Source organism: Amblyomma americanum, chromosome 3, assembly GCF_052857255.1.
Source record: "Amblyomma americanum isolate KBUSLIRL-KWMA chromosome 3, ASM5285725v1, whole genome shotgun sequence".
NCBI lineage: Eukaryota > Metazoa > Arthropoda > Arachnida > Ixodida > Ixodidae > Amblyomma > Amblyomma americanum.
This window is the reverse complement of record NC_135499.1, coordinates 113,601,042-113,672,526: the sequence shown is the minus strand read 5'-3', so window position 1 is coordinate 113,672,526 and position 71,485 is coordinate 113,601,042. Positions and strand designations below refer to the sequence as shown.

Genomic DNA, 71,485 nt, shown 5'->3' with positions numbered 1-71,485 from the left:
TAAACATTACAATAGGTTTCTAAAACGTATTTCTTTAGCACAGTTCCGAAGTTATTGGCTTGCTTGATGTGTACTGGCAAATAATTCCAGATCAAGGCCCCGTTAAATTCTATGAGCCTTTTCCCGTGCACATTATGAGATGGGGGAAGGTTAAAGTTATGATTAGTTACAGCTCTTGTATTTCGTAATGGGAGTTTAAAAAAAGTTGTGGGGAGAGGAAGATTAGTCTCCAATATTCTATGTATAGTTTGTGCTAGTTTTAATTCGTACAATGCATTAAATGGCAGCACATGGACAAAATTATACAAAGATCTACTGGATTGACCACGACTTGAAAATGTAATAATTCGTAATGCACGTTTTTGCAGACGGATTACAGGTTCGAGATAAGTTGTGAAAGTGGCTTCCTAAGGCTCAATGCAGTAAGAGAGATGACTATGAAAGAAGGAAAAGTAATGAATGCGTATAATGGGGTATGCAAAACATTCACGAGCTTAAAGTAAAACATAGCAAGCGTAAGCGAGCTTCGAACAAAGGTGTTTAATATGTGATTCCCAGTGCATGCCTGATTCAAATAAAATACCTAAATATTTGTACGAGACAACTTGTTCTATTTTTTGGCCGCGTAATGATATGTGCAGTTCCTCAGTATTTATTTCCCTTTTTCTGGAATGAAAAACTGTATACTTAGTGTTACTGAGATTAAGGGTTAATTGATTGGACCTTAACTACGTAAAAACATTGTCTAGCTCTGCATTTATTTTATCTTGTATTTCATCCAAATTCTCTCCCATAAATACAAGAGCGGTATCGTCAGAATACATTAAAGGTTGGGAATACTTAAGGATAGCAGGAAGATATTTATGTACAGTGAGAATAGCATGAGCCCAAGAACCGATCCTTGTGGCACGCCAGTTAATACGGTTTGTGAAGTAGATGTATATTTTTCAATTACTGTATGCTGCTTGCGGTCGCTAAGATAGCTTTTGAGCAAGTTCAGGAGCTTACCCCTGAATCCATAATTGCCAACTTTGTTGAGTAAACTCTTGTGGTTGACTGTGTCAAAGGTCTTTTTTATATCAATATATACAACGATAGCAATTCTATTCTCATTGAGAGCTGTATTTAGCATTTGTGTTAGGTTGAGAACCGCAGATGAAGTAGATTTATGAAGTCTAAAACCATGCTGGTGGGGACTAAGCACATTGTATTCGGATATAAATTTGTTTATACGTGTACTGAGTATCTTTTCGAAAACTGTATTGATAACACTGATAATTGGTATTGGTCTAGTTAATTTCGTATTTACGAAAGTACATTTTAAGTATATTGCCAACATGCAAAGACGATTTCCCGAAACGCAATTTCGAGCACTAGATTATTCAACGGCAGCTTGATGTGTACTGCACGTATGTTTACGCGGACAGTTCATTCGTTCGAATTGGAGAATACTTTGGACGAATTAATGCCGTATTAGCAAAACGTATACTTTAAATACATTGCGAACATGCGAATGCCATTTCCATAGACGCGATTCTTAGCCCAAGAATGTTCTAGGGCAACTAAAAGTGTGATTCAAATATGTTTTACAGTACAGGCCATTTGTTCAAATTCAAGTACCCTACAGAGGAATTTATTTCACATTTAAGAAAGTAAACTGTTAATAAATTGAAAAGATACTAAAATCGCGTACTCGTCTTTTCATGTTTATGAAAAATGCTCGAAGCATGCTTTAAGCGACGTATTTCTGGAAAATTTTGAGAATATAGGAAAACAAAAATACATGAATCGCCGATCAAAGGCTTGTGTCAATAAACGACGTTTCGGCTTCCTTACGGAAGCCTTGTTCACTGAAGGCTTTACTAAAAAACCCGGCTCTTAAATACGTTTCAATAATCGTCCGAGGCATCTTGCATACACTGGCGGGAGATTGCCGTGATTGCGATTAAGTGTTTTTTTAGTCGTTTGTATCGCCAGCGACTCAAGATGTTGGCGTGTAAGCCCGTTTCTTTCTTTGGCGATAATAGAGGCCTCATTCCAGCAGATACGATGTTTTGCTGACTACCAACTAGCATTCTTGGACGTGTTAGTGGAGCGAGTGGGCCATAACCTCTCCTTTCGAGTGTTCAGGAAGTCGACCCACACGGGCAGGTACCTATATTTTAACTCAGTGAACCCGGCCTGCCACAAACGTGCTGTTGCGGCTTCACTCATCGAAAGGTCGAAAAAAATTTGCTCACGACATCAAGACCATGCCTCGGACATGGTGCCAGTGCGCCGTGAGTTGACGACTTGCGGCTACCCCAGGAAATTTCTAGCCTCCGTGGAACGCCGCTCAGTGCTCCTAGAGAACGCGGCCCGCAACCATTGCCAATCACGTGCCGCCATCCCCTATGTGCCTGGTGTAAGCGAAGCGCTGGGACGTGTGCACGTTGCCCACGTTCCCACCCACAAGTTACGGCACGAACTTGTGAATGTGAAGGAAAAGCTGGAAAAGGAAAAATTTCCGGGCGTGGTGTACCGGATCCCTTGTGCTGAGTGCGATTATGTATACATAGGCGAAAGCGGGAATTTTCGAAGGCGCCTGAAAGAACACAAGAAGGACGTAGAAAACCAAAAATTAGTTGCCAACGCTCTTGCGGAGCATGCCGTATCAGCAAAACATCGTATCTGTTGGAATGAGGCCTCTATGATCGCCAAAGAAAGAAACGGGCTTACACGCCAATATCTTGAGTCGCTGGCGATACAAACGGCTAAAAAAACACTTAATCGCAATGACGGCAACCTCCCGCCAGTGTATGCAAGATGCCTCCGACGATTATTGAAACGTGTTTAAGAGCCGGGTTTTTTAGTAAAGCCTTCAGTGAACAAGGCTTCCGTAAGGAAGCCGAAACGTCGTTTATTGACACAAGCCCTTGGTCGGCGATTCATGTATTTTGTTTTCCTATGACGCTACTACCCGACCAGACGAGATTTCGTCCAACCTTAGACTTCATTTTGAGAATATATTTTGAATACCAAGCATAAAATTTCAGGAATGTATTTCCTGCATACTTTTAGTGCATTTATGAACACAAACTTTGTTTAATATACAATATAAATATCCCGCCGTATATTCCAAACGTATTAGTATTCGCTAAGGCACTTAGGGCCAAGGCTAAATTGTATGAAAGCCCACGTAGGTTACAAAGAAGCAACTCCTACATGCCGCTCTATATCGCTGTGAAGCGGTGCTATTCCTATGAAGCTATTTTTCCTTCAGCTGAATAGCAGTGAACCGCGCCCGGATTCGACGTACCTCCAGCAATGAAGAACAGGATCAGTAAGAGGTAGGCCCGGCCGGAGCTCCTCGTACAGTACGCGAAGAGGTGAGGGAGAAGGATGCCGATTCCGCTGAACGATGCGACCAGGGCCAGCAAGGCATCTGTACGAGATTTAACGTTGGAGCCACGGATTAAAGCAATTTTTGGGTGCAGATTCTGAAGTTCTCCAGCAGGCAAGCGTAGCAGGGGATGGCAGATAAGGCGCGGTAGATGAGGTAGGCAAATGAGGTTAAGAAGTTCGCGGGGATACGGTAGCCCCAGCTGGCACAGGACAGGGTTAAATGGAGAGATATGGTAGAGGCCCTTGCACTGAAGTGGGCGTAGTCAGGCAGATGATGATGACGGTGAGTTGTCCGGGCAACAAAGAAACAGTGCACATCTTTGATGCGACCGGTCAATGGAGCAGTCACATGAAAAGGAATAGCAAATAACACTAGTCCGATTCAAGCAAGGCGTTAAACGTTAACTGTGAACCTACCGTAAGAGATCGCGCTGAGAGAGCAGTGGGATATGAACACAGCAGAGACCGCAGCGGTGGTCCAGAAGTAGAGCAGCAGGTCGACCGCCCAGCTCACGAGGCAGTGGAGCCAGCCGGGGATGCCCGTCATGAGCTGCAGCATGATGAAGCGACTCACAGACTCGGCGCTGGGGTAGGCCACGAATACGACGAGGAAGAGTCCGGTCGCCACTGGAGCGAGCAGTGACCACACGCTGACCATATGTTCGACAAGCGCGTGGACACTCTCCATGGGCATGTACACCGATAAGGCTGGACGGGCGACGACTCCTTCGTCCTCATGGCTGTTGGCGTCCACGTCGCTCTGTGGACGCATGGGGTTGGCACGAAAGACAGCTCTATAAACATTTCGTACAGATATAAGCTATACCTAGATGCACCGCAAGGTGGAGCCATCGTAACACTTGGAGCAAACCCACATGGTGCTCGTCTGAAGCATACCGGCTATAGAAGGCGACCATAGACAAGATTTAGCTTGAGAATAGGCTTTCTTTTTTGACGTCGCCTTAGGAAGCCAGCTTGAAAATATTTATGTAAGCGAAGGCAGAGCAGAAATGTTCAGAACGGCCAAACATCAGTGGCTTGTTATGTCTCCCTGTAAGCTTTCTTCAGCGCGACAGCGTTTGTAACCCCATATCGGAAAAAATGGACGGTGACGGCGACTCAAGCCTCACATCTGGCAACGTAGGTGGGCCACATAGGTCACGTGACCTTGTGGCGTAGTCAAAACTTGTCTGCCGGATTGTGAGCATACTGGCCACCCGGTCAGGTGGAAGTGAAATTAATGATTGGTCGCGAAAGATCGCACGGGAAGAGCAACCTGGTTCGTGTAAGCCCCGCAGCTGTAGAGCACCTGCCATTGCTGGGCAGTGGCGCGTCGCTTAACCACTGCGCCACTGCTCCAGGAGGGGTATAAGGACTCCCAGGGGTCTATGAATGTAGAGAATGACCAATTCCGCATATATGAACATTAATCCACTAACACGATCGCGTCGTACCCTTAAGACGGAGGTTATGTGTTTCTTCCCGCTTTTTCTGTCCTTTTAAATACGTCCAAGCTAGACCCCCAAGGCAACTGTGGATAGAAGAATGGGGAGTTGGGCGAGTTGGATGTAGTTCATTTTGGCGGTAAAATTCAGCGCGAACGGACGAAGGACACAGAAAGGGGACAAAACAAGCGCTGTCTCTCAACTAAGTTTTATTAAGAAGGAACGCAAAAATATACACATATACAGAAAAACAAAATAGGATGATAGGTTTTGCATAAATCTGGTTGTGTAGTGAAGAGCTAGAGAATTCCAAAGAAATTATCGATCGTTTACTGTCCCCTCTAATGTACTGCTATTGTATTTTGCCTCGAACCCAACAAAGCGATTTCCAGGGAATCCATGACTGCATCCTTACGGTCTGCATGATGTGGATCACCAGGAGCGTGTGGAAGCGAGCCGTGGCGTCTCTCGTGCGCAAGCGAAGGAGGGCACTGCTCACAAGGTCAAATGCGATGGACTTGCTCAGCATCGCATAAGGATTGAACCGTGCCTGCACTCTGCAGTGTAAGGAAAGGCAGCGGGTCAGTGAGCGCTGCGGATGTACTAGAAGTTGCTGGAGCAAAGAAGACTGAAACGGAGAGATCTTGCCAAATAATATTTATTAACAACAGTCTTCTCGGTTAATAATTATCTGGTGACGATATTAAGCCGCGAATATTGTTAACTGGTGGCTCTGTGGCACCCTCAAAAATCTATTTTTAAAAATGATAATTATTACAACTGAGTCATACATCGTTAGGCATAGGCATGCCGATATCGTACTAGTAAGACTCGCAGTAACCCGTCGTTGTCACCGTCTCGAACCAGGAGTGAGAGAAATAGACTCCGGAAGTTATTTCTGTTGCATGACACCAATGACTGGAGATGAAATTTACATAGCGTAAAAGTATACAGTGTCGTTCTGTATTTTTAAAAAGAAATAAAATGTTGCTGGGCTCAGTACTCACTGGCCGTCCCTGAATATGGCGCCGAAAACGTAGTACTGTGTATACGCGATGTAGTTCGTTTCGGCTATCTCCAGAAGTGCGGCCTGGGCTGTGCCATTGTAGACCCCTAAAGCAGCCCCTTCTTCTTGTATCTGAAACAAGATTGAGAACTTTTTGGCATTGGTTACAATGCCAGGAAAGCGTGCGTGCTATTCAAGAGACGGCACAACCACAACCAGCTTGCCGTCGAACAGCAGAATGACAAGCTCCGGAAAGCGTTGTCGGAACATTGAAGGCACAAAAAGGGGGAATTCCTTCGATTCTTCGAGCGGCGACCGCCCACTAAGGGGTGCACTGTACACGTCACGCAAAGGAATGCAGAGCACGCTCTTCAAATGCTGGCTGCATGTTTGGACTTAGAAGTCGAGTAGACTTTCTGTAAGATGAACTTGAGAGGACCATGAAACTTTGTTCGTCTTGTTAGTTCATCTTAACAGAAGTGCACCTAGAAACGCATTCGAAGGTGTTAGATTTGTCCAGATATAAGCCAAATGAAATGAATGAATAAAATAGGCTTGCACTGAGAGGATAATTGCTGATCTCACACCTACTCCGCTATTCATTAAGTGAGCGAGAGTGATGCCATGAAACTAGCTCACACTAGCCCACTTGAAAAAGACATTGCACTATCTTTTTTTCATGGCCTCTTTCTCTCTCCTCCACAACGATATAAATTTGCCTTTTTTTCTCATTTTCCTTTCTCTTTGGCTTCAAGCACTGAAATGGGCTGCAATTGGTTTCTTATCTCGCTAGAGCCGCAGCGTTGCTGTCACAAACGTGCCGAGCATCTTCACCACGCACTTCGTCATCCGCCGCAGGCGCTGTGCATGCGGCGCTGTTGCCTGGTCCCCTCTGCTCCGCGATAAAGAGTGTTTTGATGTATACACTGCTTCAGGTGAAATTTCTGCTCTCAACTGTCAACCAGTGGCTGAAATCCGCGCCTTTTACTAAGCCACCGCTCCAGCAAGATAGCTTCGTCCCAAGGATCAAAGTCACCGCAAAATAGCTTTTTTGCACTGTGGTGCCAAGGTGTGCGGAAGGTGTCCTCTGCGGTGGAGCTTTCGAGCCTGGGCATGTTTTATTTTTGTTATTCTTTCCTGCAGAATGCCAGTACGCATATGCATCATGAGTACCTTTTTACCGGTCTGCCGTGGTTCGCGGTCGCTTGAAAAGTTCGCTTTAGCGTAAGGACACGTGAAACAGTTCGTTCCAGGCGTATTTTTTCACTCTGAATACTAAGGGAAACAAACCAAATATTCACACATTTTACCCGATCTTAGAATTCGTATTACCAGAGTTAGTTTTATTCAGTGTTGATTGTTTTTCGTTAATTTTGGTTCGAGAAAACTGCACTGTGCGCCAGTGTGAGGTGAATGAAACATATTTTACGCTTAAAGGACCGACGGTTTTTTTAGAATGAGAGACTATTATGCGCCACAAGTGATGCTAGACTTGTATTACAGCACTTCCCGCGCCCCCCCCCCCCTCTCCTCCCCCGAATATTTTGTTACCTTATTTAATTGAGGATGAAACTGGTAAGTCATAAACGAAAGTTGAACGCTTCTCAAATTAAAATGCTTAGTACACTCGGCCGTGCCAGCGACGTACTCCTCAGGACATTTCTGCAGTTTTCGATATTAGGTCGTAGTCAGTCGCGAAAGGAGCAATCACGCGTTAAGTGGACGCCATTATCCATTTAGCCCTCAGCCGCACCAGCGTCTGATAGAAGGGCGTCAGCGTGCGCCGAGACGAGGCGTCATCGTCCAGGAAAGTGACGGCGCTCGGGTAGTGGGCGCTCAGGGACACCGGTACGACGATGCCGCTTCTCGCATCGTGCGAAAAGTCAGCGGACAGCTCGGCGGCGCCGTTCGCCATCCAGCGCAGGGCGACCAGGACAATAAGCGTGGGTGCGATGAAGGCGAACGCGACGAGCAGACCCTTGCGACGCGCGAACAGGAAGCGCTCCATGGACAGCACCTGGACTTGGGCCCAGGTCGTCGGCCCTTTGCCCGCGCCTGCCACTACTGTTGCCAGGTCGCTGGCTGCGGAGAGAGAGCGACAGACGGTCCTGCTTACTTTGTTGAGAAGGTCTTCAACTGTTCATGTAGGACACCGGGTGAGTCAGGCGATGCGAAGAGAGAACAGTTCACCAGACGCAGTCACACAAAGAGGACATAAACTCAGCCATATGTTTGAGCTGCCCTCTTTCGGTCGTGGCTGGGAGGAGCATTCTTCTGCGCAAGATATACCGATTCTCTGCACTGGTGCAGCTAGGCCAGTTGGGGGCGCCATCTCAAATGTCGCTGTATTTGAAGTGACAGGTGGCGCCCTCGGTGCTCATGCACGAGTCGCACAAGGCGTCCAATGTGTTCTTCATTAATTCGGCTTTGAAATTAGTTGATTCATCCCTGCTGTGGCGTTGCAGGAAACCTGGTAATCTTGGGTATGTGTGTTCAACGCAACGTTCGAACAAGATTCGCCAACCACAAGGCTGTAGTGAAGCACGACGCAACAAGAACATTAATTTAGGAGCAGCGGGCTTTGCTTATTAATAAGAAGCAGGTCGTAAATCAAATAGGCTCCAAACAGTGAGTGTGAGTGTCGAAAAAGTCCTTTTAAAGATCTATGGGTACCCTTAAGTCACCTTAAAGGGCCCCGAAGCACATTTTCAGTGCAGTCTTGCCTGTTGGTTGCATAGAATGCCTTATTGTGATGCTATTAGCATCGCTCGTACCGCGTATACTGCGGTTTTGAATATTTTAATTAGCTCGCAAAAACAAATTGTTGGCGCTGACGGTGTCACCGTACAGTGGCGGTTTTTAGCAGTGGTTATGACATCACTTAGTGGGAACTTGATGATTGCACAGAGTAAATATACTGCAAATTGTGTTAATAACAAGAGATACGTTTTGTCAAGTTTTTGTGTTTTATATTACATTAACAAAATCAACTTGTTTGCCCTAGATAAAAGCACTGTAAAGCAAGTAAAACAAAAATACACCACCAGAGGCTATGGCTGCTTTTTGCATCGAAGGACTTCGCGCCTCTCTGTAAACATCCCACGACCTAGCACTCAACACTTTTGACTACTCTCTATGTATCTGAGAGTGCATTTGCGGAGTCGGTCCGATCGAGCCATTGAACTCTACAAGCATTCGTTTCGGTCCCAAGGAAGGATGCGTTCGTTTCACATTTAGCAGGGAGCGCATCGTCAGCTTGTGGAAGATCACCGGACGGCGGCGCCAGATGGCGCCACGTTCCCGTCAACAGCGCGCGCTGCTTGCTCGCCGTGACCAACCAGCGCGCTAGGAGCGACGGACAATGGTAGGCGATGAGCAGTAGCGGTACGCGCTATGCTAAATGTGTCTGATATCTTGCGCAGGCTGTCACACCATCGCAGTATCTCGCGCTTGAGTTCGCGCCCATAAGTAAGGGAACGTCACTAATCAGTGTTGCTTTCTGCGCACGTGACGATGAAGCATCGTAGCTGGACGAGATGGGCGTTCACATGGTTCTTGTAACCATGCAAACGGCGTTGCCAGGCTTGGCATGAACGAGCTACAAAGAACAGGCAACCATGGAGTGCGAACTTTCCCATGTGCTCAGATAGGCTGTTTTGATTGGTCGCACTAAGTGTCGTCATTGGGAGAGTGAAATGGGAATGGAAGCTGCGCGAAAATCGAGTTGAGGGCAGTAATTTGTCTGCTTCTACTTTGAAATTTCTTCATTGAATAACTCCCGTTCCTATGCATCGATCCTCGTAATTTTTTTGAGTCAGCAGGTGTGTGACGTAAAGAATCCATCTGTAGTGTAACCAGCATCCGTTCAAGCGGTGTTTCGTAGCCCCTTTAAGAATGGAATGCAATATCACTAGATTTCACATTTGTCGTATCTTGTGTTGCAACTTTTGTGCGTGTGTTTGCGTCCGTTTATTTGCAATTGCCGTTCCATAAACCGCCATATTCAGAGTGCTCTGTGTAATAACAGGTATCTACTATGCTCTGACGGTGCCGAAAATTGATATATTACATTTTTTCCTGATTTATCAACACAGAAACTAGGTTGCTGTGAACTCGGTGGGCAGGTTGTGATGTCGGCACAGGGTCACGACACCGCTCTTAACCCATCATTAAATTCCTTGGCAGCAGACGGCGGATTTTGCTCCTGACGTGATCTATACTATCGCTTTAAGTTAACATCAAGATCGCTAGTCTGTAACGTGAAAATTAAGCATTAACGGCGGCTGGAAAATAGACATCTTTCAAAAAATGGAATTGGAGAAAAGAGCAGGCAGTGTGGGAGGGGAAACAGAGTGAAGAAAGGGAAGAGAGTGAAAGGGGACTGAAACGTTTTTGGCGCGACAGTTTCAACTTGGCTATCACTCCCACTGGCAGTGGCTCTGACTCATTGCCTCCCGTATGTGTTAGATGCTTGTAACTGCTGGGCAACAATCAGGTTGATTTTACACAGGTGTCGGTAGACATAAATTCGTGGCCATGAATTTGAAGCCTACAGTGCGTTTGATTTTACAAAGGTGTTGGTAGCCCTATATAGGAGAGATGAATTTGAAAGCTTCCCGAAAGGGTCTTCAAAGCTTCTGACTGCCTACGTCGCCAAACCGAGATAGCAGCTAACGCTGCGAAACATAAGCCATCAAAACGCGACCTCTAATGCCGCCAGAGGAAACACGTGGGCAGAAGCACTTTAGACTTCCTGTTAATACGAAATGTTACGTTTCGCCTACGACGCGCGGTATAGCCGGCGCGGATGCAACGGACGCCGGGGCTTCGTTCAAAGTGGCGGTCATTTTGGGCCCGTTCAGTGCTGCCGTAACGCCTCCCGCCAAGCGCGTCCAGGCAGGTTTCAATGCCACGTGTCGTCGTGTGCGCGTGTGTGTGTGTGTGCATGTTGGTGCCCACGCTTGTCAAAGCGCGGCAGCCGGGGAGAGGAGCTCCCCAACTGGGAGGCGAGGAGGTCTGACCGGCGCCGGCCCGGCGGACGCGTCACTTCACGTCTCAACATGTCCGTGCGTCGCCGTCTAGTGCGACTCATCCCGAGCCGTTCCTTCTTGCCCTCGACTCCGTGGGTATAAAAGCATCTGCCCCGGACGCAAAAGAGAGACTTCGATTTCTTCCTTCGAGTAACGTGGTCGCCCTGACCGGCTGCTCTTTTGCGATGCCAGAATAAACAAGTTGTTTTGTTGCCAGTCGACTCATCCTTTGCCGGAACCCTCGGATGTTTCCAGCTGTGCCCCAGGCCGCCAGGCCAACGCTACCCTTGGGGCTTGCAACCCATTTGCAACAACTGGTTGCCAGCGGTGAGATCGCGACAACGGAGGCCAGCAGCGAAGATATGCGGTCAACTGTATGCTGAGCAGTACAACGACCATCCGGGAGCAGTGCAACGAGCCCTGTGTGATGACTGGTTGCCTGCGGCGGAACGACTGCGCTGAATTCTTGGCTGCGAGGTTTGGTGAGTGCGGGGCTTTCTTCTTCTGAGTTTTGCCAGGCTTTTGTTAGTGTCAGAAACAGAGCTGGTAATTGTGGTTGTCGTTGCTGCCGGGTTAGTTTGCGGCAAGACAATAGTAGGCAGTAGAGAAAGCAGCATTCGGAGCAGCCATGGATTTGAAGTCGTTGCGCAAACCGAAATTGCTGGAGCTTGCAAGAGAGTTGGGTCTGGATGTCTCAGACAAACTCAGAAAGCCAGAACTGCTAAGGGCTATTCTTGAGTTGGAGGCTGAGGATGACGAGCTGTCGGAATGCCTTGAGACCATTGAGGAGAGGGAGCAAAAAGAGAAAGACGAGCGCGAACGTAAAGAGCAAAAAGAGGAGCGCGAACGTACAGAGCAAAAAGAGAAAGACGAGCGCGAACGTAAAAAGCAAAAAGAGAAAGACGAGCGCGAACGTAAAGAGCAAAAAGAGAAAGACGAGCGCGAACGTAAAGAACAAAAAGACAAAGAGAAAGAAGTGCGCGACCGTCAACACGCTTTGGAAATGAAGCGTCTCGAGGTAGAGATGGAACGCGCTCGTAATGGAAGTCAGGCACACGGTGCAGGAGAGCGGGTATCGTTCAAAATGACTGACCTGATGCGGCCGTTTAAGCTTGGAGAGGACATTGGTTTGTTCCTGGTTAACTTTGAGCGAACGTGCGAGAAGCAGAGGTTCTCTCGGGAAACGTGGCCACAGCGCTTGCTCACTTTGTTACCCGGAGAGGCGGCCGACGTAGTCGCTCGCTTGAAGAGAGAGGAGGCAGAGGATTTCGACCAAGTGAAATCGAGTCTGCTAAAAAAGTACAGGCTGTCAGCGGAGGCGTTCCGTCGGAAGTTTCGGGAAAATGAAAAAGGCAGAAGTGAGTCATATACAGAGTTTGCCTACAGGCTAATGTCAAACATGCAGGAGTGGCTCAAAGAAGAGAAAGCGTTTGGTGACCACGAGAAAATTCTGCAGTGTTTCGGGCTAGAACAGTTTTATAGTCCGTTACCTGAGAACGTGCGGTACTGGGTCTTGGATAGGCCAGACGTTAGTACAGTGGCTAAAGCCGCCGAGCTAGCCGAGGAGTTTATGACGCGTCGGGCTCGCGGAGCTAAGGACGGTCAAAAGGGTGAATTTGGCTCCAAGTCTGAGAGGCCGAAGTTCACACCCATGAGAGCAAGGGGGGACACACGTAGTGCGGATGCGAGTGAAAGCAGTCCGACCGAACGTAAGGAGACGGCGGCAGCCGAAGCCGAACGCAGAAAGCGGTTCGAGACGAGGCAAGCGCGCGTGTGTTATACGTGCCAGAAGCCGGGTCACTTTTCGGCGCATTGTCCTGAAACAAAAAGGAAAGTCGTGTGTTTGTCATTATGTAGCACTGACGAGAACATGAAGCTTCTCGAGCCTTACATGCGAGACTTCCTCTTGAACGGGAAAGAGTGCCGAGTGCTTCGTGATTCTGCAGCTACAATAGATGTAGTTCACCCCTCTTACGTAGAACCCGATATGTTCACGGGTGAGTGCGCATGGATCAAGCAAGCCGTGGAAGCTCATAGCGTGTGTCTGCCCGTAGCAAAAGTGCTTATTGAAGGACCTTTCGGCGCACTTGAGACGGAGGCCGTAGTGTCATCTATGCTGCCCCCCCCCAGTACCCGTACCTATTTTCGAACAGGTCCGATCACCTCCTGCGCGAGAAGGGGCTTTTGTTTGGTGAGGCTAGCGTTCAGGCCTTAACCATATCGAGAGTTCGGGAGCTCGCTGCAAAGGCGGTAGTTGCGGGGCCGACGTTGTCGAACAATGAGAAAGGGTCGGAGGCGCAGCAAGCTGTTATTCAGAGCACGTCCGAATAAAATTGAGCCTGTAGCGTTGAAGGCACCAGGTACTGGAGAGGAAATGCCCGACACGGGAAAGTTAGAAGAGCTATCTGCAGATTTGCTCATCGCGCCTACGTCAGATGGACTTAATAGGTTGCTAAAAGTCAGCCGGTCGGCTTTGATAGCCGAGCAAAAAAAGGATGGCAGCCTAGAAAACATGCGCTGCAATGTCAAGGAAGGTATCGCCAAGAAAAATGCTCGTTTTGTGGAAAGAGGTGGGGTCCTGTACCGGAAGTGTCTAGACCGCAGAGGAGTGGAGTTCGATCAGCTGATCGTGCCTCAGTGTTACCGTCAGGATCTGTTGCGCTTGTCGCATGGCGGTTCGTGGTCCGGACACCTAGGAGTTAAGAAGACTAAGGACCGTCTCTTGCAAGAATACTATTGGCCAGGGTGTTTTCGTGGTGCAGAACACTTTGTGAGGACATGTGACACCTGTCAGCGGGTTGGCAAACCCGGGGAAAAATCGAGGGCGCCGTTGAAGTTGGTACCTATCATTACGGAGCCTTTTAGACGGCTCGTTATTGATACAGTGGGACCTCTGCCGGTAACAGCCACGGGGTACAGACACATTTTGACTGTGATCTGCCCAGCGACAAAGTTCCCTGAAGCAGTGCCGCTTAAAGAACTCAGCTCAGTTGAGATAGTCAATGCACTACAGTCCATATTTGCGCGAGTTGGTTTTCTTGCGGAAATCCAGTCAGATCAGGGCACAGTGTTTACTAGCGCTTTGACGACAGCCTTTCTCGAAAGGTGTGGGGTAAAGCTGTTACACAGCTCAGTGTACCACCCACAGTCGAATTCCGTTGAGAAGCTCCATTCCGTCATGAAGCGCGTGTTGAGAGCATTGTGTTTTGAGCAACAAATTGATTGGGAGCTGTGTCTGCCTGGGGTGATGTTTGCATTAAGGACCGCGCCGCATGCGGCTACGGGGTTTTCGCCAGCTGAGCTGGTGTACGGTCGCTCGCTGCGGTCTCCGCTTCGCATGCTTCGAGACTCGTGGGAAGGCAGGGGCGACGACCCAGTCGTGGTTGAGTACGTGCTTAGTCTCCTCGAACGCTTAAGAAGGGCACAGGAGTTGTCAGGTGAAGCAATGGCAAAGGCCCAGCAGAGGGCCAAGGTTTATTATGATCGGACAGCCAGGGCCCGTCGTTTTGAGGTGGGCGATGAGGTAATGATATTGCGCACATCGCTAAAAAACAAACTCGACGTGCAGTGGGAGGGCCCAGCACGGATTGTTCAAAAACTGTCGGATGTTATCTACGTGGTGAGTCTGCCAGGAAAACGGAAAGCACAGCAAGTTTACCACTGTAATCTGCTCAAACCCTATAGACAACGGGAAGCAGTGGTGTGTATGATGGTAAACGTTCCCGAAGAGCTTCCGGTCGAGCTTCCGGGACTAGGCTCAGTGACGAACAGGGAAGACACTGATCAGGTCATTAGTGACTTAATCATTAAAGCACCGCTGTCGGTTGAGCAGAAAACCGAACTACACCAACTCTTACAAGAGTTTCAAGGTCAGTTCTCTGAGAGGCCTGGTAGGACTTCTGTCCTTACTCATGATATAGAACTTACCTCCCCAGAGCAAGTACGATCCAAGGCGTACCGGGTGTCACCCCGCCAGCGCGATATTATAGAGGCTGAGGTAAAGAAAATGCTACAGCTCGGTGTTATTGAGGCGGGTGAGAGTGATTATACCTCCCCTTTGATTTTAGTTGAGGTACCGGGCAAGGAACCTCGTCCTTGCGTCGACTACCGCAGGCTTAATTCCATCACTAAGGATCAAATTTATCCGATCCCTAACATCGAGGAGCGCCTTGAGAAAGTTAGTAGCGCTCAGTTTATTTCCACCCTAGATCTTGTCAGGGGTTATTGGCAGGTTCCACTTACAGAAGAGGCTAGTAGGTATGCGGCGTTCATTTCACCAATGGGAACATTCCGTCCTAAAGTTTTGAGTTTTGGTTTGAAGAACGCACCATACTGCTTTTCAAGCCTCATGGACAAAGTGTTGCGGGGACAGGAAGAATTCGCTTTACCGTATTTAGACGACGTAGCGATATTCTCCGCATCCTGGTCTGAGCATATGGCACACTTGCGGGCAGTGCTAACCCGCCTGCGCGAAGCGGGCTTGACAGTCAAGGCTCCCAAGTGCCAATTAGCACAGGCCGAGGTTGTCTACCTCGGTCACGTGATTGGACAGGGTCGTCGCCGCCCCTCTGAAATAAAGGTGGCCGCTGTGCGAGACTTCCCGCAACCGCGCACGAAGACTGATATTCGGTCGTTCTTAGGTGTCGCCGGCTACTATCAGAGGTACATCCCCAGGTACTCCGATATCGCGGCTCCCCTGACGGATGCTCTAAGAAAAACAGAGCCCCAAACAGTCGTCTGGAGCGAGACAGAGGAAAGAGCTTTTAGCGCCCAAACAAGCCAGCCTGTGCTACGATCGCCAGACTACACAAAAGGGTTCGTTGTTCAGTGCGATGCTAGTGAGCGAGGCATGGGCGTTGTACTGTGCCAACGGGAAAATGGAGAAGTGGAACACCCCGTCCTTTATGCTAGTCGTAAGCTGACCTGTCGTGAGCAGGCGTAGAGCGCCACCGAGAAAGAGTGTGCGTGTCTCGTGTGGGCCGTTCAGAAATTGTCATGCTACCTAGCCGGCTCGAGGTTTATCATTGAGACGGATCACTGCCCTCTCCAATGGCTGCAGTCAATCTCTCCCAAAAATGGCCGCCTCCTGCGCTGGAGCCTCGCCTTGCAACAATATTCCTTTGAGGTGCGTTACAAAAAGGGGAGTCTCAACGGTAACGCCGATGGCTTAAGTCGAAGCCCCTAACGTAGGAATCCGTCTCAAAGTTGTTTGTTACTGATGTTTTCTTCCTGAGGCAGGATTTTTAACATATTGCTTTTGTTTAGTGTTTCAAAGTGATTATGTGCTTTCTAGTGCAATTTTCCAGTTTGTGGATGCGTTCTGAGTGCTGCTTGACTACTGTAAGGAACTAGGCAGTAGTATAAAAGGGGAAAGAGCCTGGCAGAGCTTAGTGAGGGTTGTCTCGTGGTTGCTGACTGAGCGGTTGCGTTTCGGCGTAGTTCTAACGCTTGCTGGGAACGAGCACAAAAATGGCAACTCTCCCGAAGTCACTTTCCAGTGTCCTGTGTGATCCTGAACCTGAGAACGAGGCCTTCTCTGTGCGCTGCGCTCAAGCAACGTCGAGGGACGACCGGTTTCGATTACGAGCATCATCGAGCGTCATCCCTCCGGACAGCGGATGCAGTCCCCTGACCATCGGGATCTCCTTCTCCCGGCGGGGCGGTCTGTTACGTTTCGCCTACGACGCGCGGTATAGCCGGCGCGGATGCAACGGACGCCGGGGCTTCGTTCAAAGTGGCGGTCATTTTGGGCCCGTTCAGTGCTGCCGTAACGCCTCCCGCCAAGCGCGTCCAGGCAGGTTTCAATGCCACGTGTTGTCGTGTGTGCGTGTGTGTGTGTGTGCATGTTGGTGCCCACGCTTGTCAAAGCGCGGCAGCCGGGGAGAGGAGCTCCCCAACTGGGAGGCGAGGAGGTCTGACCGGCGCCGGCCCAGCGGACGCGTCACTTCACGTCTCAACATGTCCGTGCGTCGCCGTCTAGTGCGACTCATCCCGAGCCGTTCCTTCTTGCCCTCGACTCCGTGGGTATAAAAGCAGCTGCCCCGGACGCAAAAGAGAGACTTCGATTTCTTCCTTCGAGTAACGTGGTCGCCCTGACCGGCTGCTCTTTTGCGATGCCAGAATAAACAAGTTGTTCTGTTGCCAGTCGACTCATCCTTTGCCGGGACCTTCGGATATTTCCAGCTGTGCCCCAGGCCGCCAGGCCAACGCTACCCTTGGGGCTTGCAACCCATTTGCAACAGTAGCCATGCCATCTTTTCGTGGCACTCGTGAGAAATCAACTACCCTATCAAGGTGTCTTTTTTTAATCAATCGAATGTTTCGCGCCTCTCCCCCCCCCACAATCCCCACCAATGCCCGCATCAAAACGGTGGGTAAGGTACGGCTTGCGACGCTGCTCACCACCAAGCGCGTGTCCGTTACCTCTATTCGAAAGAAATGGGCAATTCGGCGCCACAGATGCAAAGACAAAAGTCAAGGTTCTTACGTACGCCATTGTTGTCCGAAGACTGTTGTGCCTTGGCTCAGGGAAATGCTGTCCATAATCAGCCTGCGACGTAGAAGGTAAAAGAGTATAATGATATTTTATTTTCACTCTAGTCCCGCAGCGCATTAAAGATATTACGAGAGGTACACAGCACGCTTTATTTTTGATAATCTATTATCTTCCACCTAAGTACATTTCAGACTGCCTACAGCATTTCTTACCTACAGCCACGCAGGCCCCAAAAAGATCGAGGCTTCATTTAGGGAGGAGAGCGAAGCCACGTTTGGTAGGTTTGTTCTCTCCTCATTTCTACAGCAAGGGAAAATTGCTGTTATAAAGGTGTCAGAGATTCAATGAATTACGTTCTAGTGCAGACAATGTTCAGTAGACTTCGTTCTGCTGCAGTGCAGTACAACTGCACGTAAGAAAATTCCCAGCTGTCCAACTGGCCCAACAGCAAACTCTAATTGTGTTTAAGAACCACAGGGGACAAGCAGAAATTTGCCTGTAAGCTTACAGCGCTCTCAAAGAAGACCTTATCTCCGAAAGCGGAGCTCTTACATGCTAGAGAATACCAGAAAACACGGTACGGGTGTCGCCATGATAGGCCAAGTTGTGAACCAAAATGCATATCTCGACACTGAATTTTCGTCGTAGATACTGGCGGCTACGCTATAACGGCATTCAGCACAAAGCGTTGGCCACCCATTCATTTTGGTAAGGATGCCATGGCTTTGAAACGACTGGTGGAAAGATTCATAAATACAATTCCGTCCGCGATAACTCGTCTTTTTCTTCCGGACAAGCGTCAAAGTACCCGGATAGGGCCGGAGAATCACTTTTCACTGAAAACGATAAACTGGATGGAGCTTTTCTCAGTGTTCCTTCAACTGCTGCATACATCGAACGAGGTCGGTGCACTCGCCTCAGGTAAATGTCCTTGAGCGTGCACACGGTAAGCCCGATAGACGCGATGCCCAACGAAGCACACCGGGTCTCTAAGTCCAGGAACAGTTGGTCTAGTCCATTGGGACTGACTGTGTACAAGGCCAGTGTGGCACTCCTCGCAGAGTTCTCGATCATCTCTGCCGCTGGGGCGCGCCTCTGCACCGCATTGAGGAGCCGCTCTGCGCTGAATTCCGCTGGGGGTGGAAGCTTGGTGAGGTGTATCTTGTAGCCGACTCCTGCGGGGGGAAGAGGGGAAACAAACGGCTTTTTAGAGGCCAAGCAGCAGGTGGTTTCTATTACAAATGCCGTCATGTATTTATCATGAGAGTTGGCAGGTTCTGTTTCAAGATGGTTGCATTGCTTCGTTTTCACTCTTGCATTTTTGGAAGTTTATTCGCACTTCTTGCGAGGATTCTTATTCGAATGGAAGGCGTTTCTAAAACTACATAATTAATTCCTATCCCCCGTCCGCAGATGTTTGTGAAAAAAAGGTGGCTCAGTGGTCATAGCGGTCGGCCGTGAGTATTAGGCGGCAGGCCGCGGCTGCCGGTTTTCGATAAAACGCTAATGTGCTGAGCTATGTCAGTTCTCGATAAAGAACCGCAGGTGGTGGAAACTATTACTGAGCCCCCCTGTATGGCATATGCTACCATCAGCCTCCTACCAATCCCTCCTTATTTTCTTCCTACAAGGAGCGATCCATTAATACATAAAGAGCGCTACCATTACTGCTTCTTTCTTATGCTCACTTTGCATACGAGACAGAGAGAATCCATTTTATTCGCAACTTTTCCGAGGCCAGCCAAGTAATCCATGAAGTCTGGGGTAGAAAGGAACAATGGGGAGATTGTACGGCTAGTGGTCATTCAAAGAAACAGTTGGTGCGGCTGACCTAGTGTTTTGGGTAGTCGGGATACCGGCGTTTCTATGCGCAGAATTCACCTTAATGAATTCATCGCGATTTGCAAGAAAGCAGGGATTGCAAGCGATTCTTTAGAGGGGCTTGTCTTCTGACAAACTAAAAGAAAGAACCATGTCGCTAAAAGCACAAGAAGTGTGACGTCTGCGCTATAGACCTCAATATATCTGTAGAGATATTGGATTACATTGGAAGCAACAGGGCTAAGCATTGAATCGCTTGAGCATCGCTGCAATGTCTGTCGGTGTAGTACACACTACAGATGACGACGGAGAAACAAAATAAAGAGGTCTCTGATTTCTCGGCTTTTGCGTGGCTGCTTTGTGGCAGCCTAACAGTGCGGGAGCCGAGATATGGGAAACATAATATCGCGCACACATTCCGATGTAATGGTGAGGTTATGAAATTTACAAGATTAACGTAGTTTGGAATGTGAAAGGCGTAACTGCTGAGGACTGTTGGGATAGGTGTTTTGTCTTACCAAGAAAATCTCAAGACAGCAATGATTACCATGTCGTTTCAAACACGCCGGCGTAACCTTGCGTTTTGCGATGACTTGCACTCGCTGACAACAGGCTGCCACATTCTCACGAAATGGGTGCGCTACAAGTAAGACTCTGTGAGGGGTTGAGGGGGTTCACAACGATGGGGACGCTGTGCATGCGCAAGCCCGACTTTAAAGAGGATGTAATTGGCAACAGCATGACTGGCGGACAGGGTCGCCGCAGAATGCACGCACCATAGGTGGACTTGAGGTACAGCGGCGAAGCGTTGCAGACGATGGTGCCCGAGGAGAGGGCGATGACGCGGTCGGCGAGCACGTCGGCCTCGGCCATGTCGTGAGTGGAGAAGAGCAGAGTGCTCGAGATCCGCACACCAAGCAGCAGGTCCCAGATGGAGCGGGCGCTGTTGGGGTCCAGGCCTGACGTCGGCTCGTCCACGATCAGCAGCTGCGACGGCACAAGGGGCACCTTACCAAGGAGAGCATGGATGCCACGTTCACCGCACTTTCAACTCGTCTTCAAGAGTCAGGCACGCAGTCACTCGCCTTCATTAATCCCTTCCGCCTCTCCTCCCACATGAGAAAGTAAAAAAGACACAGAGAGAAATAACATTTATTTGCACCCGTCAAAACGTTGATGGGTATCCGAGGCGCCGCTCAGTCCCAGCCATGTCCTCCCCTCAGCCGTCGACCGGGATCTGTTGGATCTCAGCAGCAGCAAGGGCGAGACGGATGACTTCACGTTGTTTAGTTTCGTTCTCGTTGTGAAGCAGTGCCTCCCAGGACTCAACCGTTCTATCAAGTTGTCCAAATCTGCGACATGTCCGTATCATATGGATCATGTCCGCTATGCCCTCGCAACGTTTGCACCTGGGACTGAAAATCACCGGGTGCCACTTGCTATAAAGTTGAGGGTTAGGGAATACTACGGTTTGTAGCTTGCGCCACGGAACCTTTTTGGTTTTGGTTAGCTGCTTACTTGCTTTTGGAAGTACCGCTCTGCCTAATTTGTAATGGTTCAGGATTTCCTGATATGTATTAAGATCGTCATCGAACTGTAGGAGCTCCTCATCGCGCAAGGTGGACGGGGTTGTGCACAAGACGGCACTGGGATTCCGGAAGGTAGCTAATCCTCGGGCCAGTGCGTGCGCTTTCACGTTTCCCCTCAACCCTTGGTGCTCTACTGCTCTTTCCTTCCTCCGGCTCTCATGGTAGATGGGATGCATGTTTTTTTGGAGTGGGGGTATCTTTAATTTGTCCCTAACATGTCTAGGAACCAGGTGAGTACGTGTCACGCTCGAGGCTCGTGCCCCAGCTTCTCCAGAAAGTCAAACAGAATTCTTCGAAAAGTGGTTCGCCACTAGGCGCCCGTGAAGGCATTATTCCGTTCTGTTGGTGTCGCGCGGCACAGACAGCAGAACACGAAAAAAAGTAAATAACGTTTACACACAGAAAAGAAACCGAAAAATAGTTATGTACCGTTATAAAAGAAATTGTATCAAAGTCACATTAGGTCGCACTGTTTATTACCATCTAAGCAACTGATGGTGAATAAGTAAGAGGAAGAAAAAGACAAAGAACAGATCGGGGTGGTCGCCGGTACAAGGTAGTAATGTAGACAAACCTCTCTACAGCGAAAGAGTTACAACGAAATAATTAATATAATGAAGGAATAAACATTCCTCTTGGAAGTTCTCATTAAATCCGTGCATCTACAATGTAATTTTTCGAAAGTAAAACTCGCCTGCAAAGGAATTTACCGAACCTCATAGGAGCCCCACTCTCCATCTATGGCTTATTACAGTCGACCGCGGATATAATGAATCCCAATATTTTAAATTGTTGGATATATCGAGCACACAGATCACGCCTTTGAAAATCCCCTGTGAAACTATAGGAAAGTCGCGTGGTAAATCGAACTATTTCTCCGGTCATTCCGTGTATCGAATGGTACGCCGTGCCGACCCTGCAAATGGCGCTTGTTTAACAGTGCTCTTCGATCATTTTTCCCGCGCGGAGATGACAGCTGCGCGGCATTGGGCGCCTGCTGGCGCTGTGAAACCGCCTGACTAGGGCCCGTATTCCGAGTTTCTGTGATAATAAAAAGCGTCATAATCTGCCGCAATGGACGCACCTGATTGGTCGAACCGCCGGAAGTGGACGGGGTGGTTTGGATGCAGCGAAAAGGGTCGAAGAAACCGGACGGTGACTTCAAACACCTAGCGTACGCAGCAGATGCTCGACAGCCAACATGGCGGCGCCCTCTGAAGTGGAGCCTCTCACCTCGAAGTTAACTCGTCGATGTTACTGCGTTTTTCGGCCCGTGAACTGGCTATAAACTTTGTACGGGACTTTCGCTTCGTTTTGTCTTGCCTATAACAAATTGGGTGGACGATAAATTCGGCCTGTTTTTTTTTTATTTCTTTGGACGATTCGGCAGCTACTAGGCCTAACGAGCACCGGTTTGTTGCACAAATTGTTCTCGTCATTTAAACTGGATGGCGCCACAATCACTGAGTTATCTCGCCTGCGTACGTTGAATGGTGTAAAAAAGCAGAAGACCCTCAATATACTCGCGTTTACTGCGCGCAAACGTGCATTTCCTATTCTAGAGCTCTCTATTAGCTGTTGAAGCGTCCTGCATCATGATCGTGTGTAATGTCTGCCAGAGTGAAACCACTCACGTGCACGGATGGTCAGTCGCCAGCGACGCGCTGCTACACCGAAGCGTTTGACATGCTAGAGGTGGCTTTTTGGTGTCCCTTACGATTCTCGATAGCCGCGGTGGTGTGGCTCTTTATCATTGAGCTCGCGAGTTAGCCGGCAAGTTAGTTTTAAGAAGTTAATGGGGATCCGTGCGCTTCGTAGCATGGGGAACATATGAAAGCTTCGTCTGCGAAGTCTCCCAACGCATATGTCAAGAGAAACGCAGTGAGAAAATTTTTTTAGCTCATCCCTTTTATTTATTTACAGTGCCTGCATAAAAAGAATTAAAAAAACGTAAATTACCGTCTGCACAACCGTACGATCGCAGCACTAATTTACATTCAGCGATGTTGCAGACGGCAAGTCGTCACGGCGTCTCGGTTCAGCACGGCACGGAGCGCACATTGTGCAGCGAGTGAGTGCATGCTACTAATTTTCCTCTGAGTTTTCGTTTCCTCATGATACATGTAAAACACCGTGTTATGCGAACAAGCTAGCTGCATTTTATTTACCATCGGCTATTTACGGCTGTAGAGGCCGCCTTCTGTCAATGAAAAGCCATGCGTGTTTGCGTACAATATTTTCTTCTTTAAGTACACTTCCGGCCTTTACGGTCCAGAAAAAAGTGCCTGAACTGTATTGTTTGTATTTGCTGAAGTCAATTGGGTAAATAAAGCAGATTTGATATTACTCCTTTACAATGGAATCCGATGCGCAACCAAACTTATGGCTGAATGTTTCGTCTGTCGCATTGGTCGCGTTCTTTTTCTCGGAAAAGAGCAAGAGCGCCGCTGGACGTTCCGACGCGGCAACCGCAACGCAGTGACATCCTGCCACCGCTCACAGTCGCAACCGAACCGACATCCGCTTCCGGTTTTTTGAGCAATCAGGTGTTGCCGCTGCGGCAGATTATAGCGCTTTTTATTATGACACAAACTTGGAATACGGCCCTAGGTGAACATTAGACGACTGAGAAGGGGTTTCGGTCTCTTATGCTCCTTTTCAAAGCCACATCGCTGCCATGCTGGGAAGGCAGCCGAACTAACTAAAGCTTAGCCACGGCCTTCGCCTGGCGTTCCTCGATGTCTTCGCTGCCAAAGACGCTGCGGAAACCAAATACGCCTTAATTTCGATCTGCGATTTTTCTATTTATAGTGCCCTTGTAACAGGATTAGACATCTGATAATAGGCAGTGACTGCTTTTAAAGAGCCATGCGCTGCGGTTTGAACGCGAAACAGGTTAAGCCTAACAACCCGTTAGCGATGCGCTGACAGCACGCTGGCGGGCGACACGTCGCTGTAAAAAGCGCGTCTCTAGCGTGGTTGCAGTGCATTTGTCCTTCTAAGTTACATGTAAGAGTATCTATTACCTTTTTTTATATATCGAATTAATGATATTTCGAACTACACCGCGATCCCTTTACAGTTGGACATATCCGGATTCGAGTGTATTTCGATTTGTAACGGCACTGCGTATTGCGTACCCATTCAGTGCGGCAGGTTGAAATGGGTGAAGGCAGGCTCGTGTGCAAGGGAGAGGCCGATGAAGCACACCTACCTCTCCGCTCCACCGAAATTAAGCTCGCTGCTTCTTCCCCAAACTTTGCTTTGGCGGCGGTCTTTACGGGTGCGGATCCCCTCCACCGTCCCTCCCCGCTATAGAGCAAATGACCTCTGGGTCCTCCCGAAAAAAAAATCATGGTCTCGCGCCTGGCTCGACCACCGCACAAAACACGCGGAAAACGCGGAAGCGACTATGGGGTCTTGAGGAACGCCGTAGTGTAGGGCTCCGGATTAACTAAAGCCACAAAGGTTTCTTTTAACAGACGCTGACAATATCAGCGCAGACGTGCGTTCTTTCATTTCGTCTCCATCGAATTGCGGCCACCGCGGCCAGGATTTGATGCAGCGGTCAAAAGGTTTTCGCTGCAGAGCGGGTGCGCTGCTAACACAGTGCAGCCAAGAAAGGGGTCTCTCAGCAAGACGATCGCTCGGTGAATGGGATCATTATTACGTGACAGGGTATAAGGACGGGCAGTGCATGCCAACGCAAGTACACCGCAATAAATACATGTGCGCGGCTTTTGAAGGCATGTCTTGAGGATAATTTCCGTAGCACAGTTAACACTTACAGGGGTGTTTCGCGGTTGCCACATAAATGCTATGATTTTAGAACACTCTCAGGTCATCCCATTGTGATAGGCAGTGCATCAAGTGATTCTATATATGCTGCCTTGTTATTGCGCGTGTCTGAGCGTACAGGTAAACACGCGGACAAACACACATACGCGCACATTTTCATAGGCAAACGGATGCACACAAATGTTTTGAAAACACCGAACAAAGATCGTGAGGTGTCTTCAAAAGTCCAAATTGCTGGAGGGCTGTACCTTGGGCTCTGCGATGGTGGCAATGGCGATGCTGAGCCGCTTCTTCTCCCCGCGACTAAGTTGGTCGATCAACTCCCGCGCCTTGCGACCCAGGTTGATTCGGTCGAGGCTGGCCACCGCTGCTGCCTGGATCTCGCGTGGCCGCATCTCTTTGATCTGAGCCGCGCACGAAATGAGCACGCGTAGTATTGGCCAGCGTACGCTGCCTACGTGCCGTAAGCAATCTATGATCCTCAGCAGCCTCCACCGGAACTCTGTTACACGCCAGTTCTGTTCAGTTTTCTCATGCTAAGGCGAGCGCTTTCCAGCGATTGGCTTTACGCGTTCGAAGAGCATTTGCAGAAATATATGAAGCCTTGGTTTCAAACCAGACTTGTCCATAGATGCACTAAGCCGTAGTGACAAGCAAAAAGCGTGACTTAAAGCTAAACCGCTTTTATAATTTAAAAACGACTTCGTTCCTTAAGGAACCACCACTGGTCGATATGAAAAAAAAAAATAAGCGATGATTTGTGTACAAATAATGTGAAATGTAGAGCCCTTTTTAAGTGCAAACAGCTCTGTTCCAAACTGACGCCTCATTTGTGCCAGCATCTGTGTACAGCGACAATGTCACACATGACTACGTGTTCCCAAAGCAGTGCAGAATATAGTTTGCTGTTTAGCACCATTCAAAAGGAAGGAAGCATTCTATGATTCTTTTCAGACGGCAAAGAAAATTTTATTGAGATATTGATGTTTTCTATGCTTTACTTGGAAAGGAAAAAATGTATATTTTTATTTGATCTATTTCTTCTTCTCTCTTCTGTACAATTTTCTAACATTTAGTTGCTCCTACAAGAAACTCGCGAATTGTTTTTCTTGAATTTTGCGGATTGTCATGGCTTCTGCCCTTTCTATTTATTGCCTGTATTCTACTATTCTGTCTGTCCTGTCACTAGCCTTTGGCTGTTGGGCATAAAGGCTTTCTGTAACATTTTAGTATTCAGATCAAAATAAAAATGATGGGGTTGATGAAGAAGGCAGCGAAGTTCATCTGCAACTTACTGCGCCGAAGAAGAGCAAGTGCTCCCAGACTGTCATGTCGGGAAAGAGGAGGTCGCGCTGCGGGCAGTGGCTGACGGAGCCGCGGGCAAGCCTCGTGTATTTCACCATGTCGTAGCCACGCACGAACACACTGCCTACAGTAGGCTTCACCAGGCCTGCCGAGGAAACGTGGAATGCGAGAATACATAGGCCGATATGGATGCAGCTATGGCGAGATACAGCCCTTTTCCTTAAAAAATCAGTTTGTACGTCATTCAAAGAAGCCCTGTTGTGTGTGAACGATTGATAGCAAGACAGTTTTCTGGGGGTTGTTGACGACGTGTGCGGCTTAGTGGACACAGTTCTGGACCCTGTTCGCGTTGTGGGGGCCCGACGCGCAATGTCCACCCTTAGTGAAGGTCATCATTAAGGTCATCATCATTACTGGAACGGGACAGGACTGTTTCCCCTTCCAGTAGGACACGTTCCTGTCTCAGGAGGCATATTTCTGGCGCTGAAGGCGTCCCCCAGTGCAATCGCGTGGATCCCACCTCCCCGCATAAGTTAGCCCCAGCGTGAGTTGCACAGACTCCTATAGTCAGGCCCTAGTGGACATTGCGGCCGCTGAAGCCGGTTCCTCCATTCTGCCGCCTGCAACCGCGGAGGCGACGCTGAACAACTATTGGGTACTCGTCCAAGGCTTCAGCCAACTCGCATACGGCTCCTGGTCATCAGCCGCTAGCGACAAGGACGTCCACCCGATTGAATCTCTTGGAAACATGGGCCTCATCATCGACCACTGCGTTACTCAAACATTGAAGCTAGCCGCAATTATTTTAAGTATGTAACTTTGTGAACTTTTGCAATTGCAAACACATTTTTGTATTGACCACAAGAGTCAATTGTGCATTTTTAAGCGCAGAGTTTTTACTAGGATGTCAGGCAAGGCGCGATGCAGGACTCCGGATCTTTTCCGGCTTCCTCAGATCCTTTAACGCGCACGATAATCTCCGTGCACTGAGAATTCTTAATTGCCACTGGTGCACACATGACAGCCTAGGTAGAGGGATCAATGCAGTCACTGTCACCGATGATTGTCGGCGTATTCTTCCCGTCAAAGCACCACGTGCAGCGCTGCAAGTTTTTCCTATCTGTACCGTCTTCGCCTACAGCAACCATGCTGTGCAGTTTAGCTTCCATGTGGTAGAGCGAAGCCCTTACGGCTTCCGAAAAATCTGAAGGCTTTTCCTAGAGAAAAAATTGATGCGATAACCTCATACTGGCTTTATCATTCAAATATTATGCATTTTGTATGATACTATCATAATTGAATGACATTTGAATGATAACGGATAAACATTTGTAAGAAAAAGCCTTATGAGGTCATTACATCAAGAGCTTTTTAACTAGGGTTGGAAGGCGAGAACGAGTGTTCTTATAATACCTAAGAGAGATTTAGAGTGTGAGGGGGAGATGTATAGCTGCACTATACGTCTGCGAAGCGAAACGTGCAACCTGCTTACTTTTGGCGAGGACGACGCATATTCACGGCTTACTCGCAAAGGAGTCTGTCGTCGTGCACCGTGCCTGTACACGAGATGCAGCGATGAACCAAAACGACACCCAAGCCATGCGCTCACCCGCCACTATGTTCATGAGCGTCGTCTTCCCGGCGCCGTTGCGGCCCACCACAGCCGTGGCTTCCTGTTCGTACGCCTGCAGGCTGACCCTCCGGAGAGCGTGTGTGCTTCCGTACACCTGAGGAACGCAAGCGCAAGGTGTCCTTCGTAGATGTTTACAAGCAGTCGTTACCATACACAGCGACCCTAAACTATATGAAGGATTTAGAAAACGTTTAAGATTTTCCCAGCTGTCACTAACTAGAAACTGTCTTGAACTCAAGATTTCACTTTTCCATACTCTTACTGACACGATTAAATACATTTTATTGCTGCATCTGATAAACAGTTGGAATGCTTTCCTTAGCGTCTTTGGTGCAGTGTATCGATAGAATTTTCGGACGCCGGAAACTGGGGTGTGTATGTTGTGTTCTTAAGGTCCCATCTGGCAGTGCTCTCGTATTAGGATGCGGTCGGCAAAAATATATGAGCAGATAAATGGCGTTATCTTTGCTGCTTCATTTCATCATGACCCTCGACTGGTTTTGTCGATGTGATGGATTTTGCGAAGAATTCTTGATACGTACTACGCCCACACAAAACATTCCTTTTCTGGGTAGCTTTGAACGTGCGATGCCATTGCTCTTTTTTCACATCTTTATATTGCAGGCGTGAAAGTGCACATGAGCAGTCTTCGCTTTCGAATAATTTACCTTTCGGTTATCAGTAATGGAGTGCTTCGAGTGCCCTGTGGGCGAGCAAGATCTGGGGTTTACTGACCTGATTAGCTATCCCCTGAAAAACGCCAGACTTTAGAGCTTGTGACTTGTTGGTACAGCTAGCCGGGCAAACTTGATTCGGAGGAAATGTATTGTATCCTTGGACTTGTTTCCTGTTGTTTCACTCGGCAGGTTGCTGTCGTTTTGTTCGTTCGACATCTGTCAAAGCAATGACTGCATGCGTACTTGTAGCCTGCACACCTGATTTGCACGGCAGAGTGTTAAGTCTCGAAAGCCCGTCACTAGAGAAGCTAATCCAAGTGGCTTAAAGCTCTGTCGAATATCCCGCACATCCACACTGGTTTACCATGGTCACGTCCTCGATGTGCACAACGGGCCGTAGAAGCCAGGGCGCCGGCTCGAAGCGCTTGTCGGAGTAGTCCAATGGAATGTAGGGTGGTACCCGAACTGTCGGATTTGCTTGCCAGTACGAAGGCTACGAAAAGAAAACATATGAGAACGATATGAGTCTACGTAAATAATAAAATAATGGGCAGGAAGAGGCAAGGAAAAAAGAAAACTTCATGCGGATACTGTCTTTTCTGTTTGGCGCGGTTTTTTCATTAACTCAACTCTTTTATTTTTGCTTTCCAGGGAAAAGTTTATTAGCGGTGTTTTGTATTCTACGCCTCTAATGGAGGAAGGGATATTTTTGAAGAAAGTACAGGGTGTTCCATTAAATAAAAAACTTCTACAAAAAGCGCCAGAATAGCTACAATACACATATTTTGAGGATGGCTTATATATGGCCAGGTGAATGCCTTGCGCAGGCACAACTGTAAACGCTGCATTTACCGAAGATGCTTTAATTAATTTCCTAATTCAGCCTTTTATGCCAATTCCGGATTGAGGCAGATCACGCATATTGCTTTTTAGATTATTATTGTACTGCGAGGATGCGAATATCTTCATTGTAGTAGCGCTGTTTGACAACACGTCAAGTCTACCCGGGATTTGTTTTCCTGAAGGCGTCAGTGATTACCTTGTTGCCATCATCATCCTCAGCCTCACTACGCCCACTGCAGGGCAAAGGCCCCTCTCATTTCTCTCCAATTAACCCTGGATTCCTATATTGCCTGGACACAGGGTCCATATTATTGTTCACTACTTGACTTCATTAGATCAGCCCACCTTTGTTTCGTTTATTTAAGCATCTTACTCATCTCTCATTGCATAACCTTTATGCCATGAGGCCATAAACATCGCTTGAAAAAAAACAATGTCCTGTGCCAACTGCGGCCACCATACCCCCCAAATCTCGTAATATAACTTTCTGCCGCACCCTGCTACGTTTGTATTCTACTGGATCCACTCCGTTACCTTTTAAGACCGCCGGTTAGCTTGCCTTCGCATTACATGCCCTGCCCAAGCCCATTTCTTCCTCTCGATTTCAACTAGGATGTCATTAACATGCGTTTGTTCTCTCACCCACTCTGTGCGCTTCCGGTCTCATAACGTTAGACCTATCATTTTTCTTTCCTTAGCTCGCTGTGTTGTCCCTAACTTAAGCTGAACCCTTTTCGCTAGCCTCCACGTTTCCGCCCCGTAGGTGAGTACCGGTAAGATATAGCTCTTGTACACTTTTCTGTTGAGGGATATTGGAGAGAGAGAGAGAGAGACTCTTTAATGAAGAAACAGAGAATTTAGCCGGCGTTTCAATATCGCTGGCATGCTACTCTGCGTAGGGAGGGGAATTTGGGAGAGAAACACTGAAGGAGAGCAGCGTGGAAGAGGTGAAAAAAAAGAAAGAAAAAAAACGAAGATAAAATGCAGCCATGAAATGGGTACTAAGGATGCAGTGGCGAGTATTGATGTAACCTATGGAATGATGGAGTGCATAGTCCGACGAATGGGCTGACGAAGTTCACTGCAAGAAGAATGCATGAAGGTAACCTGCAAGTGAATTTAGAGCTTATCGAGATGTCCAATGTCTTTTAAATATGTAAAAAGAAAGTTCATTGCAAGTCTCGGTTGCCTGAAGCAGGCTAAGGGGCCTAAAACTTTCTCCATTGTTAGGGGCACTGGCAGAGCTTCTGCATGCAATAGGGATATTGGTAAACTGCTATTCATGGTCTGAGAGAAGCTGCCATGTGCGCTCCACCCCATTCTTATCCTTCTAGGTATTTCCCTCTCATGATCCGGATCAGCTTCACTACCTGCCCTAAGTAGAGCTTTACCACTTCCAGGCGCTCACTGCCAATTGTGAACTGTTGTTCCCTTGCTAGAGTGTTGAACCTTACTTTGGTTTTCTGCATGTTAATTTTAAGGTCTATACCGTTCTGCTCTGCCTGTATGGCTCATTGATCATGCTTTGCAATTCATCTCCCGAGTGACTTAGCAAGTCAATGTCATCAGCAAATCCCAAATTGCTTAGGTATTCTCCATCACCTTTTGTTCCCAACTGCTGCCAGTTCAGGCCTCGGAACATCTCTAGCAAACAGGCGATGAATAGCATTGGCGTGGTCGTGTCTACCTGCCTGGCACCCTTCCTTATTGGAATTATATAGCTTTATGCCATATTGCCGAAATGAAAATTTGATCACTATTTACTTTAGGTAGTGAGGTAGCGTGTGCTGACAGCAGTTTTAACTCAATCGACCAATGCTTTCACATTGATGGATTTGGACACATGGTTTTGACTGGTAACATCACGACAAGCTGCAGCGCGCACACATTAGCTGCTCACCGGCCATACTTTCAAACCACATGTTCCGAGAATATCCAATGCGCAACAGAACCAGAAGTCAACAGATTAATCTGGAACAGTCCTGCCTCCTGTCCTTGTTCATTTTTCAGTTGTGAACTTCCACTGTAAATATCAGGGCACTTTTTTCTTGCTGACGGCAATGCTCCCTGAAAGCTCCGCAATCGGTTGAACACTGCCCCGTAGTGGACGGAGGGAAAGACAGCAGCGCAGTTGACTACCGGTGAAGCCCTGACTTTTAATGCTATAGCATGGCCTCATGGGGAAAAAGAATTATCAGTCATAAAACGCGCTGATTGGGTTGAGTGAAGTAGCGTCACAATTGCGGATAATCCCCATCGGCTCGAGGAAAGTGAAATTGCCAGACTGGAAGTTGCGTCACTTCCGCTAAATATATCAGTAGGCTCTAATGCTACCGCATTTCTAACACAATGAAATTGAGTCTTGCTGTGAGCTTTCCTGCTATCAAGTTAGCTTGAGTTATCAACCGCGATGGAAGTTTCACAAAACCCAGTCAAAACATGTGACTGTATGCAAAATAATTTCACTTTAATGAACTTTATTATTATTTTCTTCAAAGAGTCAAGCTATTACAGATCACTACAATATGTATCGGACTTCATAGCAAGCGTGTCAAGTAATTCTAAAGTGAAAACAAAAAGGCGTAATGCAGAGAGGAAAGATCACCGACTTAAACTAATCTAAATATATGCATTATATGCACAAGTTACAGATCGACCCTTTCAGCATCGACCGCTTGAACACGTGTTCTATCACAGAGTCAAAATAGATGTTCCCAGTCTACAAGGACACTGTACGCTGTAAGACGAGCGGCAATTTCCCGTATATCCAAGAGGCAGCGGTGGGCGCACCCTCAGAAAGTACAGCGGATGCAGGGGGATGGGTGAATTCCAGGGCAGCACGTTGGACAGGTAGAAGATGAGCACCAGCATGGCTACCACCGTCAGGAAGTTCACCATCCAGATGTCGGCGATGGTCACCGCGTAAACGCCTAGGGCGAGATCGGCGATGTTTTTCCACCCAGCACTCCCTGGAGTAAATTACGAACATGGCAAAAATGACTTGCAATGATTTCACATACAGGAAAGGGATGTTCTACTGTAAGTGCCATATTTTTAGAGAAGAGAACACTGCTTTAAATTGATCGTTTAGGGTCTTTACAGGCACTCAGCCACCGCAAACCAATGTTTTGGTATTTATGACATGAGCCATGGAGCACGGCGATGGAGCACGCCGGCAGGTGAGTACGATGGGCGTGTTGCCGGCCCTTTGGAGTTGGGTTAGTTGGTGGAGACTCGAGCACGTGATCAGAAAACTCCGCGTTGACATAGATCCCAAAATGAGGTAGCAGCAAAATACTCCACAATTACACATCTTCTTACGGGATGCGTCAAGACACCGTTTTCTCTTCACGTTCTTGATATTCTCGAGAACGGGTTGCACGCTACCCTAAATTTTTCGCGGACTCATGCGCCCGAGTGCACCTTCTTTTTTACAGAGGAAATACACAATGTCACTGCATTAAGCGCATTAGCCTCACATGACTTCACTGACAGTGCGCTCAGAATAAGACAGGCTAAAGACTTTAGTCTTTTTCTTAAAATATCACGTGTGTCCAAGGCATTTGTATTTAGCCAGGATTTTTATACCTAAAAAACACACTAAAACATTACACGCTCTTTTTTATCTCTTCCTGTAGCAATATTAGTGAAGGTAAGATGGCTATTTCTCTCGCTTATGGCAAGAACGAAAAGGAGAAATTGTTTCTCCGGCCCAGTCCGGCGCTCCAGCAACGTTTTCACACCTACGCTCCCAACTTGTCGGAGCCGTGATGTGTAAGGAGGGGTAGTAATAGGTTCGATGTTAAATTTTGGGGGCGGGAAACAGCTCTACAAGTACAGGGGAGACGAAGGGCTTCTCCGTTTTTGCATATGAGAGGAAAACAGAATTGAGGAAGCAAAGAAAGCATAGGCGGATGTTGGTATATATTTCCTTGCTTGGCGAAGATAAGGAAATTAAGCATGTAACATACGGGATACCATTAGAGAATCCCGAAGAAAAAAATAACCATGTGTGATCCGTGGGATCTGCACCCACGACCTCCACAAATTACATAAGGTGTTTTTTACTTAGGGAGCTACAAAGTAACGTCATTTGCAATGAGCTCTCGTCTGTCCACCTATGTTGAAATAAGCAAGTGTAGAAGTTTTTTTACTGCCATTTTTCCTCCCACTGGCAAAGAGGACTTAAGGTGTACGGCTGCTTTCCTATTTCGCGTGATAGCCTGGGCTGCGCACCGTCGAAATCGTTCTGGATGCCCAGTATGGTGAGCACGTTGTAGGTGGCCATGCTGGGCAGCAGCGACGAGAGCAGGATCACGGCCCTGTCCTGGAACACGAACTCCGCCAGCGAGCCGTAGCCGGTCAACGAGAGGAAGGCCAAAGATGGAAGCAGCAAACACACGAAGACGGCGCACAGCAGTGCAGGCCACACTGCGGAGGCGCGGTTGTTAAGAAAGCGTTGAGGCGGGCTGAATATTCGACGCACGTCTTGTACTTACAGGTTTTTGAATAAACACGGTCGTGACCACGCGAAATAGCGCTACTCCTGACGCATTCTTCAGCAAGCTCGCAATATTTGGTAAGAATTAGGGACTAGAACTTTAACTTCTTGGCTAGATGGAGAGAAAGCGTCAAGTTATAGATCTAGTTAACCGAGTTTATCGAGCGAAAACGCTCGGCAGTTAAGCGTCGAAGAAATCTTGCTGTGCGTGTTGTCACATGCTGTCCCGTTTTTCCGAGCTAAAATACCATAGATTAAGCCAAAATTGCGCTTTGCTCAAGCGTCTGTGGCCACCACTAAAGGGAAAGACGAGAACTGGGCTTGAGGCTAATGGTAGCTACCAGGTACTCTATCCTATAGAAGCCGCACTGCTTAAAAAAAAAGTAAAGGGGACACTTAAGCTCAGCCTTAAGGGTATGAGGCGATAGCGTTAATGACACCCTCAAGCGACCTGCAATCCCCTTTGCGTATTATTTGGCAGGTACAGACAGTGCTCTTTCTTTCACCATCATCATCATCATCATAATCATCAGCCTGACTACACCCACTGCAGGGCAAAGGTCTCTCCCGGGTCTCTCCACTTAAGCCTGTCCTTTGCCAGCTGCACCCACCCTACGCCTACAAACTTCCGAATCTCATCCGCCCACCTAACCTTCTGCCGCCCCTTGCTACGCTTGCCTTCTTTCGGGATCCACTCCGTTACCCTTAAGGACCAGCGGTTAACTTGCCTTCGCATTACACGCCCTGCCCAAGCTCATTTCTTCCTCTTGATTTCGACTATAGACGTCATTAACACGCGTTCGTTCCCTCACCCACTCTGCCCGCTTCCGGCCTCTTAACGTTACACCTACAATTTTTGTAGCGATAGCTACATTACGCTAGAATTTCGAGCCTTCAACGTGGCACCCATTGAGCTGCGTGGCACCCCTTGAGCTCCGTGGCACCCCTTGAGCTCCGTGGCGGAGCCGTGGCTGGCCGTGTTGTTTGTCACGTGGTGCGGAGCCGGTGTCGGCGGCGCAGCGCGCCTAGCCGCCGATAGTGAATCCACGTCCAGGGACGAAGGTGAAGATGAAGAAAGAACGCCCAGCACTTCAGAGAAAGATTTACCTGGAGGTCCCTCTCTCCAGGTTAGGGCTCCCTTTTTCTTTGCCAGTATTATTATCGTTTGGTGCGAACGCCAAGGGATTTGCATTGGGTTCTATTTGTGGGTTTCTCCACGATTACATAATTGCAACTGGTAGGTTGATGTGCTAATTCTTTTAAAGTTCTACGAGCTCTTCTTTTTGACCAAAATGCTGTCTGTTATTACACTGTCAATATTGTTCTCTTTTCTTTATTCATTGATTTTTCAAAATTCCCGATGGGTGCTACATTTTTGTCATCATCTTCCATGGAAACGTCTTTGTTTATTCAACTACACCTTGGCCAATCCCCCCGCGTGGGTATGTGCCATATACCTGGGGTGAAGAAGAAGAAGAACGCCCAGCGAATTTGTAAACCACATTATGTACAAAAAATTGATATCTGCCTCACTCCCCTCTATAGTTAGCTCAGGTCGAGCACAAAGAGCTCAGCGGACAATTACCTCTCTGCAAGATGCTGCTGAGAGCTCTGTATTCTCGGTGTGCACTACTGCTCCTGCCAGACAGCCGTCTCCTTGGTGGACGGAGGAGTGTGAGAAAGCTTATCGTCGTAGAAAAGCAGCCTGGAAAAGCCTTTCCTATAATCAGAGCCCAGCTAATTGGATAAATTATAAGTTCTTCTCTGCATGTTTCAAAAGAACTGTTAAAAAGGCAAAGGAGGATTATAAGAAAAATTTAAACACGTATCTCTCAAAACCCCAGAATAAGAAGGCTCTCTATAGATTCATGGCGCAGAATAACAGCTCTCCGGCCTCCAATCGCATAAGGTCAATGGTAATGTCTCCGCAGGAGGCTAAGCAAAACCTTGAACGCATCGCGCAGGGGCTGGCCTTACGTTTCCAGGTACAGAAAGCAGAACCTTTGCACACTCTCACCCCCAGCTCGGACTATCCTGAGGTCGACGTGTCGGAGCTCCTGCAAATTGTTTCCTCGATGCACTCTGCTGCTCCGGGATCTGACGGGATTACTGTGGGCATGTTAAAGATTTTAGCGCACGACTTTCCAACTCACCTTCTAGATATTGTAAATGCGTCATTGGAAACCTCTTGGATTCCTCACAGTTGGAAAATTGCGAAAATAATTTTACTTTTAAAAAATGCAGACAATGGATTTCAATTAGACAATATTCGGCCGATTGCTTTAACCTCAAATTTAGTAAAGCTAATAGAAAGAGTAGTACACAGTCGCCTCATAAAGCATGTTCATCATATTAACGGCCTCAGCCCCGCACAGATTGGCTTTCGTCGCGGTTGTTCCATATGGTCCGCGCATGTGGATCTCGAGAGCCGAATACGACTCTCAATGCGCCAGAGAGAAGTTTCGGCCTTGGTGACGCTTGACGTTGCGACGGCCTATGACAGCGTGGAGCACACAGTCCTCATTAACAAGCTTGCTCAACTACAACCACCGCATTACCTCTACGCCTGGATTTGTGAATTTCTAAAAGATAGATTTTTCTTCTGTACAGACGGATGTTTTTGTTCTAATACCTATGGTCAATCAAGAGGTGTGCCGCAAGGCTCTGTTCTTTCTCCGCTGCTTTTCAACATATTAGTTCGGGACATCCCCATTCATCCTAACGTTACAGTTTATGTATACGCAGATGATATAGCTTTTTTCGCATCAGCAAAGGATATTCATGTGCTCTACGGGTATTTGCAGGCATATCTGAATGCTCTTGAAGTCTGGTTGGACCAAATCAATTTATCACTTAATGTCAGCAAATGTGGCGTGCTGGTATTTCCACCCGATGCTCCTATGTACATCTCGCTAGCCTACCGCTCCACTCCAATTCCGCAGGTGTAGTCGGTTAAATACCTAGGTGTTACTTATGACCAAAATTTGGACTGGCGACACCATATTAAGAATAATGTTATTAAAGGAGAACGTGCACTGGGCCGTTTGACCCGAGTTGGCAATAAAAAGTTTGGCATGCGTCGTGACACGCTACTGCTGCTCTATAAGGCTTATATGAGACCGATTCTGGAATTTGGTTGCCCCTTGTTCTCTGGTAGCGCGAACTACAAGCTGCAGCCATTAGCCTTACTGGAAAGGCGTGCCCTACGGCTATGCCTCGGGCTCCCAAAATCAACTTCCAACGCTGTCCTTTATCTGGAAGCCCGTATCCCCAACCTCTATTCCCGCTTCCAACTTCTAACAGTGCGTACTTTCCTCAAGTCTTTTGACCCGGCCCCAGGCGTTAGTATTCCAATTTTTGTATCCCAACCACACCTTTTTTTGACTAATCACTGGCCACGTTATCAGCTTCCGCAAGTTAGGTTCACGCAGAATCTGTTAGCTCCGCTTCAGGTTGATCTGATCTCCTTGCAACGAGTTGCTGACACGCAGGCTGATCCCGTCTTCTATTACGACTTTATTTTCCCGTCCCATGCGAAGCATATGCCCGCACATACCCTAAATGGTCTTCTTTCGGAACACCTACAGAATTTTCCACATCATACTGTTCTCTCCACTGATGCCTCCGGCAGCTGTGAGAAGGCGGCGATTGGCATATATTTACAGGATCTAGCTTGGAGCTACTCCGTTCGTATCCCTGATTATACTCCTATATTTTTCGCAGAGTTTTTGGCCATTGGTTTGGCTCTTCTCAAAATTCCCAGACATGTCGCACGGGTTCTTATTCTTACAGACTGCCTTTCAGTTATTGTCTCTCTCCAAAATTCGGAAAAATCTTTCTTGACTCGTTCACTTAGGTTTTTTGTTCCGAGCACAGTGCGCGAGATCCGTTTGGTCTGGGTACCTGGGCATTCAGGCGTCTATTTTAACGAGGTGGCTGATTTATTGGCAAGGTCAGCTCTCAGCGCACCTGTAATATATCCCGTCCCTCACCACATTCTGTTAGCAGCTTCACGTTTCCAGCGGTTCCAACATATTTCAGCCACTTTGAGTGATCCGTTGCTCAATACCGTGGACTTTCAACACCTAAAGTACCCGTGGAATATCCGGTGGTGTAAGTCAAGGCTTTGTGAAGTGTCCATGACGCTCCTGCGATGTAGAATCCCTCATTTAAACTTGTACTTATGCAGGTGCGGGTTCGCTGCGACAAACCTTTGTGTATCATGTGGGTAAAATTAATCAATCGATCATTTTCTCCTCTCTTGCCGGCGGTTCGCGGTTCAGAGAAAGCAATATCTGGAGGTTCCTCTTTCGAGACTAGGACTGCCTCTGTCTCTTACAGTTCTTCTATCGTTCGGTGCGAGTGCCAAGGGATTCCCGTTAAGCAGTGTATGCGGCTACCTTCACGATTACATAAGTGCAACTAATCGATTATCTTGTTAGCTATATACAAAATTCTTTCGCATGTCCAAAAAAGGCTAGATTGATTCTATTCCGGATGACTCATACCTCTTGAATTCATTTTATTTTTCCTTTTTTTATCTTGATTCAGTCTTCTGACGTTTCCTTCCCCTCGCAAATGCTTATTGGCATTCTACTCTATACCTTGGCCAATCCCCCCCACGTGTGTAGGTGCCATATTACTTGAGGAGAAGAAGAAGAAGAAGAAACGGAGCGGCGAAAGACTGAGTTTGCATTTCGACTGAGCGAGTTCCACTCGGCCACCTGTAGCTATCGCGTCACGCCAGGTTTAACCAGGGCTAAACCACAGCCAATTTTTCCTTCCATGGCTCGATGTGTTTCATCACCAACTAACGCTTATCCCTCAACCTTAGAAGTATAATACCATTGTGTTGGAGATCCTTCTCGGGCAAGTACTCCTTTTCTGTCGCCGAGGTTCTACCTACATGCCTATATATGCGGATTGCGGATAGTCCCCATAGAACACCTAGCGCAGTGGTAAAGCTCTTCCTGCGAGCTAGTTCTCGCAATCAGTCATTAAACTACCGCCTGTCACAGTGAGCAGGTGGCCAACTGCTACCATGGGGAGGGTGTGGTGACATTATAAGATGACGAGATCAAGGGTCTCAAGTTGGCCACCTGCTCTTCTGCCATAATAGTAGTTAATAAACGTAACAGAAAACCCAGATGTCTGGTTTTCTTCCGTTGGACACAATACTATGATGAAGCTTGGGCTCAGAGACATATAATTCTTGAATTTGAAACAATTTTCCCTATTGATATTATGCCGTTCAATTGTTACGAAGGTTTGGTGTCGTTTTATTTAGTTTAACATTCCAAAGCGACTCAGGCTATGAAGGACGCCGTAGTGGCCTCCGAATAATTTTCAGCACCTGCGGTTCTGTAACGTGCGCTGACATCGCACAGTACACGGGGCTCTAGAATTTCGCATCCATCGAAATGGACCGCCACGGCCGGGACCGAACCTGTGTCTCTCGGGTCAACAGCCGAACACCATAAAAACTTGAGCCACCTCGGCGGCGGCTATCTTCCGAAGGTAAAATGCGCGCACCCACGTACGGGAATATGAGCATCACTCGCACGGCCATCCCGTCTGTTCAGCCTCTTGAGAAACTGGGACCCGTCGCATGAACGCTGAGTCATGCTAAAGAGAAGAGTTGTATGTCTACGAAATTAGGAGGACCTGAAATTCCCGACACTGCAGTTCCATTAGCGACAGACGCATAAGGAAATTCGAGCGAACTGCTAGTGTAGAGCGGAACCCACTGAGACAGTTCTCCGTGAAACGACGTCAACATGAACTGATGTTTGTCATGTTCCGGCCGCATTCGCCTTCTGTGTTACTGTGTGAGAGCTTTTTAACGCGGGGCTACTGTCCCGTCAATGAGGCTTAAGGAAGGTTTTTTCTCCTGCTTCCGCCTTTCTATTGCAGGTGTGAAGAAAATAAAGATGTAATTCGATTCTAACCGGAAGGACAGGCGCAGGCGATGAGCATGGCGGTCAGCATTTGGAGTGCACTGTGCACGAGCATGACCGCGTAGAGCAGGGATGCGTCCGTGCTGTCCAGGAAGGCGACGCCCGTGACCGGCTGTCGCGTCAGAGTGCCGAAGTAGACGCACACGGCGCTGTGCACCAGGCAGAAGCTGAATCCGCACGCGAAGTGCCCCGCCCAGAAAGCGCCGTCCGTCAGCCCCATAAGCCGCTGGTACTCCTGCGAGGACGTGAGGGACCGGTCGGTGAAGTTTAGAAGAAGCAGCATTGGTACCAGCTGTGGTTGTTGAAGTTGCGACTCAAGGAAGACCGAAAAGGAAGGTACACGGGCCTGCTCAGTGGCTCAAGCTGAGCCACAATCGCTCCCACGTGGAGACAGTAGGAGAGTTAAAGAGATGTGAGAAGAAAAATTGAAAGAACAAGACGCGCATTGCAACAACTGCGCCATTTGAAGTGACGACGACGGTTTAGCAACGGATACCCCCGGTGACAAGGAGCCCTCACCACATGTATCAAAGCTCCTATCCGAGCCCCGTAGGGCCAGGTAGCCAGCCATGACACCCCTCAGTCGCCCCGGGACCAGCTAGGTATTAGTACTGCGGCTATACTAAGTACTGCGCTACTAGTTTTCCAGCTATGACTCTATAGGAGCTTTTCCTGTGATAAGGGACGTGGTCGCAGTAGCGCTTCAGTCGAAAAATTCTAGCGTTCTTTTGGCCGCAAAGAATGTTATTCAGGTGAATCAAAAAGCTGGCGATAGCGAGGATGACCCTGCCTTGCACTTCGGCCAGAAGTTACCGACAGCTAGACAGAAGAAGAGGATAAATTTTTATGCCTTCAGGGAGCACTGCCACATATCGACTGTTCCCTCGTGTGCTTAGCGCGGTGAACACTAGGAGATTATAGTCGACTCAAGGCTGGCTGCACTGACGGCCTGATGTGCCTTGAGAGCTTGAGAAGTCTGCTGTACATATCATCCTCGAGGGCCTACCACCCGGGACTGCAAGTCTGGCGCAGCTGTTGCTGACATAGTTAACTGAAAAGTCGCTTAAAATGACACATGGATGATTGGTAGCCATTCTAAAGAAGCAAATTATACCATTAGACCGCTCGTCCTTTCACTGCAAATCCTGCATATCTGCTTGACAGTCGGATACAAGAAGCTGACAACCAAGAACCAGAAGAAGCCAACACGGTAGTGTTCGATGTTCGCCGGGAACCGAGGCATCGGAATGCGCCTTGTGGTGATCTGGAATGCAACAAAGAGGGGCAAGGTCCAATAAGCTCCTATAAACACATGCAATAGCAGTACATGCTGGAGCCTTAACCTTTGTGATTACATGCAGAGCACATGCGTTCAAACTAATCACACTTTCCTTAGAATACGCATTTCTCTCTTGGAATCCTCAGCACGTCTACCTTATTAAAGGAGTAGACACACCAAATTTCTGGCTGCGCCGGTGTCGTCCGCGGTAGCGGCAGCGTTGCAAGTGAAAAAATTCTTCTCCAACGCTGCCTCAGTGTTCGACTTCAGAGCGTTAGCTACGAGAGGTTTAAGTGCTTACATCGGTGTGCTCCCCCCCCCCCACCCCACCCCCATACTTGGCCGCTCTCTCGGAGCGCTTGCGCGTGCGCAGCAGACAATGTAGTGGACGACGCCGCTGCGCCCAGCGTTGCCATTGGCTGCGCCGTAGGCCAAAGACTCCCAGCAGTCCTAGAGAAATCGGCTGACTTCCGGCGCACTTTTTGACGTGAAACTCGTACAGCGAGGGCCTCTCCTGAGCTTTCCTTTCTCCATGCCAAATCCAAACGTACGCGGACGTTTCCTTTCCCGAAACAACCCTTCTAAGACCCAAGCAGCGCTAACTACATCATGGATTTTGCACTACTATTGCGAATTACGGCGAACTTCGCTATATCCAGTGTATTTCTTCGTTATAACAGTTATTAAATTTCATAAACTTGTGCAGCACTACACGGCGAATCGTTTGACACCATCCCGAAACCCCTGCGACCTACGGTTGAGGTTAAGTGGCCCCTGAAATTTTCTTTGCAGCGATGCGCTGGACAACATACATGAGTCACGACGTGCAATTCAGCTGCGCCAGCTGAATAATTTGAGAAATGATGTTTTCCTCGTGTACTTTCGGTTTCAATAGCTCAAAACGACTGCTGTGACGTCGGGGATCATAGGAGATTACGAGATGCATGCAATAACTGCGATATATTCGCTGCTTCGGCATTTTTCGGCTTTCCTATACTAAGGCAGGGTTTCATAAGAGTTGGCGTGAATTTAAACGAAGGAAGCATTGACCATACTGCTCTTTTTGTTTGCCTCACGTGACCTGAAGGCGTATTATAGGTCACAGCCGCCGTTTGGTTTTGAAACCGATACTAAAACAGCATGAGCGAAAATAGCTAAATTATGAATTGTGTATCGCTCCTTGGTGGAATCCAAATGGTTGTTTATGTTTTTAAAAATTTTGTGCGTCATTCTGAACACAGAAAACAACTAGAGATTTCTTTTCGCTCCTTGCACATTCACTCCCTCAACTTTCGACTTCTTCAATTGCACAGAATCCCATCCTCAATGACACTTTCAGGACAGACCAGTTCGCTAACCGGAGATGCTGCAGAGATGCGAAAGACAGAACTTACATTTGCATCTTCGCCGCTATTGTCTCGTAAGTTAAGGTGGGCCGTGTTGATCTGACGCTGGGCTTGAAAGGCAGCACCTGCGACAGAAAGAACACTTCAGTATCGTTTCTTCCCCCTGTGGCTAGAAATGAAATACGTGCTCTGTACCAAATCAGTTGAGGCGATATAAGGTTGTCATGCGACGACGCGAAGCGAAAAAGTTAATGCCGGCTACCAAATGCTAAAATGTTTGGTTCGGTTTATAGGGGTTCAAAGTTCCAAAGTGAGTGAGGCTACGAGAGACATCGTAGTGAAGGTCTCCGGAAATTTGGACCACCTGGGGTTACTTAACGTGCACTAACATTGCCTCAGTACACGGGCCTCTAGAATTTCGCCTCCACGGAAATCCGGCCGCCGCGGCCTGGATCGAGTCCGCTACTTTCGGGTCAGCAGCCAAGCGCCGTAAACACTGAGCCACCGCGGCGGCGAGATGCTGAAATGTGTAGAGCTGTGTTCGCTGTTTCGTATTGATTAGTTACTATACTGCACCAATGCAACATCAAGAGCGTGAAATTGGAGATTACCTGAAACCTATTGAGACATACTTGATTACCTGAAAGCATTGGATACTACAAATAACAAAACAGGTAGCGTGCAATCCTCAAGGACTTGTTGTCGGGAGTAAAATTACAGAGGTAACCGGAAAGCTTCGAAGATATTTACAAATTGTCACGCATATAGTCGGCAATGTGGTGACAGAACGAATATGAGTTTTCCAGCGTCGAGCATCTCGCACAGCCTCTTCGACTGCGATCGTGATCACGATTTCAACCTCGGCTCTTTTGTGCCATCATCGGCTCTTTGCGTTCCGCGAATCATAGCCTGTTCCTAGAAACAGTTGACCTCTGCAAATGTACTATCGCGCCGAACGGCAAAGACTTTCAGCATAGCTCAAACCGCCACCTCTCCGATTACCGTGCACATGAGTACCGTGTATAGCGCAGTCAGTGCACATGACATGTGCAGGTCGCCCTAGCGCGCTATACATGGCGCCATGTGCCCGGTAATTGCGGTCAGACTTGCCGCATCAGGACTATCTGCGCATGCGCAGTGGAAGCGTGCGGTACACCGCAAGCGGTGACAGTTGCGGTAGCCCTATGCTAAATGCCCTGGTATTTTTTTTCTGCGCAAGGAGGTGCGAATGCATGTGCATATGTGCCGACATTACTAACGCGGTACGCGCAGTTTGCAGAACACACGAAAAGATGCGGTTAGCTAAATTAATGTTGCGGCCAGGTGCAGATTATAACATTAAGTGCGATGGCCATTCCTAGCGAGGAAACTCAGCCAGCGCACGTGTGCAAGCGCAACCGTCCTTAGATAGCCAATTATGCGCTGTTAATTTATATCCAAGCATTTTAATGTTGGTGAGAGTTAAAATACTGCCCAACGAATAGAAAACACAGGTTAAGGAGTTCCTGCTACAAAGGCTTATGGTGTTACTGGCCCATAATACTTCGCTCCTCGCTGCCGACGATTTCGGTGGGTCAGCATGCAGCGCCGCACAGAAAGACTAAACCAGATTTAAGGTTACACATGTATAATGCTGACGCTATACGAATCACGAACAATCGTACAGTGTTGGATTAGTGTTCCTTAAGAACTTTAACAGCGACGACTGTCTGAGTTCGGCGACACATTTCACTTATCATTAGGCTATTATGCGTGCTGTGCGGTAATAAATGTCAGTAATTGCTTGAGGAGTCATACTGCAAGGGAACCCCAGGTCGGACTAAAAAATCCTTCCTATTCTGAGTCACTTTGGGACGTCAAAACGCCACAAACACACAAACAAACACTAAAAAAATGGTGTTGAACCCTTTTTCTCCCCGAAAATGACCTTTGTGGAGCAAACACAAGGGCAACGAAATGTGCTTATTGTTAAGATGTAGGTACAAATGAAAGAGCAGAAAGAAGATACGTTTTGCTGAACAAAGCTGGAGACACCGTACGATAATTAGCGGATATGTTGCGCTCATTAAAGGAGAGTGTTCGTTCAACTCATGATCACAGATATATTTTATCGCTTGTCATTCATGACGTGGATTAATTTGAGGATACGTTCGAAAATTGACTTTTAGAAACGAGAAGACAAAATACGGGTACTGGCAGGAATTTATTCGGTATCATGTATCAAGCGCTATCCACACTAACGACGTCTTGCGCTAAGGCTCTTTACCGTTTAAAATAAACTTTGTGATCTTTAAAAGGACGAATTACGAGAATTTTTGCTGAATAACCCTATTTTACCCCCTGAATGTAAAAAAATTAACATCCGAAAACCAAGAGCTCTACGCATATTTAATAACCGAAATCTACATCGCCACTTCACCAGCATACGCGGCCTCTAGAGGGGAGCGCACTAGAGCAGAGCTCACACTTTTAATTCGCTGAGAAGTTAATTTATGGTTTCAGTACAGAAGTCATTTTCGTGGGCTTGCCGATACAACTCACGCGTTGCGATTGCTGCCAGCGGTTATGTACCTGACTCTGAAGAACATTCAATGGCGAGCGTAATGCCGTCCAGTATAAGGAACCGAAACCATACCGATGGCTTCCGCCGCTCACCGAACTGCGGTTTCTCGTACTCCTGCTCGTAGTAGAACTCCTTGGGATAGCGGAAGTCGACTCCGAAGGCGTCCTTCAGCGGCGGCTCGCTCTCGAAGAAGTGCAGCTTGTATGCGAGCGACGGACTGCCGTCACCACCGCGGCCGCTCTGCGAGAAGTACACGCACAGGTCGACGCCCGTGCTCTCGCACTTGTCCAGGAGCTCCTCCTCCTTCAGGAAGCCCTGCAGATCTGCAAAGCGGAAAACCAGAACATCTATTCCGGAAAAGATTACAACTGTAACTTCAGATTTCTCAGCAAAAGCTTATTTTACCGCTCCACAGTAGTCAACAAATGTACGGAAGCGCTGGCAGTGAGATTTGATCAAAAGGGAAATTCACAGATTTGTCCTCGCCCCCTATTTTACGATTTTGTGCTTGCAGCTGCATATTGTTTGTCCTCATATATCTCTATGATGCCGGCAGAAGTCAACTGTTAAACTGAAGCAATTTAAAGTTACGTGCGCGGAAGCAAATAGTTTCACTGAAATGGGTTGGGAAGAGAGGGTAACGCACAATGGATACTTTCCTTTTTACCAACAACAAGGGTATTTCAACCAAGGACTTAGGACCACGTTGATATGACGAAAACCCATTGTGATAAAGTGACTGCTCCTGTCTTCACGACAGCCGCGTAAAAGTTTAGGAATTTTCTGCCAATCAGACGAAAACTTTGTGGTTTCTCGCCCTTTATTCGACGGAGTTCTTCAACATGTTGTTTAAGAAAAGTTACATCATTCTCCTTAGAAAGACAACCTACTTTTCTTTATTACCGAGCAGCTCCATTCTTTGTGTTGAAGTGCAAATTTGACACTTTTGACTCATACCGGGATACGAAACACCCCCTAGGCTTACCTCTATCTCCAAACGAGGCGTTCATAAGCAGTTCGGTGTACTCTGTCTTGGGTGCGTAATAAATGGGTCTCTGCCTCGTTTCATCGGGCGCGCGCAATGCCATCTCGTTCAGGTAGATCTCCTTCAAGCCCGGACGGCTGCCGAAGTTGGAGGACAGAAAGGCGATGGCGAGCACCACGACACTCAGCAGCTCCAGCAGTGAGCTCACGTAGCGGCGTTTGATGCACTGAACCACCAGGGTGCGCCACACGACGGCTGCTGTCTGGTGAACCATTATGGGTCAGGTCGGGAGCCAAACACCAGGCCTCCCGTGGTACTGGAAAGATCACATAAACAGCGCAAAACAAGAACTTTTGATGACGGCATCATCTCACACCTTTGGCACCCTCCAGAATCTTCCATCCACCACAAGCCAACGTAGCAGCAGTGCAGCGCAAGTCGGCGGCGAAATCGCACTCAAAGACGCAATAGGAAGGTGAGAAATGTAAAAGCGAGGTGTATAACAAATACTGCTAACGTAGATTTTTGTCACCACATTGTATTGACGAAAATATTTTTTGATGTTTGCTTGTTCATTAATCAAACCTGCCGGCACACGGTTTTAGCGCTGCGTTTGTGATGCAAGACGCTACCAGATTTACCTCGATTGATCGCGCTCGGAGAGCACCGATCTTATGTTGCTCCAGAGTGTTGTGGTACTTTGCTCGCCGTATCTCGGAAGTTGGTTGTCGGTATTAAATTGAGTGACGCCGAGAGTGGCAGGCATTCCGTTCGGCGACCTCCGAGCACGCATGTTGCTACGCCGCCGCCGAGTCATTGAGTTCTTTGTGGGCTCAGGTGTGCCTTAAACTATTTCCTTCAGAAGCCTTTTTCGCTGTCTTTCTGCTCGCCGAACTGCCGTCACCACTAGGTGACAGTACGAGCGCCCGTCCAGTATTTTCTCAATGCATAGCGTTGGTCGCGGCCTTCCATTGCAGCTTTTTGTGCGTCACTTTTGCCTCCGCATTGAACTTGCCACCTTGTTATTAATGTAGCTCCAAGATAACCCGAGTATCAACAAAGACAGACTCTTTGTCTTTACAAGCATCGCCATATGCATATCATGGGCAGAGTACGGTGCATATGTGGCCACATGCACGGCAAAGAGTGGGGGTGTTCCATGTCATCCATTTCAGCTTGGAAGCAAGAGAACAAGTGGAAGACAAAAAAAAAATAACCCGACATTCATCACCGCGGTCATGCGAACTCCAGCAGCAACTGGGGTGTTGCGAACTGCAGATGCCAGTCGGAGTGTTTATGGTTTTATGGGTGTTTAACGTCCCAAAGCGACTCAGGCTATGAGGGACGCCGTAGAGAAGGGCTCCGGAAATTTCCACCTCCTGGGGTTCTTTAACGGGCACTGACATCGCACAGTACATCGGCCTCTAGAATTTCGCCTCCATCGCAACACGACCGCCCCGGCCGGTATCGAACCCGCGACTTTTGGGTCAACAGCCGAGAGCCATAACCACAAATCTACAGTGGTGGTCAGTCGGAGTATTTAGTGAAGGGCACCGGAATTATTTAGACCACCTGGAGATCTTTAACATTGAGCTGATAGCGCACAGCACACAGGTGCCTTCTGTGCTTCGCCTCCATCGAAACGCGATCATCGCGGCGGGTACGTTCATGCAGATTGGTCAGACCTGAGTGACGTCATGCATGACGTCACGCATGACGGCACGAAAACGTGCCAGGGTACGTCCCAGGGTTACTAGTATGCAATCAAAAATTACAGAATAGCACATAAGTCTGCTTAAGATCCGCATTTCCGTTCCCTTTCTTTCTTCATACATTTTAATTGAATTGTTTTATTTTTATTCTATTTATCTACATTTTCATTTTTCATTTTTCATTTTTCAATTTTTTATTATTTTTATTTCATTGTTTTAGTTTAGTTAATTTTCATTTGTTGTAGGTTTTAATTCTGTATTTCTCTTTATATTCATTCTTTTAACCCATCGATATCCCTGTCATGAATATCCTCATCATCACTATCACCAACTATCACTCACACTGACTGTAACTATCAGTAGCTACCATTATCAATATTACTTTTTTACTATCTGTTTACTATCACTACTCTCCCGGCATATATGTTGCTTATCAACTGTTGCTTAATGAACTTTTACATTTTGTTTTAATAACCATTGAACTAACGACTGAGAGTTCGTGCGGACAGTTTTGCGGACAACTTCGGTCGACGCCACTCAAGATCAAAAAAAGCGTAGGCCGTAATAACTAGTCCGAACACAATAATGTCGCTGGGGGCCAATGACGGCTATCCGTGGTGCCAATGCATAATCGACGCAGCAGACATCCTCACCACCCTGGATTCGCCCACACCTCGTCCACGTACTTCTCCACCCAGAGCACACACGGCAGTAAAGGTCCACCTAGCTCGAGACACAGCTGCTGATAATGGACAAGATGAGGAGGGCATATACGTAGATGCATCCCTGAAAGACGGCGCCATATCAGTGGCATGGCGCAGCCGTGACAGTCTCAACTACAATTTCTGCCGTACAATTCGTGTACCCGATGGGCGCATACAGGAAGGGAAACTGCTCGCTATATACGGCGCTCTCCTACAGCTGGATAACGTTCTGGCCTGTGATCCACGGCTACAACCTTACATGTCACGCAATATCCGAACACTATCTGATTCACATGAGGCAGTGCATGAGCTCCACAAACCATTCTTGGCGCACCCAATAGGGGATCAGATTACTTCTATAATCAGAGCCCTCTTAACACGCAACGTGCGCCTCCGCCTTGCGTGGATCCCTAAACACACGGGCGATGACGACGGGAACCAGTCCGCTCACAACGCTGCTCGGGATAGGATCTCGTTCCTTCCTCTGCTAGCACACCCCGCCGTTACCGACGACCCTGCTGATATGTCCAACAACTTGGCTGTCCTAATGTGCAGACTATAGCGTGCCCAACAGAGAAGCCATGCTCGACTTAAAGCCGTTACATCACCAGGTTACCTTGCCACCCCAGCTGCTCTCATACGGCATGAGCAGATCTTGTTTAATAAGATCATTGCCAATGCCGCCTACACACCAAACATCACCCTGAAATGGTTTACCTGCCCTCGCTGGCATCATGGGGGCAATGTAGACGTCATGAAGTGCCCGTACATCGGCTTTGTGTCCCGTGCGGACCTATATCACCTAGTTTGGCATTGTTCAGGGTTCCGCAAGGGACGCGGCAAACTCGTCGCCAAGCATGGTTTTCTAACCGATGGCGAGGAATTTCGTGCATTGACCAGAGCCGGAGTGACCCTCATCTAGTAAGATATTGGCAAATATGCCAAGTGGCATCAGTAAAGCAGCGTATAGCGTGGCTCGACGACCCAAGCCGTCCCCTCCTCTATAAATAGGTCCCTACCCGCCCCTTCCTTAACAACCAAATTCCCCGTCGGACGTCATTTGACTAAACAGCTAATAATCAGAAATAAACAGCTTAGGCATTCAGTAATTAATCATACTTTTCAGTCATTAACATTCCAGTCATTAGCAATTCAGTCAATGGCATACGTTTCCATATTGTAAGCCTAAGATCTCATATCTTCGCCAAACATGTTTCAAATTAAACCGGGCGTTTACTACCACCCTGAACTCCGTTCAACATTTAGAGTCCTCTCTAGCTTACCTTGGATGCTCGAGGGGTCTTGCAAACCGCCTGTTGACCGGAGCAATCAACGAATTGCGAGCCGGCATTGAATCGAAAACACAACGGCAGAGAACGCGCTTCGTTGTCATCCACGTGACATGGTTCGTCGTCCTCTTCTTCCCTGAAATTGAAAATTCGTTTTTGAGGAATGGAAGTGGCGCAGTAATTCTCTCACATTGCGGTGGACATCAAAACCGCGCCTTATGGGGAAGGCAGGAAGGTGTGAGTGAAGGAAAAAAGAGAGAAAGAGGTGACGTCGTGGATGAATCCGTAATAATTTTCAACAAATAATTCCGCCCACCTGGGAATCTTTAACGTCCACTCATATCGCACAGCGGGCGCCTTAGCGTTTAACCTCCATTGAAACGAAGAATCGAAGCGCATTTCACTTGTACACCCTGACAAATTAGAAGTAATTAACGACTGATCGTGAGAGGTTGCTCGCGAAGCGCAACATGGGTCGCACAGAACCCACAGGTGGCAGCACCTGCCGTCGGAGGGCAGTGGCCCATCCCTTCACCGCTGCACCACTGAAAAAAATGAATAATTGTTTTTGTTTTTTTTTTGGATGGGGGGAGTAAGTCGTGCAGTATCTGTCTCATATATCGTTGGACACTTAAACCGCGCCGTAATGGAAGGCATGAAGGAGGGAATGAAAGAAGAAAGGAAGAAAGAGGTGCCGTAGTGGAGGACTCCGGAATAATTTCGACCTCCTGGGGATCTTTAATGTGCACTGACATCGCACAGCACACGGGCGCCTTAGCGTTTATCCTCCATAAAAACGCAGCCGCCGCGGTCGGGTTCGAACCTGGAAAAAAAAATTGAAAATTGGTTTTTGAGGAAAGGAAATGGCGCAGTATCTTTCTCACATATCGGCGGACACCTGAACCTGGCCGTAAGGGAGGGGATAAAGGCCGAGCGCTCTAACCACCGAGCCACCGCTCCCAGGGACATACAGCAATAAAGCGAAAGTTTTACTGGCAGTGAACATGCGATTTCGCCGTGGCGGTGCTCTGAGGAGGCACATGACATCACAACGCGCCTCGCCGCGGATATTTCTCTTTCTCTCGCTCCCTAATCATACGCCACTAGTAGCACCGAGCCACAGGTGTACCGCCGATGCGCAGCGCTGCGCATTTCCTCCAAATCCAACTTTCAATTTTCAGTTTCCTCTTTCTTCTTTTCCTCCCTCCTTTATACCTTCCTTTACGGCGCGGTTCGGGTGTCCACCGAGATATGTGAGACGGTTACTGTGCTATTTCCGTTTCTCAAAAACCAAACAAAGCAAGTGAGCGGACGGCGTTCACAGAGTTAATTGGCGTTCACAACTTTGCAGAGGCCATTCATTTTCTCGAAAGGGAGGCGCACAACCGGCTCCGTGGGTCAGTGGAGACCTCAATCTCACTTTCATGTACGTCGCGTTTGTGTCCAACTGTAAAAGCCTGCTTTGATTGCGTTCTGCACACTGGATAGGCTGCGTGCCCTCCCTGCCACCCTGGGAGGCGCATGGCATGCAGTCAATGGTTGATCGTAAGAGATTGATCCCGAAATGAACGCTGCGGCCTAGCTATTACCGCAGTGCCGCATGTCAGCCACAACGCAGTCAGCCCTAATGCATTCAGGCCACATCTCTCTTTCACCGCCACCACATGTAGCAATGCACGAATGAGGCGTCCGCATATCCATGGAGGCAGTTATGGGCTCTCCCTTTGCTCAAAGCCATCGCTATCTAGAACGTTGTCAACGCCAACGCCAATGAACACAGTGAATGCCGACAACTTTCGCTTCGTATATCCTGGATTAGCTAAGCTAATCCAGATTAATTTTTGTGCGTTTTTATAGTGAAGACATTAAAAAATTTCCCCGCCTTAACCGCTGGCTCGTTTGCGGTGAAACTGCACACAGAGCTTGCGTATTATGGTGACTTTTGTATCGTAGTAAGTTTGACAACGGTACTTACTTAGTTGAGCCGTGCATGATGCAAAAACATAACTGCCTGCGCCGAGATCGGCGAACCGAAACCCGCAAACGCCGTTTTTTCTCTGGAGGGGGCAGTGGCGCCACCTGTTTTCTATAGTGGAATGTGTCACGACAAGGCGCCGAGGAGAGCGTTGCAAGAAGCGCGGGCCCTTTGTTTACCCGATTCCGACCGTTTCGGCTGCTTCAACTGAAGCGCTTCCAACATTTTCGGGTAACTGAGCGGGAAAAAAATGTCAGAACTGATTTAACGCGGCTTTATGTTTCGAAGAATATTGTTTGATCTCTTTTTTCTGCTGAGTGACTTCATCCAATTCAGCTCATAACATCTTTTGTGACCTTCCGAAAGCATCGGACGGTGACAGCAGAATACAGATGATGCTACTGCCGCCCTTCAGCGAAAAAAAGGTTTTCGGGTTTCGGTTCGCCGATCTCGATGCAAGCAATTATGTTTTTGCATCGTGCGCGGCTCAACTAAGTATGTACTGTTGTCAAACTTGCTACGATACAAAAGCTACCATAATACACAAGCTCTGTGTGCAATTTCACCGCAAACGAGACAGCGGTTGAGGCGGGGAAATTTTTGAAAGTCTTCAGGATAAAAACGCACAATACTGTATCAATGTGAAGTTGAGAATGACCAGTTCCGCTTATATCGTCATTAGCTCATTAACACTATCGCGTTAGAGCGTTCAGGTTGAGCTTAAATGCCCTCTCAAATTTTTGTATTTTGTTAGCGGTTAGGAATCCAGCAGTCAAGAAAAACCGATAAAATATTCTTTAATGTAATTGTGAGAAAAACGAGCAAAGATTCCATTTTCTGCCACATTTTACTCCAGAAATTCCATGAAGAGGAAAACTTAGGAGACCCTAAAGTTGATTTTAGAACCATGACGTGATAACGTTTTAGGGTTCCACTGTAGCTTGATGGTAACTTGAAGATTGAAAATTAAAATTGGGAAATGCGGTTAATTTTAAATTTTCAAACCTGGGTGGGTTTGAGGTGTCCACCGATAAGTCAGACAGATACTGCGCCACTTCCTTTCCGTGGAAAAGGAAAGAAAATTACAGGATTGCACTGTGTGCTTAAGAGCGGTAGTGAGAAAGCCTGTCCCTTTCCTCGCTTTTTCCCTCCCTTCTTCATTTCAAACGACATTCGCGTGAATCTAACTCACGAACAGTGCGGGACTCGAACTCAAACGACTTTTAATAATAATAATTGGTTTTTTGGGGAAAGGAAATGGCTCAGTATCTGTCTCATATATCGTTGGACACCTGAACCGCGCCGTAAGGGAAGGGATAAGGGAGGGAGTGAAAGAGGAAAGGAAGAAGAAGATGCCGTAGTGGAGGACTCCGGAATAAATTCGACCACCTGGGGATATTTAACGTGCACTGACATCGCACAGCACACGGGCGCCTTAGCGTTTTTCCTCCAAACGACTTTTCCAGGATTTGAACCCACGACCTTCACGATAGTCGCACACATGACCTTCACGTGATTCAAACTCACGACTTTTGCGGGGCTCGAACCCGCGTCCTTCACCGGTCTAGAACCAACGGCCTTTTTCGCTATCATCATCGCTGTCATCAGCACTATCATCATCATCGTCATCATCATCATCGCTATCACTATTGCTATCACCGACTATCACTATAACTATCGCTATCATCGATATCAATCATCGTTGCTATACAAGCAGCTATGGCTATCGCTATCATAATCACTGTCATCATCATTATCGCCATGAGTAGCTATTATTATCACTATCTCTAGCCCTAACTGTCACTATGAGTAGCTATCATTATCACTATCACTATTTGTTACGATATAATTGCTATTACTACTATCATTACATATATGTTGCTTAATCAAATTTTGCATTTTGATTACCGTACAACATATGATTGACAGTTCGGGCGGACGATTTTGCGGAGCGCTTCCGTCTACAACTTCCATACACGCCCTCCTTTATCCCTTCTCTTACGGCGCGGTTCAGGTGTCCAACGATATATGAGACACATACTGCGCCATTTCCTTTCCCCAAAAAAACAATTATTATTATTATTATCATACACGCCGCTCAATAGCCAAGAAATGCTTGCGCCTGAGAAACCTTCCCCGATTCTAACCCCCGAATGCAGAAATGTAACTTGGCTCGCGCTTTGACTCAACTTCGGCAAGTCGAGTCGAAGCACCAAGGCGGCTTCAGAACGGCCAAGTTGGGTTTCGTGTTTCATAGATGCTCAACCTGACTTGCTTCGTCAAGTTAAGCGCGTGCTTGAAAGCGAGGGCGCATTGCTCGTCTGTGGATGAGAGTATTGAACAATCTATTATAATAATGCCCATTTTGCTCCTATAAAACAACGCATCTCGTTCAGCAGTCATAAACAGGCACTAGGTGTGAGTGACCTGCATAAAATTGCTAACAATAAAAACTACATTTCAGTGCTACCCGCTGCTTCCACTTGATTGACGTTTTTGGCTGGCAACGTGCTCCACATTGAGCCAATCCTAGTTGAGCCATAGCCAGTTTTTCCCATGCTTTTCCTGCTCCCAGCGGAGACCAGCGCCTCAGTTCACGTTCGAGGAAAAGGAATTGTTATTGTGTTTTGTTAACGCACGTCGGCATATATTAGAGTGCAAAAAAAAACGATGTGTCGTCGCTGGCAAAAAAAAAAAACGCCGCTTGGAAGGAAATTGCCGGGCTGTTTAACAGCAATCACGGGGTGACCCGACGTGACCCCAATCAGCTCAAGAAATGCTGGGCCAACCTAAACAAAAGTCGAAGGAAGAGGACGCGAGGAAAAAGAGAGATCGCCACAAGACAGTTGAGCGCGGCTTGCAGGCCGTTTACAAATGTTTGTTCCTGCATGCTTTGTATGCCATGGATAAGGGCATGATTATTCTACTTCGGTCGGCGTAAGCAACGTGTACTGGAATGCATAGTTTTTTAGGAACAGTGTGATAACACGTAAATGGGCACGTAATAACGTTTCGGTGCAGTGTACTCTGCTTTATTTACAAACGCAGATGAATGCAGCCTGCGTTAATCGTGTAAATAATGCCCAAGCAGTATCCTGTACAGCCTCCGTAATTTTTAAAAACTACAGAGAATATTTGCTACAATCAAGTCAGTACGAAGGCATGCGATTTCTGCTGCATAGAAGACTATGATGAGCGGGCAGTGCAGTGGGACGGAGGGCTCGCGCCTGGCCAGCAGCGAACTGACAACGGACGATTTTGCTCGGAGTTGGTACCATTCGCATACTATCGCGCCGCGAAGCCAAATTGGGTGCACCGTAGACCAGACGGTGTCTACACTGGCGACCTTTATGTTCATGAGCAAACTTGCCGCGCTATTGACAGTTGCTTGGTACTATTGAAAATCCGGAAGGCTGTACATACAGCTACCTACCTTTACTCATTCCTGGCACTGCTGGGACGGGTGGCACAAAAACGTAGCGAAAACAACACACAGTTGCATGCATTGGTGTGCCTTTGGTTGCTTTTGTGTGGCACTTCATGAACAAAATATTTTAATGGCGCATTGTCTATAAATCAAAAGTAGCTTCACTGTGTGCGGTGTCTTTTTTCTTTTCAGGAGGAGGGTCAGCTGAATGCACTGTGAGCGCTCAAAGTGAGCAAGTCATTGCTGTTGCCAGCCACATAATGACCAGGGTAGGCAACCAGACTGACTCTGATGGAGGCATCGACCTGCCACCAGTGGCAAGTTTGCCTGTTATAAGATTGTTGCAGCCAATGGTGGATGGAGCAGGCAATGAAGAATTCCATTATGCAGGTAAAGAAAGCACTTTGCATGTTGCAGAAAAACAGCACTCCTCTCTTTATATTCCTTTGATGACAACGGCAGCGTGTACTGTCAATTGATGCTGTTTCAATGTTTTTTATTGCCTTGAACCTGCTATGAGGACTGTGCAGTTATCTACAACAAATTATAAAAATCTCATTTAATACAACACTGTGGAAAGCTGCTCTACATGTGGTTGGCTGAATGTTTGTGCAGATAAAGGCTGCATTCGTTGACAGTGCGAAAGGATGACCTGCTCCAAGCTGCATGTTGTTGGACAGCACTCTGAAGGCATTTTGACTCGACGGCTTATATTCATGTGAGTGGTATGCTGTGTTCCTGTAGCGGAAGGCGAGGAGTTGGTTAACCGTCGGACACCGAGGGAGCAAGCATTCAGTGCTGCAACCTGAACTGCATTTATTATGACATTATCTCCTGATGATGTTTTTGAGTCTTGTTTGCCATTCCTGCCTCACTTCAAATGAATGCCAACTTTAATGCAGTTTCATTATGCATGCACTCCTTCACATAAATTTTCATATTTCTGTGTACTTGTACATGATGGTGCTCCAGGGATAAGGTAACAACATTCTTGTTGTGAATAATGGTGCAGTTTGCCTATGTGTAATGCTCAAAGCCTTTTCGAATTTGGCTGCTAGTTTCAAGGAAATTGTTAGTTTTGCAATGCAGAGGTTTCACTCGAAGCGCATGTTTTCTGTAGCCCTCAGGCTCAGGCTGCAGTATTTGTCACCTTTCTTGTATGCCTCACCTTGGCATTTGTGTCGCATATATGCGGCGAAGCAAGCAGGCAGGCATTACAAGGAAACCTTTGCAAAAAAATGAAAGTGGATTAGCTCAGCTACTCCAAATATACAGAGTGAAAGCTGTCGGCGTTCATTGGCATTGACAAAGCTCTAGACGCTGATTATTTTGAAGAAAGGAAGGGCGTATAACTGGCTCCCTGGGCCAGAGGACACGCATGAGTACAAACTAGCAAATATACTAAAATTGAAAAGAAACCCATTGAATGAGCAAAAAAGCTGCAGGTGCAGAGTTAGAGGATAACCACATGTGTAAAACTCAGGGCCTGCGTGACTATCACTACTGTATCAGCAGAAAAAAATAAAGTGAGGTCATCAGGCATAATTCAGAGTGAAAGGTGAGGAATATGGCAGAACAAAACAGAATGACTAAACTGGGGCCCCCAGAAACAACGGCAGCTATTTGGCGCCGAGAAGGGCAAGTGGTGCCTTATATAAGAACATTATAAAGCTTTCGTTATAATGTCTCTTCACCAATTGACCCAACAATCTGTGCTGTTGAGGCAGACAGCTAATGTGTTGTAAGCTTAGATTTGTCCAACTAATTTTTACCTTTTCTTTATTACAGAAGACGACTGGGAACCTCCGCTCGTGGATGAGCCGCAGTCACCAGCGGCTGCTGTTGGTAAGAGTGGGGCAACTCCAGAAGCAATTGAGCAGGAGAGCAATCTCTTTTTTCCTGCTGTGCAACCTGCTGATGCTTCCAGCACAGCTGCAGCAGGCTGCACCAGTGCTACAGTTGCTTCTGGAGCTGCCGCTAGTCCCACTACTGCTGAAGCAGTGGCCACCGGTGACGCTAGCAGGGCTCCAAGAGGGCGGATGGCCCTTTTAGAAAGGTCTCTGGCAGATGAGAACGACTATAGAGCGGCCTTACTGCGCGAAGAGCATGGACTGCGTCTGCACCTGATGCGAGAGGACCACAACAGTATTCTGCAAGAGCGGCAGGAGAAAAAACTCCTTGATATCCAGAAAAAAAAATTGGAAATCTTAGAAATTGAAAAACAAATCAAACTTGAACAGCTTCGTAGGCTGCGAGAGGCACCAGAATAAACGGTGCCTATGACTGAATGAAACTGGAATGCTGTGTGAATGCTTGCACAAATATTATGTGGCAAATCCACATAACTACACTTCATTTGCACATGTACCGTTTTAAGCACATGACTCGGTGGGAACAGACATACAGCCCCGTCACCACCTTGCATGCAAGTCTGACGAGCTATCGCATAGCAGGAGGCAGGTAGGATGGTTGCGTGGTACTTAAGCTGCTATGGCTATATGGATCTTTGGATGCAAACAGCAATTTATTCATAGAAATACGCATTGCTGTATGCTACAAATATGGCTGCTCTAGGAAGGAAAAACCTCCCCTGGCATTGCTTGCAAAACCAACCAGTAGAGAAAATTGCAGGCCACATCGTTAAAGTTTTCATGTATAAAAAGTCAACAATATTGGCTCACGCAAGTCACCACCACATAAATGCTCAAAGGCCAACACCGCTCTCTACTCCTTCCATTATCTTTGCTGTCTCATCTAACCTAAACCCTCGCAGCTAGTGCCTCCTACTCAAGAACCGAAACCCTTAAAGAATGCGATTCCTCCTATGCTGTCTACAAGGTGGGCCCATAGCTTGAGTCAATACAATGCCACAGCCTCCCGCTTTGCTGAAGTAATCTATTGCTTCAAAAATATGGCCAACACATTCCTGTGACAAGCCGCACTAGGCATGACAAAAAAAGACTATAAAGAAGCATGCATCAAAAAAACACTTGCTGATGGCACCCACGTTCTGCTATTTCGAACCCCGCCGAACCATGTAACAATTTCAAAACATGCCAGTTCTCGATGAGTGGAATCAGCACAGTTCCAAGAAGGCCGGCTCAAATGCAAAGCCAGATTTAAGCTGTGACAGCCAACCAGTAACTGCATGTACAAATCAAAAGAACCGCTAGTCCAAGTGTTTGCATGTAAAAGATTTCACTACAACACTTGCGAGCTAGAAGTAGCTACCTAGTCATATCACAAACCATTCATTGAACCCACAAAACAAAAAGTTGCAAACACTACTGGGGTCATAAATTATCTTTCAGTGGCCCACCATGACTGCGGCAGCAAGGCGTTCCCAAACATCAGTAGTGCCCGCACACAATGATCTCGACTAACTGTTGGTGTTGGCTCATGACGACTCACTTTATGATCTAGGGTTTGTATTCAGCCATGCAAAGCAAGGCACCTAACAAACACCAGGTGAATTTGGCTCGAGGACAATGAATATTGAGTGCAACTGCTCGCAGACAGATTGTGTAGCCTTAGCAACAGTTGCAGGAGTTCTATGTACGACCATGACCTTTACACTTGGAAATTAAAAATGCTCACAGGTCACACACTGTAGGTTGGTATGTTTCACCATGACACAACAATGCCTGGAATCCTCTCCGCACATATGCTGCTTCTTTCGCTTCTTTCTCTGTGCCAGTTACTGCCCGTTATGCAACTTTGTTGTAAGAGATTGAGCTGGACGAGGCATGTGGATCATGTCAGGAAGCCCATTTCAGACCTAAAGAATCGACCTTTTGCACCATACTATGACAACAACCAACTCCCACTTTGAACAGAGACGAGAGAGATCGACAATGCACAACAAACCACTCGAGCATCGTTTTTTGAAAAGAAGGCTCCAGTGTGACAGCTGAAGGTTCGACCGTTCTACACCATCTTTAAAGCAAACCAAATGAAAAGAATACACTCATGTTTTTTTTACCTCAATACAGCCAAAAAAAAGTGAGAAATTTAATAACTGATTCATAACACACCTCTGTTGGCAAGCCAGAAAACAAAACTTCGCAGTGATCTGGAATTTCATCATTGTAGGCAATTGGGAACGTCTCGTTTTGTTGTAAAAGGGATATTTGAAATTAATGATTGTGCAATGGGTTTTCCGGGCAGAAAGTACAAAGCGCAGAACAGCGTTCAAAGATAGTCAACGGTTCCAGCAGCACCAACCCGAAGCACGCGCTTGCCGAGAGCAGTCCCGCTGCCACATGGGCACTTCTTTGTCATTACAATTGTGACATAAAAACAAATTTATACTCAACACATGGAAGACATGCAAGAGCCCAAGCTTGAAGTGCAAGCCAGGTGAAAGTAGGAAAGACGAAGTAGCAGAACTACTTGCTGTGAGGAACCTGAATTCCATGCCACTACCAAAGCAGCCACACAAATGTTTGCTCTGTGGAAAGGTGCACAAGCCCTGCGACTCTCCACCTAAGGCCTAACTGTTGTACTTTACCAAATCTGGTAATTTTTCACATGCGTGTAAGCAAAGCCGCCAAGGCAGCAGCTCTTAAACAAATGAACTGAGCGCCATTAAGACCCTCAGCAGCAGGGTCAACAAGAGCTTTTCTGGTATTCGCCTCCTGCAAGATCAATACAGCGTTCTTGAAAAATAGCATTTGAAATAGAACACTATAGCAAGAAATGCAGAACCTAGAAGTGGAAGAGTAGCAGTTTGTTAATGCAACAAGCTCGCAACTTAAAAGCTTCCGAAGCTGAGAAAAAATTCTAGTGTAAAGGGGTGTATTCGCAGTGAAGGTATGCGGTCGTAGATCAGAGAGCGTCATGATGAGCACACTCTCAGGAGTCACTCAGGATCCCCAGCTGCACTTCGTCGACCTCTTCGTCCCGCCGCTTGAACTGCTGCTAGTCGTTCCCATTGCTCTAACATTTCTTTAGTTCCTGCACAAAAGTTGGGATACGGGTAGCATGAGCAAGTGCGCATTATAAACATGCTTTATTCAAAATGCATGGGACAGTGTTGAGGACTGTGCATTTCTTACCTATGTGAAGCTCTTCTGGATGAGCACCTGTCGTGCCTGCATTCCCGACAAGCTGTCGCTGAGAGCATCAACAGGTGGCAGGTGCTCTGGCCGCCTCGCTGCTGTCGTGCTGGTGCGAGCCGGTGGAGCGTCCTGGATGGGAGCGCTTTCAATAGGAGGCTGTGGCTCCTTCATCAAACATGCAAAGTTCTGCAGGGCTGCACACGCTGTGATGATCACTGCAGCTTGTTTCGGCTTGTGCTGGGGCCCCATATCCAGACAAGGGAATAGGCGCTTCCAGACACCGAATGTCCTTTCGACCACATTCCGTGTCTTTATGTGGGCTTTTTGGTACCTGCACGTATAAAGGAATACTGCGTTGATTTAATGCCACAGCTCGAAAGTGTGGTCAAGCTTTGTCAACTTTGTCATGCACTGTCATTGGAAACATTAACTAACCTTCCTTCCGGTGAATTTGCACAGTGATTGCGTGGTAATATAGCGCCTAGAATGTACTGCTACTCTTCATGGAGCATGGAGAACGAAGCTACACTCTTCATGGAGTACAAAGCTACATTATAAAGCAGTACTAAAACAAAATGCTGGGCCTCGATCGCATATTGCGAAGAGACACATTTCGCTATGTGGGACGCCGTAGTGAAAGGCTCCGGAAATTTCTACCACCTGGCGTTCTTCAGCGTGCAACGACGTCGCACAGTACACAGGCCTCCAGCATTTCGCCTCCATCGAAATGTGAACGCCGCGGCCGGGATCGAACCCGCGTCTTTCGGGCAAGTAATCTTGTGACTGTACGTTCGTAGCACCGCGGGGAAATAAATAAAATGACAGCACGTACACGACGCGAACGAATACGAATGAGCTGAACAGTGGTAACTGTTCAGAGAATTTCAATTTTCATTGCTCACCTGCACATTGATGGAGAAATAGCCTTTGCGGTTTCGGTAGACTTCCGCATCTGCACCACCCGGGCTATTGATGCGGACATGCGTGCAATCTATGCAGCCGGTCACACCAGGGAATTCACCGATCTCATAAAAGTCCCGCATCAGCTTTTCAAACTGCGAGACGGCTGGAAACTGCACCAGCATCGGGCGCAGGTGCTTGGCAATCAGCAAGGTGACCTTGCCAACTGCGCGGCACACCGTGGGCTGCGAAATCCGCACCAGATCCCCGGTGACGGTTTGGAAAGTACCGGCCCCATAAAACCTCAAAGCCAGGAGTAGCTGCAGCATCGGAGGAACAGGCTATCCCCTGTTGTCGGGACTTTCACGCAGGGGCAACACGGTGAGCAGCTCCCGCACGGCGTTCTTGGAGAACCGATAGCGGGCGAGGAACTGCTCGTCGTCGTAGGGCTCCATGGGGTTCCCCCGATCTCGTAACGCTGGCCGTGGAATCTTCGGCAACGAATGGGCCTCAGAAAATACTACGTCCATGGCGTGGCAAGCGAACTCGAACGCAGCTACCCTCCGCGCGACGTCCGATCGGTAGGTGGCCATGTTGGAAAATACAACGAAGTCAGCTTCAAGCAAGCTCCTCAGGTAGGTAGGTAAACTCTTTTATTGCGCCCAAAAACAGGGGACCAGTCAAAGGACCGGTTGCGCTGACTTAGAGGAGGTCGGCGGGGATCCTTTGGGATGCCGCGGCCTCCACCGCGCGCTGGATAAGCCAGCGTTGGTCTGCTGGCTTGGAAGTACACAGGAGAGACTCCCACGTCTCTGGGGTGTTTGCGTTGTCTCTGTTGTAATGTGGACAAGTCCACACCATGTGTATGAGTGTGGCCGGAGTTGAGCAGTGTTTACACATGGGGGCTATCTGTTCCGGAAAGATCCTGCTGTATAAGAGGGGGTGTGGGAAGCTGCCAGTTTGTAGTTTGCGCCATTGGACGGCCTCGCGTCTTGTTAGATCGCGGTGTGCGGGAGGATATGTGCACCTTTGGAGTCGGTAGTGCTGGAGTATGTCCGTGTAAGTGGTGAGTAGAGAAGCGCGTGGGATATTAGTGTCAGCGGAAGCAGGGTGGCTGATCATACTCTCGGCTCGGCAGCTGAGATCTCGAGCGAGAGTGTGTGCCTGGGCGTTTCCGCTGAGCGACTCGTGGGCTGGAGCCCAAAGAAGTAAGCGAGATGTGGAAGAGGGTGCTGTAGAACGTAGAATGTGTAACGCCTGGCAAGAGATACGGCCAGCATCGTAATTGCGAATAGCCTGTTGAGAGTCACTGATGACGACTTTGGTATTAGGGTCGGCTAGCGCGAGCGCAATGGCAACCTCCTCAGCTGCGGTGACTGTTTCTGCATTGCGAATGCTGCAGGCTGTGTACCAGCTGCGGTGAGGGGCGAGAGCTACCGCCACCATCGCTGGCCTCGATGGATGGTAAGAGGCGTCCGTATACGTGACGTCCGGACGTCCGCTGAAGCGTTTCTCGAACTGACGAGCCCGGTCGGCCCGTCTCTCGGCGTGGTGTTCCGGGTGCATCCGTTTGGGAATGGGAGGAATGCGGAGATTTAGGCGATATTCCGATGTAAGTTCAGCGTAACTTGGGGCCGATCTCGGCGGGGAGATCCCAACTTGCTGCAGTACCGCTCGGCCAGCGTGTGTGAGTGAGAGCCGCTCATACTGGGCGGTGAGGGTTGCTTCGATCAGTTCGCTCACGGTATTGGAGATTCCGAGAGCCATGAGCTTATGGGTAGCTGTGGACATGGGAAGACCTAGGGCCGTCTTGTATGCTTTTCGAAGTGACGCGTCTAGCCGTTCGCTTTCGGCACGAGTGAGACGTAAGTAGGGTCCAGAGTAGGTGATGCGGGAGCAGACGAAAGCTTGAACGAGGCGCAGGAGGTTGGACTCTCGCATGCCATGATGCTTGTTGGAGATTCGCTTAAGGAGGCGTCCGATCTGCACAACCGACTGGTCGATGCGTTGGATCGTGATGTTGTTGCTGCCGTTGGCCTGTAGATGCAAGCCCAGGATCCTGATGTTGTCTGTTCTAGGAATCGGGTTTCCTTGCACCTGGAGGTTGATGTCCGGAAGTATCTTTGAAGGGCGTCGTCCCGGGGAAGGAATGATGATATACTCGGACTTTGTCGCCGAGCACGTGAGGCCAACTGTACTTAGATAATCTCCGATCCGTTCGATCGCGGTCTGTAAAGTCTCTTCAATCTGGCCGTCACTGCCGCGAGTGATCCAAAGTGTGAGGTCGTCAGCATAAATGCTGTGATGCAGGTGGGGGATGTCGGCCAGTAGCTTCGGCAGGCCTATCAGTGCGACGTTAAAAAGCATCGGCGAAAGTACGGCGCCTTGCGGCGTGCCACGGTTTCCCGGAGAGATGATGGAAGGATCTCCCGTGCCGGCTTTAAGTTGCACTGTGCGGTCGGTGAGAAAGTTTCGGATGTACGCATACATGCGATGTCCGACACCGAGAGCTTGAAGTTGTTGAATCGCTTCATGGAGGACGTTGTCGAATGCCTTGGCAACATCGAGGCCGACGATGACTTTTGTGTCTAGTGTACGTCTCATGACTACCTGATGATGGAGAAGAAGCATAATGTCCGGGGCTGCTAAATGAGGGCGGAAGCCGAACATAGTGTCTGGTAGAAGATGGTTGTCTTCAAGGTATCGTGAGAGTCTGGTCTGGATAACGTGTTCCATCAGCTTCCCAACGCAGGACGTGAGAGAGATGGGACGGAGGTTGGCCAAGGTTGGTGGTTTGCCTGGCTTGGGGATGAGGACTAGATTGGCGCATTTCCACTCTTGAGGGATGGTACCGCTGGCCCAACATTCTTGAAAATAGTCGGTAAGAGCATGAATGGATGCGTCGTCTAGATTCCTAAGCATTTTATTTGAAATGCGGTCAGGCCCGGCCGCCGAAGTCGTCTTGAGGCGATTGAGTTCTGCTCGGACCTCCGCTAAAGTGATCGGAGCGTCTAGACAGAGATTTTCCGCGCCCTGATAGAAAGGGAGGTTGGTTGTTGGTTCAGGGCGGATGTAAGTATTTATAAGCTCTTTTTTAAGCTCGTCAGACGTGCCAGGATACTGGTGGAAGATTCGCTCGAGCTGTTGGCGTGTTTGGAGCTTGCCTCCTTCTGGGTCGAGTAAATGTCGAAGGAGGTTCCACGTCTTACGAGCGTTTGGAGTGTTGTTCATCTGGTCACATATGTTGTGCCAGCTCTGTCGAGTGAGTTCTATTGCATATTTCTCGATATTCGTATGTGCGCGCGCCAGTCTACGTCGGATATTGCGGTCCCATTTCCGAGTGGCAAGTAGAGCTTCGAGCGACTTCTTGCGCTCCCACAGATGGGCGTAGTAGCGGTCGCAGTGTGGGATACTGTCCTCTAACTCGACGGTTTGAGTGGCGTCGGCCACTTGACTGACAATTTCGGTTGTCCACGCCTTGATATCAGTTATAGCGGGAGGTATGTCCTGCTGGTTCCTGTGCTTCCGGAAGGAGTCCCAGTCAATCACCTGAGCTGGCCGCGTACATTGCCTGGTGGGCTCGTGTATTACGATTTCGAGTATGAAGTGATCACTCCCAAAGTTTTCGTGAGTGTGACACCAAGTCGCTTTAACTCCGGAGGTCGTAAAGGCCAGATCCGGCGTTGTATCACGATGTAGGCCTGTACCGTGTCTAGTGGGGTAGGACACGTCCGTGATAAGAGTCAGCTGGTTCATATGCCAGTCATTCCAAAGGCGTCGACCTTTAGCGGAGTCATAGTGGTAGCCCCAAGCGCGGTGATGCGCATTAAAGTCACCGAGAATGAGGAGGGGTTGCCCCTGCGCCAGCTGCTGGGCTTTGAGGAAAAGCGGACCGAAAATATCCTTATGAGCTCGGGGAGGGCTGTAGACATTAATTATAAACAGACTAGTGCAACGTTTACGCGAGGGTCGGGGTAATATTTCTAAGAAAACGTATTCGGGGAAAGTTGGATCTAAATTGTGTTGGAGGACAGTGAGGTTACGTTTGACGAGAGTAGCTATTCGAGGTTTTACTCGTTCCGATAGGTATGTACTGTAACCGGCAAGTTTCGTGTTCTTGTCGCATTCCTGGAGAGCTATTAGTTCGGGGCGATCACTCGCGGCGAGGAACTGCTGGAGGACCGGACGCTTACGCGCGAACCCACGACAGTTCCACTGCCAGATGGTGGTGTTACCCGAGCTGCTCGCCATGATTAGGCGGGGATAGTTGTGCGTTTTGAACGGGTGTCGGCGCAGGGGCCGCGGGTACCACGGCAGCGAGGAGTTTGCCCTGTGCTTCTATAGCTTTGTTCAGCATGTCAAATTGTTGCGTGACTTGTGAGCCGATTGTGTGGAGTGAGCGTTCGATGTGTGCTTCTAAAGCTTTGATGCGAGTTTGACTGAGGTTGCAGCTTTCCTCAACTTTGGCAAAACGCGCCTGCCAACCCTCCGCGGGTGAGTCGGTGTCGGACGTTGCTTTGCGTTTTTGTGCGGATCGGTTGGGAGGAGCGATATCCATAGGTACTGATTCATATGATCCCTGCGGATGCGGGGGAGACGAAGGGAGTGTGGCCATTGGCTTTTCGAGAGCCTCTACTCTGAGTATAAGTTGTTGGATGACTGCTGTCAGTTCCATAATCGCTTTGTGTGTGTCTAGAGTAGTGGGAGTCCCTTCCTGCGTACTCACCGGTTCTTGACGTTCTCGTAGATCGGGTAGAGATGGTAGTGGCCCAGGTGGCTGCTGCAAAGGATGAGGAGAGTCCCCTGTCTGCTGGACGACTGCAGGTGGCCCGGGATTGGTCCGGGAGGTCCCCTGAGAACCCATCCGTGGAGCGGGAGACTTGAGCGGTGGAAAAGAGCTCGAGCGGTCTCGGAGCTGCCGCTGCTGGCTATCGGAGCGTTGCCGGTCCCATCGGCTGGTGCGCTGGAGTGTGATCCGCTTGGCGGTCTCTTGGGTCTTGAGTTTCTCTGCCTCAGCATTTCGAATTTTCTCCCACTTCCTGCGCTTGACTTCGTAAGGAATCCTGAAGATTTCCCTGCAGCGACTATCGCCCGTGAAATGTTCTTTACCGCACAGGCGGCAGATTGGTTTGCACGTGTGGTCGGTGGTAGGATTGGATAGTCCGCAACCTCTACACTTAGTAGTTGGGCTTGCACAAACATCGGCTCGATGACCGAGCTCGCCACAGCGATAGCACACCTCGTACTTCTTCTTGAATAAGTTGCATCTGTGGCGACTATTGCAAAAGTAGACCCAGGTAGGCACTTGGCGCTGAGCGAATGTGATGAGTACTGCGGTGGTGTTCCCGAGCCGCCGAAAGTCCAGAATGGGTGGGTTACGGTTGTCTTGTAACTCTGCTTGGATTGTATTTCGATCCAGTCGGAGGTCGACGCCGCGAATCACACCACGGCTCGAGCTATCATCTGGAGCGCAGTAGACGGATATCTCATACGCCTTGTTGTCAACGGTGATCTCTTTGAGTTGCATCATCCGTTCAGCTCTTTCGACGACTGGGGTGCAGTACGCGAAAGTATTCTGGATCAGGTTAGCTTGTATTAGGTCTTCGTGACGAACAGCGTCCCTGGGGAAGCGAGCAGCAGTGCAAATTGCTTCCAGTAGTTGGTAGGTTGTAATCTTGGAGAGTAGCAGTCCGCCCCGTGGGCGCACAATTAGCTTGAGAGCGTTGCTGGGTAAGCGAGGCTGGTTCGATGCTACAGATTTTTTGGCTAGTAAGCGTCCTCGTTGCCGAGGCGTGAGTTCAGCTTCCGTCTTCGCACGTAGCCCATTGTCGATTTGGGACGCTTGGTTCGGTCCCGCTTTGTCTCCAGGGAAAGCTGGCACGGCAGGCCCTGATGTTGTTCGCGCTTCCCGGAGCTTGTTAACTTTAGTCAACCAATCACTGGCTGCTAATTCTTCTCGAGAAATTGGGATGCCTTCTACGGTGACCCTCATGGCGACCTACGGCGCGCGGGCACGGTCCACGGCGCAGCCCAGCTGGCGAACGCTGCTGCGACGCAGGTAGCGAACGCCACTGCGACGCAGAGCTCCGTATTCTTCGGTGCGGCGCAGTAGGCCTAGCGAGGCATCTGGCTTGGTCACGGGGAAAAGTTGACCTAAAATGGTCAAAACTTGTTGTACGTACTTCTGGTTGGTGTCCCTGGATTCCGCTGGTCTTCAGGAAACCGGTGATATCAACGGAAGTATTGTAGGGTCGCACTGTCTAGGGTAAAAACACGAAATCAGCGGAGCTCACGTGGAGTTCGTCCGTTGTCGCTCGCGCTCGCAGCGCCCCCCCGCAAGCTCCTCAGCCGACTTGAAGTTGGACCGAACTAGGATCGAGCCAAGCCGGTTGCAAGTCGCACTTCAAGCCGAGTTTGGTTTATGAAACACGATGGAGCTCACTTGAGACCGATGGAAGTTAAGTTCGAGCCAAGTTACATTTCTGCATTCGGGGGTAACTCCCCGAACTCGACAAGCCACGGCTGCGCGGGAATCAGACGCACTTCGAATTACAAAAGAAGAGGTGTATGCTGCCATCAGAGCAGTCACCACAAAACACGGCAGCAGGAGCCGATAAAATTAAGAACTCCTTGATCCGCAACCTCAGCGATGAAGCGGTGTCCCAACTCACGGACCACCTCAACCAGCGGCGTGCTCACAGTGCGAAAAGGATTGCTGCACCACGCTCTCAAAGTGGCCAGGTTCAGCGGTGCTCTCGAGTAGGGGCGCCGACCACTCAAGACGACGGAGACTTCAGTAAAACATGAAGACCTCCGTTAGCCGTTGAAAGCTGAAATAGAGCAATAAAGTTTTTTCTATCCATCCATCCCCGATTCGCTATCACGCCCAAGACTGGGTTAGTTTCATAATTTGTGGCTGAAACGCGGCAGCGTTTCTTTGGCGCCGCGGCTATGCTCTCGGAGCGAGACGCCAAGCAGACCTAAACCCGAAGAAACTTCATCTTCTTCCTTGATTGCAGTGATGTACTCCACATGTAAATAAACACCGTATTCATCAAAATAACACATCCGCATACAGAAAGATCAAATGCCTTAGCAACGTACTAAACGCCATGAGACAGCCATTAGTAGGTCTCAACACCACAAAATTCCGTTCCTAAACAGTGATCAAACCTGCTGGCGTGCTTATGAGTTTTCATCATGGGTTGCCATTTCTGCCGCTTATCTACTTCGTGGTCTTAGCGCAACTGCATTAAAGCTAGCCCTATAGCGTTCGCGACACGCCGCGGGCCGCGGTTGGTTAGTAGTTGAGGCGTTAGGCTCCTGAAACTGAGGAATTCAAATGAAGTTCCGGCCGCGGCGATCGCGTTTCTACGAAGGAGAAATCCAAAACACGCCCCTGTGCTGTGCTGAGTCAGTGCACGTTAAGGAACCCCAGGTGGCCGAAATTAATCCCGAGACCACTGCTACGGTGGCTCTCTCTTCCTTACTGAGCTCCGTACCACACGCATCGGTTTGGGAGCCCACTGAAATATGACAAATACCTTGCATTTCCATTCGTCAAAATAAATTTATTATAATGATTGCGAGGTCGAGGTCACACAATGACTGCGGCGGTCCAAATGCTGGTGAAATGCCCTTGAAGGAGTGCAAGCGTTGTAATTTAGGCGCCGGTACAACGATGAAAGCCGGCGACAACCAAAGACGGTAAATGTGCGTTGGTTCGGTCGTGCTGCACTCGAACTTCGTGGTTGCAGCGATGCTGACTGGGAAGCCAAGTCACGCAGAACTCGCCGTTGTTTTCGCAGCCGCCACCGCGCCACCTGGCCTCGTTGTCGTCAAAGTCGTCTTGTCGAATGCAGTCTTCCCGGCTCAAACTGTGTCAACACAAGCCTCATAGCCCGCAAAGCCTTGTTCCACGATGTTAGAAGGTCGATGAGCCAGAATTCTACGAACGCGTCCACGGAGCAGGAGCGTTCGGAGCTAAGGCCACGTAGTCGACGTCCGAGGCTGCACAGCCAAGCATAACGGCCTTCGTCGCCCGCTCCTGTTCTTCGCTTTAGGGACTTTAACGCACTCTCCATGCTGACATTCAGGGTGCGACGCACAGTAGGCCTGTTTCTTCCACTTGGACGAAGACGAAACATTGGCACTCACGCTGCCAAGCAGAAAGCGTCCGAGGTTCTGGTAACACGAGCTCTTCCTTTTTTTCCCCTAATTTCCTGATCTTCAAAAGCGTTCACGTTGATTCCACTGACAGCAGCAACTCATTAAACACTTCGGCGTCCTCCGAAGGCAGACCGTTTCGAAGAGCACTCAAGCAAACCAAGCCTCGCCCATTTTCGAACACGATAGCCGCCACCGTCGGCAAGTTCTGGCTTCGTCTTGGCTTGCCTCCGGAGAAGCTTTCTAGAAGAAAAATAGTTTTTGTTTCGTTTTCGCCAATTAATTTTAAACTGTATATTCTGGTCTTCAATGCCCCGTGGCGGCACATTGGGCTATGAAGGATGCCGTAGTGAAGGGCTCCGGATTTTTTTAGACGACGTGTAGCTCATTAAAATGCGCGTACTTCGCTAAGTGCAGGGACACTCTTTAGCCTTTCGCCTTCGACGATACATGGCCGCCGCGGCTGGGATTGCAGCAGTTTCGTTTTCTTTTATCCTTCAGCAAGGCAAAAAGACGGACTGCGCCTGTGCAAAAGCAAAACAGAACGTTTTAGTGGAGTTTATTTATATAATTTATTAACTCTACATTATAGTATAAACTGACTCTATGGTAGGCCGCATGCTCACATGCTGTAATTATAAAAAAATTACAGACGGCGCTTGGAACTACATGCGTACTGTGAATGCAAAAGTTTGCACGCGGGATATTTGGCTGCGGCAATAGAGTAGTGCTCTAATGCAGTGGACAGAGAAGTTGGTTTGTTCGCGGCACCCGAATGGAAGTTGATGAAAACTATGATACCCAAACCTCGCTCGAGAGCTTGGCCCTCCTCACTGAACCAAATGGATATGCCCTGATACCGGTGTGCATTATATTAACGGCTATGTAATTGCATCAAGAGAACACTATGCTAGAATGAGAATTCACTGCTTTTAAACCGAAAGCTTTACTACGGCATGTTCCGCGAATTTCGCCAACCCCACACATTTGGCCTTGCGCGAACTTCAGCGCATGACATGTGAAGAAAATTGGTCTGGAGCCGAGGTGGTTCAGTGATTAGGGCGCTCGACTATTGATCCGGAGTTTCCGGGTTCGAATCCGACCGCGGCGGCTTTGTTTTTGAGAAGGAAAAACGCTAAGGCGCCCGTATGCTGTGCGATGTCAGTGCACGTTAAAGATCCCCAGGTGGTCGAAATTACTCCGGAGCCCACCATACGACACCTCTTTCTTCCTTTCTACTTTCACTCCCCCTTTATCCCTTTCCTTACAGCGCGATTCAGGTGTCCAACGATATACGAGACAGATACTGTGCTATTTCCTTTCCCCAAAAACCAATTATCAATTATTATGGGGAAACGAAATGGCGCAGTATCTGTCTCAGATATCGGCGGCAACCGCTTCGTAACGGAAGGGATAAAGCAGGGAATGAGAGAAGAAGGCAGAAAGAGATGCTGTAGACGAGGGCTCCGGAATAATTTCCACCACCAGGGGATCTTTAACGTGTACTGACATGGCACAGCACACTGGCGCCTTAGCGTTCCGCCTGCATCGAAACGCGGTCGCCGCTGTCAGGCTCGAGCCCGGACACCCCGGATCAGAGCACGCTAACCACTGAGCCACCGCGGCGGGTTGGCGTGTAAAGCTGCACTGGACCCGATGAAAAGCGGGAGCTTCGAAAGCAAAGGAAAGGCGCATAAGTGACACCCCGAGAAAGTGGACACCTCAGTCACTCTTTAACCTACTTGGCGGTAGTGACAGATATGCGCTGCATGCGTTGGCATTCACAACGTTGTGGCAGAAACCCGCCACTGTAGCACCCGACCCCAGCGGCTGCGTTTTTATGGAGGCAGAACGCTAAGGCGCCCGTGTGCTGTGCGTTGTCAGTGCACGATAAAGATCCCCAGGCGGTCGAAATTATTCCGGAGCCGTCCACTACGGCACCTCTTTCTTTCTGTCTTCTTTTACTCCCTCCTTTATCCCTTCCCATACGGTGCGTTTCAGGTGTCCAACGATATATGAGACAGATACTGCGCCATTTCCTTTCCCCCCAAAAAAACAATTATTATTATTATTATCATTTTGAGGAAAGGAAGTGAGCTTAACTGGCTACCCGGGTCAGTGGACGCCTCATCGCGCTTTGAGGTACGTTGCCGTGATGAAAGACGTGGGCTGCGTGCATTAGCGCTGACAACGTTGTGTCAGAGATGCGGCACTGCTGTAATGGGGCCCCAGAGTTCATTGGTTGACCAACCTCACGCGATGAACCATTAACTGCCAGGGTGGCAGGGCGAACGCGTTCAAACGCATTCAAAGGCGCCCGTGTGCTGTGCGATGTCAGTGCACGTTAAAGATCTCCAGGTGGTCGAAATTTTTCCGGAGCCCTCCACATCGGCACCTCTTTCTTCCTTTTTTTCTCTCAGCCCTCTCTTTATCCTTTCTCTTACGGCTCGGATCAGCTGGCGGATCAGCCAATATGTCACAGATATTGCTCCATTTCCTTTCCGAGAAACCAATGTTATATTCATTTTTCAATGTTAGAGATGCCAAGCCACATCTAGTTGCCTGAAACACCACAGCTTTCGCTCTGAAACCAC

At 48.4% G+C, this 71,485-nt stretch overlaps 2 protein-coding genes across 2 annotated transcripts; one reads left to right on the top strand and one right to left on the bottom strand.

Annotated features, from left to right (window-relative positions):
- Positions 1 to 17,733: 17,733 nt before the first annotated feature.
- On the bottom strand, positions 17,734 to 45,932 carry LOC144124020 (phospholipid-transporting ATPase ABCA3-like). Its single transcript, XM_077656700.1, has 14 exons — positions 45,659 to 45,932; positions 44,766 to 44,996; positions 42,159 to 42,235; positions 40,600 to 40,749; positions 39,477 to 39,720; positions 33,264 to 33,458; positions 31,818 to 31,996; positions 28,549 to 28,677; positions 27,484 to 27,601; positions 25,865 to 26,019; positions 24,818 to 24,973; positions 19,959 to 20,169; positions 18,278 to 18,536; positions 17,734 to 17,767 (listed from the first exon to the last, which is right to left on the bottom strand). Exons 1-14 carry the CDS (start codon positions 45,930 to 45,932, stop codon positions 17,734 to 17,736), a joined length of 2,412 nt encoding a protein of 803 aa, XP_077512826.1.
- A 9,052-nt stretch (positions 45,933 to 54,984) lies between these two features.
- On the top strand, positions 54,985 to 57,440 carry LOC144124824 (uncharacterized). The gene is made up of 2 exons (XM_077657724.1): positions 54,985 to 55,155; positions 56,554 to 57,440. The coding sequence occupies exons 1-2, from the start codon at positions 55,026 to 55,028 to the stop codon at positions 57,033 to 57,035; spliced, it is 612 nt and encodes a 203-aa protein (XP_077513850.1). The 5' UTR covers positions 54,985 to 55,025; the 3' UTR covers positions 57,036 to 57,440.
- The last annotated feature ends 14,045 nt before the right edge of the window (positions 57,441 to 71,485 follow it).

Bases quoted from the DNA above. Each gene is read 5' to 3' on its own strand.
- LOC144124020 (XM_077656700.1), bottom strand. From the start codon at position 45,932: ATGGTTCACCAGACAGCAGCCGTCGTGTGGCGCACCCTGGTGGTTCAG. The intron at 26,020-27,483 runs GTGAGCGCATGG...TTTCCTCGGCAG, and splicing joins GCTCATGAACATAGTGGCGG to GCCTGGTGAAGCCTACTGTA. The intron at 20,170-24,817 runs GTACAGCCCTCC...GTGCCGTCGCAG, and splicing joins CCACCATCGCAGAGCCCAAG to CTGCTGATCGTGGACGAGCC.
- LOC144124824 (XM_077657724.1), top strand. From the start codon at position 55,026: ATGACCAGGGTAGGCAACCAGACTGACTCTGATGGAGGCATCGACCTG. The intron at 55,156-56,553 runs GTAAAGAAAGCA...TCTTTATTACAG, and splicing joins TGAAGAATTCCATTATGCAG to AAGACGACTGGGAACCTCCG.